This window comes from Dipodomys spectabilis, unplaced genomic scaffold, assembly GCF_019054845.1.
Source record: "Dipodomys spectabilis isolate Male_0828 unplaced genomic scaffold, ASM1905484v1 ptg000002l, whole genome shotgun sequence".
NCBI lineage: Eukaryota > Metazoa > Chordata > Mammalia > Rodentia > Heteromyidae > Dipodomys > Dipodomys spectabilis.
The window spans coordinates 35138013-35210101 of record NW_024870679.1 but is presented as its reverse complement, the minus strand read 5'-3'; the positions used below and the strand labels follow the sequence as shown (position 1 = coordinate 35210101).

General features: G+C 37.6%; 2 pseudogenes; both read right to left on the bottom strand.

Annotated features, from left to right (window-relative positions):
• Positions 1–32781: 32781 nt before the first annotated feature.
• Positions 32782–52332, bottom strand: LOC122103718 (annotated as a pseudogene).
• Positions 52333–56026: 3694 nt separating this feature from the next.
• Positions 56027–56986, bottom strand: LOC122103715 (annotated as a pseudogene).
• Between the last annotated feature and the right edge of the window lie 15103 nt (positions 56987–72089).

Genomic DNA, 72089 nt, shown 5'->3' with positions numbered 1-72089 from the left:
AGTTGATCTATCTAGTGGGGAGAGTGGTGTGTTAAAATCCCCAACAATTAATGTCTTTGGATCTATATGGGATTTGAGGGAAAGTAGTGTTTCTTTGATAAATTTGGGTGCTCCATTGTTTGGTGAATAGATATTTAGAATTGTAATATCCTCCTGAAGGAGAGATCCTTTAATTACTATGTAGTGACCTTCTTTATCTCTTCTCACGAATTTTAATTTGAAGTCTATTTTATCTGATATTAGGATTGCAACTCCCACCTGTTTATGGGGGCCGTTTGCTTGGTAGATTTTGTTCCAGCCTTTAACATTGAAAATGTGTTTGTTTTTTCGGGCAAGATGTGACTCCTGCAGGCAGCAGATAGAAGGGTCTTGTTTTTTAATCCAACTAGACAGTCTATGTCGCTTAATTGGAGAGTTCAGTCCGTTAACATTAAGAGATAGGACTGAGAGGTATTTGGGAGTTCCTGCCATGTTATCCACCTTCTTGGGGGCTACGACAACTGGGTTCTTCCTATGGTTCTTGGATTCTCAGTTTGGGTGCAGTTTCTTGGCCTTTATTGTGGTCTTGTTGGTTTTCTATGTGTAGGACATCTTTAAGAATCTTTTGTAGGGCTGGTTTGGTGGAGATGTATTGTTTCAATTTTTCTTTGCTATGGAAGGTTTTTATTTGGCCTTCAGTTATGAAGGAGAGTTTAGCTGGGTACAGTATTCTTGGTTGATGGTTGTTTGTTTTTAGGGCATGGCATACATCATTACAGGCTCTTCTTGCTTTGATTGTCTCTGCTGAGAAATCTGAGGTGATTCTAATTGTTTTCCCTTTATAGGTGATTAACCTTTTCTCCTTGACAGCTTTAAGGATCTTTTCCTTGGTCTGAGTTGATCCTGTGTGGATTATAATGTGACGGTGGGATGTCCTATTCTGGTCTGGTCTATTTGGGGTTCTAAAGGCTTCTTGTATCTGAATAGGCCTATCTTTTTGCATTTTTGGGAAGTTCTCTGCTAGGATCCTGTTAAACAAATTTCCTAGACCATTAACTTCTGTTTCTAGGTGCTCCTCTACACCCATTATCCTTAGATTAGGCCTTCTGATGGTGTCTTCCAGGTGTTGATAGATCTATCATATTTTTTGGACTTGTCTTGGATAGTTGTATGCTCTTTCTCTATAATATCTAGGCTGTCTTCAATCCCTGAGATTCGATCTTCTGCATGGTCTAACCTGCTGTCAAGACTCTCTACTTTGTTTTTTATCTCTTTTCCTTCTAATTGGTCAGCTTTGATGGCTTCAAGTTCTTTGTTGAAGCTCTGTTTTAGGTCTTGTATGAATTTCTTTACTTCCTTAATTTGGTGTTCAGTGTTTGTTCTCAAATCACTTAGTTGATTGGTTATGGTTTCTTTGGACTCCCATTCCTTCTGTTGGGTTCCATTCAGCATTCCCTTTGTGGTCTCCCTGACTTCCTTCAGCTCTTTGTTAATGGATTTCATGAATGCTTTTAGTGATGTTTGTGTGTTCTCTACCTGGTCTCTCAATTCCTGTATTACTCTTTGATTAGCTTCCTCCCGTTCGTGGGATTCCTGCAGTTCTCTTTGAGTGTTCTCAGCTTGCTCATGCCATTCCTCCCTTTCTCTTTGAGTATTCTCAAGTTGTTCACGCAAATCCTATATCAGTTTTTGAGTAGCTTCCTCACGCTTATGATATTCCTGTATAAACTTCTGGGATGCCTCCTCTCTCTCCCTATCACGCTCATACAGAGTCCTTTGTAAGTTGTCAAACTTCTCATTTATCATGTTTGCCAGTAGTGTTTGTAGAGCTATTTGGGAACTCTCCTCTGGGTTATTCATTATCTGTTCTGACCCCTGATTATCAAGATTGGGAATTGAGATACCCGAATTTGCCATTTTTCTTGTGTTTTTCTGGCTTACTCTGCCCATTTGAGATGAAGATGGCACCAGTTTTGTGCTAGAACATAATCTTAAGGCAACCATCAACCAAAGATTGCATTTGTACAGTCAATAGTCTACAGATACAATCTAGTTCAACAGATACATCTATTCAACATCAAACAACTATATGTTAATGGACTTCGAACTGCAGAGAAGAATTTGGAAAACCAGAAATTATTAGGGTTAGGGAGAGATGTGGGTAAAAAATAGGGATAGATTGGTGTGGGGAGGCACAGGGAGAGTTAACTATGTCCTAATCACAATGCAGGAAATAGGTTGGGTAGGATCCAAGTAGAGAGAGAGAGGAAAAGAAGAAAGGGAAAAGGGAATGAAAAGAGACCAGAAAAAAAAAATAGAAACGTAAAAATTAATGTTATTATAGAGATTAAAAGACCATCTATTTAGAGAGGAATGTGAATATATTGAGAGAAGGGGAGGGACATAGAGGAGATGTGAAAAACTTAAAAAAATGCTTAAAATATTATACAGTTACAAAGAGGTAGTACTGCTATTAAGGAATTTAAGTCTCAGAGGTTTTGAATTGAGTAATAAATTTGTGGATTAAGTGTGTACACAATGGGGGATAGGGTCTACTAGTTAACTACGGGTTTATCTGAGGATGTGCAGGACAAGAGTTAAGTCAAATAAAGAAGAACAAAAGAGAGGAAAAGGTGAAACGGATAGGAAAGGGAGAAGAAAAGATTAGAAGTTCAGTAGAGCTAGACAAAAAACAAAAAGATAATTAAGAAAGAAAGAAAAAGAGAAAGAAGACAAGAAAAGAAGGTAAAACACACATTCACGTATTCCCAAAATAAAAAGTATAAGAGGAAAAAAAAAGTTGCTGGAAAACAATTATTTTTTCAAAAGAGGCAAAAATTAAAGATTAATAAAAGTTTTAGAAAAGGAAAAAAAATTTTTATATATATAAGGTACCAAAAAAAAAAGAGAAAAAAAAAAGAAAAAAAGAAGAAGAAGAAGAAAAAAAAGTTCTTTGAGTTTCTTTTTTTTTTGGGAGGGGTGGGAAGAATCCTGTATCTCCCTTTTGTCTGTAACCAGCCTCTTGTTGGAGTCTCTGGTCAGCTTGAGGTCCTGTGGCTTGATTGGTTTCTTAAGTCAGTTTGTTCGAACAGGCAGAAAAATGCTCTGCTTTACCCAAGATTTTGAGATCCCCCTCCCAGGTTAGTTTAATAGGAGGCAGATCTGTTTTGAGAATCACAAAATAGGGGAAGCAGTGATGAGGCTAGGTTCTGGGTAGAGTTGAGGCCTTTCAACAAACAGTAGCTTTTCCCTAGGGTATTTTGTGAAAAAACTCACAGAGCCCAGCCTGGAGCCATTCTCAGGGTTTCTGTTTTTCAATTGATTGTGGAGGCTGCTAGAGGGAGGGGCAGCCTCTGGCTCTGGTTACCCAGTGAGGAGAGCCACTCCAATGGCTGGCGCCTGAGCTGGGTGACTTTTCCCTGGATGGAACTGAGTCTGTGAGGTCACTTCGCCGTTAAGTTCTTGTGACCTGCTAAATGACTCGTTTTATTCCAAGGCCTGAGCTGGAGCTAGCCGCTCCTCCGAGCTTTGTCGGTATCCAAGATGGAGATCACCGGTGCTGGGGGGGAGGGGTGGCCTTCCCTCCTCTGCTCCCTGAGAAGGAGTGAGGATGTCAGGCTTCTACTCACGCCGAGTCTTGGATCCTGGGTCGTCTCTGGTCTGTAAACTGCAGGATGAAGATGTCCGCTCCTTGTCGGTTCTTGCTAGTGTTGAGTAGAATCCACTCGTCCGCTGTGTCTGGCTCCTTCGTCCCGGACTCTCTGTGTCTCAGGTATGACCGCGGCGGTAGTGGCCACCGCGACCCTGCTGCTGCCGCGGCGGTTGCTGGCAAGCGCTCAGATGTGTCTCCTTGCCTTGGATTCCCCTCTCTTGACTAACTCTCTGTCCTGTGATGGCACACTTAGTGTGATTCTGTGGCTTAGGACTGTTCACTGGAACTCTAAAACTGCTTTCTATGCGAGAGCTTGTTCAGATTCCAGCTTCTCCTCCGCCATCTTCCCGGAACTCCAGCCATACCTTTCTGATGTTAGTAAAAACAAAATTGGTGGCTTGAAATTTAAATCATGCCAAGGTTTTGATACACTTGTCTTTAGATATTAATGAAACACTTCAAATCACTGATATGATGTGTCCAGATTCTCAGATGTTTGTTGTGTGAGTTTTGTTTAGTTGTGTGTTTTTATTTTCAGTGAATGTCTGGCACACTGCAATCCTCAAATATGTGGTTATCTTTGTTGTATTGGCATAATCAGTGACTTGTACTTTCAGTGAGAGCATTTGAGCAAATTTTATCAGCAAGCAATATTTTCAGTTAATGTTTCAAAAATTATGTAAGAAGTTAAACTTGCTGAATGTAAATATTGAACCTCAAGTCACTGTAGCTTTAGTAATTGCTTATTGTATTAGTTTAGATGCTAGCACTGCACATGCTGTGCATATTTTGATTTTATTCAAATAAAAAGTTGAACTGCAAAAAAAAAGGGAAATATAGTGGAAATCAAGTGTCCAGCTGGACCAACTAATGATCAAAACTTGAAATTATTTCTGGGCCATCCTCTTATAAAACACAGATGTAAGGCTGTTACAAACAATTGCTGTGACACTTAATTGTAGTTGGTACATTAAAGTTCATGAAACTTTAGCATCAGTTCATCTTATCTGCACATTAGAGTCTTACTGGGCTTGAGTCATTAAAAGAAGCATAAGAAATATAGTTTCATGAATACTACAAAACAAATTGCTAGGCTCTGGGAGTCTGAGTTGGACAGGGGTGAATTTAGCTTATTGCCTTTCTTGTCAGTACATGGGAGGGTAATTTTGTTGGATGCCTGCTTCTTAAAAGAAGCCTGCATACAGTAGCTATATATTTTCTAGGTATCAAGACATCCATTCTTTTTATGTTCTTCAAGAGAACCTATCAAGAGAAGTGACAAATTTCTTTTAAATTAGACATTTTACACTTTCTACTAAGTCAGCACTCCTACCTGAGCACCCATTCATTGCTTCAGTAAGTATTTACAGACTGCCTACTATGTTCTGTGGACTTTGGTAGATCAGAGGCAATATTAGCCAGTAAAACCAGTCTTATAGAATGTTATCCAGCAGGAAATAAAGCCAATAAAATAAGGTTTAGTTGGTGCTGTGATAGAAGAAGGATACAATTTGTGGGGTACATAGGAAGGACTATGAAATGAGCCAAGTACAGAGAAGATACAAAGTGTCTTTGACTTGTGAGTAGCACTGCACAAGAGTTTCTCTTAAGATCTGTAACCTGCAAATAGTGATGCTTTCACATAACATTTCAAGGTTTAAAAAAAAATCTTCTTGTGAGTGAGTACTTGGGAAAGTTTACATATTTTTTCTCTAATTCAAATAATGGCAAGGTCAAGTTAATATACAATTCTGATCAGATATGTAAATCAAAAGAGCGATTGACTATAATGAAATGTCACTGTTACCATGCATCAACAGTTTATATATATATGCCACCTTATAAGCTGAGTTTCAGACCGTTTTCCTCCACTGTTTTCAATCTGGCTGCAGATCCCTCCTTGGTTGCTTGCCTTGTAGTTCTGTTTCTAAATGGTGCCATAATTTCTTATCCCTTGTGGATCCTTCTGCCCTTATGATGTGGCAATCTCATTTTTGTTAGACCCACTCATTACTCATTATGTCCTTTTTTCCAGAAAAATCACCATAGTTTTTAGTCATTTTTGACACATAAAAGTTTACATACTTTGTGAATATTATGTGATGTTTTAATTCCCTGTAGATACTGTATATACTATTATGAATTTGATGTCTTTTTAGCTTGTGCTCATTTATTTTTTACTTTTTCCTCCCTTTTCTTGTCATTAGAAGTTTTATTTCTTAGTTTCTTTGTAAATGAAAGTATATTCTTTTGTTTCTCTCTAAAATAAAAACTTGAAAATAAACAATTGGAACTAAATCTACTGGCTATTCGTCAAACCTGCTTTATCTTTCTGGGTCATTTTCGAACAATGGTATGGTTAATAAAATGTGATCAGAAGTGTTTATTTCTCTAGTATTAGTATGATAGGTTTTTTTCCCACTAACTGTGACAAAGTAGCTGAGTGAATCAACTTAAAAGAGGAAAAAGTTATTCTGACTCAGACTTTCAGATGCTTTAGTTGATGGCTAGCTGGATCCTAAAGGGAAATATATTCTAGCATTGGGGTGTTCTTATTGAACTGTACTTCCTGGACAGGACTACACGATGTGAGCTGTAATACTGCACTTTCTCAAATCTAGTCTTGTCTACCTCTTGAGAGAAGTGAGGTTATGTTCTCATATGCAAGGAAATAATGGTGATACCTCCAGTTGAATAGGTGGTTTAAGGCAGTGTTGAAGAGATACAGACATTTGGATAACATGATTCTTATAGGCATGGCCAATATTCCAAAACATTATAATCTAAGGAGACTTACATAAGTAGAGAATCTACTCTTATATCTAAGAGGGGCCAGAAAGGAATAATACAAGGAGCTCAGTTCATGTTAGACTTCTATTATCACGAGACATTTTGTTATTAATATAAAGCAATAAGTATGAATATAATAGGATTAATGGTCTAAAACAAAAAAATGAGGTGATTATCTTTTTTCTCAAAGCAATTTTTGTTCTGTTATACAATTACAGACTTAACCTCAGAATGAATTATCTCATAATTAATGTAGAAAACACCATATATTTGCTTCTTAACCACTGCTCACCCAAGCCATCACTATCTTTTATACTATTAGTTTGTACTTCCATGTTTGTAAATTAGCAACATTAGATTTTTTATTTTAGTAAGAGTGTCTTAGGGCATTTGAATAAAGCAATATTAAATCTTCTTTTTTGTTTGTTTGTCATGGGGCCTGGGTGCTGTGCCTGAGCTCTTCAGCTCAAGGTGAGTGCTCTAACACTTTAGCCACAGTGCCACTTCTGGTTTTCTGAGTGGTTTATTAGAGATAAGAGTCTAATGGACTTTCCTGCCCAGACTGGCCTTGAACCACGATCCTCAGATCTCAGCCTCCTGAGTAGCTACTATTACAGGCATGAGCCACCAGCACCCGGCTTGAATAAAGCAATATTGACTCAAGTGAAAGAATTAGATTCTTATTTATTGATATTATTGCTATTGATACATATATTGTAAAAATTTAATGATAGAAGTACTAAAGCATAAGAAATAAATTTATGTTTATAAATCCAATATCCTAGAAGACTCATGTTAAAAGACTAAGTCACTTCAGTCTTACCAGGAATATTCTACTTTCTTTCTTATACAGGAGAGTAGAGTTCTTGGGCTCTTGACTATATATTATGTAGATGTTAAAATCATAATGAGGGCCTAGTGTGCCTTCATAATAAAAGACTGAGTGATGTGGAAATCATTGGCAGATGTTCTCATAACAGAGAAACAACTCAAGGGTAAGGCATCATGATTACACCTGGAGCAGTGCAATGATATCCCACTCTGTGGTGACCTAGTGACTTAAGCATCATCTGTGTACTGTTCTTACTGGGAAAGGAAACTGAAACAAGTGCCCTTATGGTAAGCTATGCATCAGCAGCCTCTCCTCTTTACCTTTCTTCCTACCACTCCAGCCTCCCAAAAGACAAAGGATAGCGACACTTGCCCAATGTATATGTGATGGTAGAAAATCTAAGTAAAAATAGAGGCAAGAATCTCAATTAACTCTAGCTCATTTAAGCAGGGACATGTCTGACTCTGATGTAGAGGAGCTGCTTAGATGCAAGGAGAAAAGATTCAGAGACAATGGTTGTGAGATGAGCTCTCCTAAAGCAGGAGAGAAACAAGTCCTTTTCCAACCTTGCACAGTTTGTCTGATTCGCCTGGGAATGGCACTCACATTGTCAAATGCAATGATGATGTTCTAGACTTGTGTCTTAAAATGTTCTATAATGATTCAGCCCCAGTCCAGTATTAAGTAGAATTGGATAGAGCAGCTTAGCTTTCTAGTAATAGCTTAGCGACATTATTTTCCATACCTTCTTGGATGGAGTCTCGTCCCTGGCAAGGAATTTCCTAAAACAACTTGGTTTTTATTTCTTATAAATAATCTCCAGCTTCTTGGAAATAATGCCATTTATATATCCTAAAAATAATGTCATTGTATAATCTCAAAATATGATTTTAATGCATTGACCACTAGTTTCTGATTATGGATGGTGGTATTGCAGAATATTCTAAATATACAATATCCATTTAGGTTATTGGAGCAGTTAACAAATTACTTAGTCCATATATTTGGTTTTATGTTCATGTCAAGGTAAAAATTCATTTGGATATTTACTTTATTGTCTTTTGTACATTTGTAGCTTTAACTGGAATTAAAATAAGTATAGTTATAATAATCAGTGCTTTGTGACATAAAAGATACAAGTGGCAAAGATTGCTGATGAAGTAGAATTAAGGAGCCAGTTTTTTTTTTTGTTTTGTTTTGTTTTTTGTTTTTCCCAGAAGGAGGCAATAGATGCAAGCAGGCTGATGATCCTCATTAAAAACTCATTAACTTGGTCAGAGGCTTCTCATATTTAGCATTTTATTTAATGAAGACCAAAATTTTAAAGCATTTTTTATGCTAAGTGGATGAATCAGGAACCTAAGCCATGAGAAAAGTAAGATTATCCAGGGCCCTATTTAGTTAAGTATGAGACTGGTTGTGAGAGGAGACTTGAACTCGAGGCTTTGTGTTCTGGTAAGTAGCATCCATAGGGTATTTTATCTCTGATTAAATAAGTAACAGAATCAACTAGAACAAACAAGAAAGGTCTAATGATTTACTGAATCTTAGATTAAAATAAAAAAAAGAAGGAAAGTGAGATGAAGGAAATAAACTGTTGAAATTATTAACAAATAAAACTTGATTGTGACATTTCTGAAATGTCTTCTAGAAGTCAGGGAAACATGAAATCTAATCAAGGATAAGGTCAAATGGACCACATAATGTATAATAAACAGTGATCTTCTTTGCTGCAGTACAATATTAACCTTTCCAAGTTCTGCTCATTAGACTTTATGTGGATATGAACTCTTTAAAAAAAATAAGCAGCTTGCTCTAAATGGTGTGTAAATATTTTCATTCCCCATTCTTTTGTCCTGTGGTGTCTGGAAATGGAATGGAATGCATTGTTCTGGGCTTTCATTTGTGCAGCCAAGAAGTGTTAGAAGGAGGTTGGGTTGTCATCAATTACCTCTACTTTTCTTTCTCAAAAGCAAGGAGAGAAGCAGGGAAGGTATTATATTACTCTAGTCCCAGCTACTGGAGGGAGGAGTATCCATCATTTTTTTTTTTTTTAATTGTGAAAATACCGTACAGAGGGGTTACAATTACATGGGCAAGATAATGAGTACATTTCTTATCAAGCATTGTTGCCTCCTCCTTTGTTTCCCCTTCCCATCTCTTCCCATCCCCCCCATCTCTACCTACCCCCCCCCCCCCCCCGCACCCTCCCATCCCCCCGCGGCCAAAAATAATAACTATTTGTACATCTCATTGTTGCAATGGGTCCACCTGTATCCCTATTTATCATTTGAATCTAGGAGTTCTGGGTTGTAGTGTCTTACACCTATTGGTGTCCACACCAAGTTTGGCATCAACATGGTAATCTTCTGGGAATGGGGGCCAGGGTTGCTTTAGGAAGAATGAAGCTGTCCAGGATGGAAAATCAAGGAGGGAACTTTGCCCTTCACTAATCTTTTCCACACATGGAAGAATTTGCTGTCACAAACTACTACTCTTGACCTAATTATATCTGGCATACCTGTTAGGAAGAGTATAGTTTAGTACAATACAGTTACATTTCACACCTTACCATCAATTGCTCATCATTCTGGGTTGTTCTGTGTATTAGATTTCAAACTGGGAAATCTCTTCTTTTTTATAAAATTATAAATAAATATATTATTGTTACTGTAGAGATGATCTACAGAGGGGTTAAAGGAGTCAGGTAATAAATATGATTCTTTTTGAATCATGTGTCCCTTTTCTTGCTCTCTCCCAGTTTTCTCTCCTGTTCCTACCCACAAGATGTACAGTTCATTTTCCACATAGGATCTAGTGAGTACCATTACTGTATTTGTTCACCTTCTGTGCTCATCTTACCTTCTCAAAGACAAATAAACTAACAAACAAGATAAATGATAAGACAGCAAAAACAGCAACAAAAAATCTTGCTTCCTTTTTTTGGAGTTCATTTTATAAGGTATTATTTTATATGATCATATGGACATAAAAGCTATTGTGCTTTTGTGATCTGCTCCTGTGCATATCCTTTGGCCTCACTGTATGGATGCCTAGATACCTCTATAATTTGTGTGTATACTTGAGGCTTTGTAGGCACATTCTAGTTACTACAAATGAAGGAAACTATGCAACGTATGTTTCTTTGGATCTGGCTTACTTCTCTTAATATAATTTGGAAATCTTTTCTTGGCCACAGCCTCTTCCTGCTCCTCCCCATTCCTCCCAGTTCCTTACTTCTCAATCTTGATCTAGTCGTTTTAATTACTAGAGAATGAGCCTCCTGCTTTTGTAAAATAACCAGTTTTAAGTTTCTAGAGCTCACACTCTAGTAAGACTGGTAAAACAAGGGAGCAGAAAATGACAAGACTATGCAGCAAAAGTTTTGTTTGAGAATGTTACTTACGGAAATTATTAGTTTTGGCAATGGGATTTTTCTTAACCATGTGAAGTACAAGTATGGATTTGAGACTACATAGAAGAAGCCTAAGAGGTATTAGATTTCTACCTTTTTGGAAAAAATATGTTTTTTACTGTAAAAATACTGTACAGAGGGGTTACAGTTGCATGAGCAAGGTCATGAGTACATTTCCTATCAAGCATTGTTACCTCCTCCTTTGTTTTTCCTCTACCCACCCTTCCCTCCCACCTCCACAACTATACTCCCTCTCCCCCGCTAAATTGTAAAGTTTGTTTTTCAACGTACTGTCTTGTACATTTCATTGTTTCAGTGGGTCAACCTGTATCCCTATTTAAGCATTTTGTTTTTCCCTTTCCCTTTCCCTCCCCAAGCTAGAGAAGTGTATATACAAGATGCAGGGCACTGATAGCAAATACAGTGAAAATGAGTTACTGTGAGGGAGGAACATACAAAGAAACAAAAAAATCACATGGTACATTATAAATACCTTAGGAACAATAGCAAAAAGGAAAAAAAAAACATGTGTGTCCCTATCTTGGGGTTCATTTCACTTAACTTCATCTTATATGGTCATATGTACATAGCTTTTGACCTTTTCTGCTTGTCCCAGATATATACTAGTTATTGCAAATAAGGGAAACCATAGGACCTATGTTTCTTTGGGACTGGCTTACTTCACTTAATATAATTTTTTCCAAGTCTTTCCATTTCCTAAAAATTGGGGCTGTGTCATTCTAATGGAGGCATAGAATTCCATCATATATATATATATATATATATATATATATATATATATATATATATATATATATATATAATTTTCTTGCTCCATTCATCTACTGAGGGGCATCTAGGTTGGTTCCATATCTTAGCTATGGTAAATAATGCTGCAATAAACATAGTTGTGCTGGTAGCTTTAGTATGGTCTTGTTTGTGATCATTTGGGTAAATGCCCCAAAGTGGGACTGCTGGGTCATAGGGGGGCTCTATATGAAGTCTTTTGAGGAACCTCCACACTGCTTTCCAAAGTGGTTGAACAAGTTTACACTCCCACCAACAATGTAGTAGGGTTCCCTTCTGTCCACATCCCCTCCAGCATCTGTTGTTATTAGATTTCTTGATTATAACCATTCTAACTGGGGTGAGGTGGAATGTTTTTTTGATTTGCATTTCTTTTATGACTAGAGAGGTTGAACATTTCTTCATGTGTCTATTGGCCATTCTTATTTCCTCTTCAGAGAAGTTTCTCTTTAAGTCTTTAGCCCACTTGTTTATCAGACAGTTGTTTCTTTGAGGATTTGTTGTTGGGGGATTTAATTTTTGAGTTCATTTTCACAAGGTTGATCCTTCCGATCCAGGAGCATGGGAGGTTTTTCCATTTCGTAAGTTCTGCTTTGATTTCCTTTTTCAAGTTTTTAACGTTTTCATTATAGAGGTCCTTCACTTCTTAAGTTAATTCCTAGGTGTTTTATTTTTTGTAGGGCTATTACAAAGGGATTTCAGCCACATTTTTCTTACTGTTGGCATACAGAGAAGCCATTGATTTTTTTTAAATTTAATTTTATTTTATTTGTGAACATACTGTACAGAGGGGTTACAATTACATGGGCAGGATAATGCGTACATTTCTTACCAAGATTGCAGCCTCCTCCTTTGGTTTACCCTTCACATCCCTTCCCAGCCTCCCCCCTCCCCCCAATCCCAATCCTTCTCCTTCCCCCCCTTTCCCCCCTCCCCCCACCGACGTTGTAAAGCTCGTTTTGGACATGTCAACTTGTACTTCTCATTGTTGCAATAGGTCCACCTGTATCCTTAAACAACTGGTTTTTCCCCATCTCCTCCACAAGTTATACTGACATCAAATATAGTGAAAGCAGGGGTAAGCCATTGACTTTTGAGGGTTAATTTTATACACTGCTACTTTGCCAAAGTTTCGATTCAGCTCAAGTAATTTGGGAGTGGAGTCCGTGGGATTCTTTAAATACAAGATCATGTCATCTTCAAAGAGGGAGAGTTTTACTTCATCTTTCCCTATTTGGATCCCCTTTATGTTTGCATCTTGTCTTATTGCTGTAGCTAGGCATTCTAATACTAAATTGAAGAGAACTGGAAAGAGTGGACATCCTTGTCTCATTCCTAAGTTTAAAGGAAATAGCTTTAGTTTTTTGCCATTAAATATAATGTTGGCTGTAGGTTTGTCATATACAGCCTGTATTATATTGAGGAATGTTTCATGGATTCCAGAGCCTTCATCATAAAGAGGTGTTGGATCTTGTTAAATGCTTTTTCTGTATCTATTGAGATAACCATGGTTCTTATCCTTGCTTTGTTGATGTGACGAATTATCTTAATTGATTTGTGTATATTGAACCAGCCCTGCATCCCTGAAATGAATCCTGTTAGATTGTAGTCTATGATTTTTTGATGAATTGGTCAAATGAAGTCAATTGGCCAAAATTTTGTTGAGAAGTCTTACATTGATGTTCATCAAAGAAATGGGTCTATAGTTCTTTTTCTTTGATAAGCCCCTGCCTGGTTTTGGGATGAGGGTTATGGTGGCTTCATAGACAGGGTTTGGTAATGAACTTTCTGTTTTAAGTTCATTGAAAAGCTGGAGGAGTATTGGTGTGAGTTCTGCTTTGAAGGCCTTGTATAATTCTGCTGTAAATCCATCCAGTCCTGGGCTTTTCTTAGATGGGAGGCCTCTTATTGCTATTTGCGGCGAACGCCTTCTCGGCCAGCGAGGAAGAACGACCACCACACCAGGAGTCTTCTCAGATCACACTTTATTGGAGAGCCTTTTAGTTGAAGGGAGAGCTTGAGCGCAAGAGAGCGAGCAAGGAAATGCAGCCGCTTATATAGGGTTTGGAACACGGGTCGCTTCGGCTGTCCGCCTTCTACCGTCACCAGGTGCCACGGGATTGGCTCAGGATTTACAATGATGGCGCATGCGCAAAGCTAGGGACTCGCAGCCCCGCCAAGCACTTGCCTAATATGGAGTCGTTTACCTCTAAGCTGAAAGGAAGTGGGCGCCATCTTGTAATGGCGTTTGTCCCGGCTCCCTGCAGTTCCCCCTTTTTGTTTTGGTAACAGGTAAGAGTAGAGGTTGGGCCTCTGTCTAAAACATTAATGAGAGGACCTTGCACTGGTCTTCACCTGAGGGGCGCGCTTCCCCCAGTGACGACCAGGCCCGTCCGATGCCTTTTTTGCAGAGGTGGGATCTTGGGCATCAACCCACTTGCAACCCAACATGCTCTTCTTGGGCTTACGCCAGGAAGTGATTCCCATGTGCAGTGCGTTTGCCCAAGTGCAGTGCGTTTGCCTTACACCCTGTTCCAAGTTATCAGTCACATACCCGTCCCGGTGCAATGGGATCCCCAGATCCCTCGGGGTGCTAGGGCTATGCGAAATGATAAGGCTTAATGACCTCTCAGGGCCGACAGCCAAATTTGGGGTGAGGATCCACTCTCCAAGGCGGCTAATGCTTGCGAAATAACAACTTTGTCCCTACTGGTTTGGGCTCGAAGGCGACAGACCAACCATAGGCAGACCACGCATCCGCCCAAGCAGCAGGCTAAAAACATTCCAACTCCCACCCACTCCTTAAACCAGGAAACAGCGGAGGAAATCCAGGACTGGAGCCCCTCCACAAATCCGGGATCCATTCGCGTTGAATTAACAATCACAATGGCAATCCACAGCTGCTCCAGCATCTCATCAAACTCGCCAGTCCAGTTACCTAAAAGATAACTTGACAATTGTTTAGACAAATTTGCAGCTCGGGTAAAATTATCATATTGAATGCTTGTCACACATAGTTCCTCATACTTCCATTGACAGCCAAGCTGAGCAATTTGCCAAAGAGTATTTTCAAAAACTGGAAAGGCGGCCGCCAGCCGCGACCAGGTGCTCCCTTTTATAAAGTGACTCCGCCCTGCCGGCGGGTACGGCGGGGGAGGGGGCCGACTGGTGAGGGCCAGCTCCTTTCCTCCTTTCTGGCTGCTGCGGTACTCTTATCGTTTGGGGACGCCACCCCCCATATCTGTCTGCCTCATACTCAGCCGCAGCCTCTTCTAAGTCTTCATTATCAGCTGGATCGAGCTGCTCTCCCTCCTCCTCTAACATTTCTTCCTCTGAGTCACTCACAGGATCACTGCGTTCTTGGTCCTGCCCTTCCACATGCAGGGCTGAGAACCGGTTTGAAAATTCCTTCAATGAAGGGTACAGGGGTCTCCTTGAGACCCCCTCTTTGTGGTCATCCCCACAACGCAGACAGGCACAGAGAACCACCAGAAAGACAAACCACAAAGGAAGCAGCAATGCAAACAACCAATAGTCCATAGTAAAAAACAGCATACCTAGGGATACTTACCGACGTCTCCTCTCCGTGTGTTGAGTTCTGGCTCCTGTTCGACCTCTTGCGCAGGTCCCGGGTTTCGGCACCACTTGCGGCGAACGCCTTCTCGGCCAGCGAGGAAGAACGACCACCACACCAGGAGTCTTCTCAGATCACACTTTATTGGAGAGCCTTTTAGTTGAAGGGAGAGCTTGAGCGCAAGAGAGTGAGCAAGGAAATGCAGCCGCTTATATAGGGTTTGGAACACGGGTCGCTTCGGCTGTCCGCCTTCTACCGTCACCAGGTGCCACGGGATTGGCTCAGGATTTACAATGATGGCGCATGCGCAAAGCTAGGGACTCGCAGCCCCGCCAAGCACTTGCCTAATATGGAGTCGTTTACCTCTAAGCTGAAAGGAAGTGGGCGCCATCTTGTAATGGCGTTTGTCCCGGCTCCCTGCAGTGCTATTTCTATTTTCATGCTCAACATGGGTCTGTTAAGTTGGTGTAACTCATCCTGGTTTAGTTTTGGCATGTCAATATTTGCTAGGAAATTCTTCCAGAATGTCAAACTTATTAGCAGAAAGCTTTGAGAAGTATTCCCTTATAATGTTCTGAATCTTGGTTGTTTCTGTGGTCATGTTTCAATACTCATCTCTGAGTTTGTTTATTTGGGTGTGTTCTCTTCTTTTTCTCATAACATTTGCTAAAGCTCTGTCAATTTTGTTAATTTTTTTCAAAGAATCAACTCTTTGTTTTGTTGACTCTTTCTACTTTTTTTGCATTCTAATTCATTTAATTCTGATTTAATTTCAATTATTTCTTTCTGTCTACTGGATTGGGATTTGGCTTGCTGCTCTTTTTCAAGGAGGTTCAGATGTCTCATTAAATTTTTGGTTTCAGATCTCTCCAATTTGTTGATGTAGGAACGTAGAGTTATGAACTTGCCTCTGAGTACTGTGTTCCAGAGAAGCTGGTAATTTGTGCGTAATTAGTGAGAAAAACATGTATTATGATGCTGCTGGGTGAATATTCAGTAGATGTCTGTTAAATCTAGTTGATCTATGCAGTTGTTTAGATCTGCGGTTTCTCTGTTGAATTTTTGCTGGGTTGATCTATGTAGTGGGGATAGTGGTATATTAAAGTCCCCAATGATTAATATCTTTGTGTCTATGTGAGATTTGAGGGAAAGTAGTGTTTCTTGGATGAATTTGGGTGCCCTGTTGTTTGGTGAATAGATATTTAGAATTTTAATATCCTCCTGAAGGAGAGATTCCTTAATTAGTATGTAGAGACCTTCTTTATTTCTTCTCATTAATTTTAATTTGAAGTCTATTTTATCTGGTATTAGGATTGCAACTCCTGCCTGTTTATGTGGGCCATTTTTTTGGTAGATTTTCTTCCAGCTTTTCACTTTCAGAATTTTTTTTTTTTTTTTTTTTTTTGTCGGTCGTGGGGCTTGAGCTCTGGGCCTGGGAGCCTTCCCTGCACTCTTCAGCTCAAGGTGAGTGCTCTACTGCTTGAGCCACAGCACCACTTCTAGTTTTCTAGCGGTAGAAGACTATGTGTAGGATATCTTTAAGTATCTTTTGTAAGGCTAGTTTGGTGGAGATCTATTGTTTCAATTTTTCTTTACTATGGAAGGTTTTTATTTGGTCTTCCATTATGAAGGAGAGTTTAGCTAGGTACAGTATTCTTGGTTGATAATTTTTGTAGGGTGTGGCATACATCATTCCAAGCTTTTCTAGCTTTAATTTTCTCTGCTGAGAAATCTGAGGTTATTCTAATTGGTTTACCTTTATAAGTCTTGTTCTTTTCTCCTTGACAGCTTCAAGGATGCTTTCCTTGGTCTGAATTGATCCTATGTGGATTATAATGTGACAGTGGGATGTCCTGTTCTGGCCTGGTCTATTTGGGGTTCTAAAAGCTACTTGTACCTGAATAAGCCTATCTTTTTGCATGTTTGAGAAGTTCTCTGGTAGGATCCTGTTAAATAAATTTCCAAGACCATTAACTTCTGTCTCTAGGTCGTTCTCTATACTCATTATCCTCAGATTAGGCCTTCTGATGGTGTCTCCAAATGTTGAATAGCTCAATCATATTTCTTGGATTTGTCTTGGTTTGTTGTATGTTCTTTCTCTATAATATCTAGGTTGTCTTCAAACCCAGAGATTCGATCTTCTGTGTTGTGTAACCTACTTTCAAGACTTTTTACTTAGTTTTTTAATTTCTTTTCCTTCTAGTTGGCCGGCTTTGATGGCTTCAAGTTCTTTGTTGGAGTTTTGTTTTAGATCTTGTATAGACTTCTTTACTTCCTTAATTTGATGTTCAGTGTTTATTCTCAAATTCCTTAGTTGATTGGTTATGGTTTCGTTGGACTCCTTTCCTTTTGATGGGTCCATTCAGCTTTCCCTTTGTGGTCTTCCTGGATTCTTTCAGCTGTCTGTTTATGGATTCCATGAATGTCTCTATTGATCTTTGTCTATTCTCATTCCACTCTCGCAATTCCTGTATTACTCTTTGATTAGCTTCCTCAAGCTCACACAATTCCTGTATTTCTCTTTGTTCCCAACCTGCTCATGCAATACCTCTATTAATCTTTGATTAGCTTCCTCAAGCTCATGAGATTTCTGTATTAATTTTTGGTTAGCCTCATCATGCTTGCGAAGTTCCTGTATTAATCTTTGGTTAGCTTCCTCTCACTCCCTATCACGCTTATACTGAGTCCTTTGCAGGCTTTCAATCTTTTCATTCACCATGTTTACCAGTAGTGTTTGTAGAGCTTTTTTGGAACTCTCCTCTGGGTTATTCACTAACTATTCTGTCACCTGATTATCATGAGTGAGAGTTGAGATACTTGGACTTGCAAATTTCTTGTTTTTCTCTTGCTTGTTCTTCCCATTTGGTATGAAAGTAACACCAAGTTCATGCTAGAGCACTATTTTAAGGCAAGCATCACCCAGAGTCCTGTAGTTGAACAGTCAAAATGGCTGCAGAGTCAATCTAGTTCAACAGATACAATCTATTCCACATCAAACAACTCTGGATTAATGGGCTAAGAACATCAAAGAGGGACTCATCAGACCAGAAATTAATAGGTTTGGGGAGAATTGTGGGGGAAAATAGATTAGAGGGATGTAGAAAGGTAAAAGGAAAGAGTGAATTTAACCAAGTCCTAATGTCAGAGAGGTAAATGGACAGGACAGAATGAAAAGAGAGAGATAAACAAAAAAAATGCAAAATAAAAATTTGAGTTTTAAAAATGAAACACTTAATAATTATGAAAGTATAAAGAAATAATAGTGATAGAAGAACAGGATAGGATGAGAGGAGGAGAGAGATAAAAAGGAAAAATGGAAAAATAAAAATGAAGAAATTTAAAAATAGAACACTTAAAAATTATATAGGTATAAATAAATACTACTACTATAAAAGAAGTTAAGCCTAAGAGGTTGTGAATTGAGTAATCAATTTCTGAATTAAGTATGTACACAATGAAGGATATATATGTGGGGATGAGTAGAACAGCAATTGTCACACAAATACACACACACATACACACACACACACACACACACACACACACCTAAAATAAAAACTATGAAAGAAAAAGTAGAAAATAGTTTTAAAAACATTTTTAAAAATTAGGTAGAAAAAGGAGTTATTTAATTTTATTTTGGTGGGGGGAGGGAGATCTTGCATCTCCCCTGTGTCTGTAACCAGTCTCTTGGGGGAGTCTCTGGTTTGCTTGTGGTGTTTGGTTTTCCTGTGCATTGATTGGTTTCTTAAGTCAGTTTGTTTGAACAGGCAGAAAAATGCTCTGCCTTACCCAGGAGTTTGTGATCCACCTCCCAGGCTAGTTTAGTGGGAGGGAGATCTGCTTTGAGTATCACAAAAGAGGGAGATGTCTGAGTCCTCTAGCTTGGAGTTGCTGTGATAAGGCTAGGTTCTGGGTAGGGTTGAGGCCTATCAGCAATCAGTAGCTTTTCCCTGAGGGGCTAGCTCCAGAGACACTCACAGAGCCCAGCCTGGAGTCATTCTCAGGATTTATGTTTACTGGGTTTAAATTGTTTGTCTCTTACCCCTCCTGCTGCTGGGTGTACTGCCTAGGCTGTAGTGAGGATGGGCAGCCTCTGTCTCTGTTTACCCAGTGAAGAAAGTCACTCCTCCAAGGGATGAGATTCCTCTGCCTGTGCAGGGTGACTTTCCCCTGGGTGGAGCTGAGGTCAGCAGGCCAGGTCAGGTTCCTGTGACCTGGTGAACGGCTCCTATTGTTTTCTTCCAAGGTCTGAGTTGGAGCTAGCTGCTCTGGCAGGGCCTTTGATACTGATATCAAAGATGGACTTCTTCTCTGGTGGCGGGGGAGGGGCTCAATGTGAGAGCAATTGTAAAAGTCACCAAACATGTACAGAATAAAATGCCAAAATATGAATGAGCTTTTTCTGGCAAGAGAAAAGAGCATATCCTTCAGGCCAGAAAGTGGATTTGAAGTGATCATTATATTGATAAATATCTCATTTCTCTTTCTGTTCAGATTGGACCAGGTTAAATATAGCCAAAAGTGCTAGAAAAAAATCAATATATGGAGAGATGGCAAACATTAACATACTAAGTGCTAGCTGGGGCTATGATTCATTAGTAGAACATGTAGTTTGAGTGTACAATTTAGATTTGAGCCCCAACATCAAAACAAGCAGACAAACAAACAGAAAAAAAGGATGGATGAGAAAGCAAAAGATCTAACAGTAGGAAACTGTGTTAACTGTTGTCTTAGTCTGTTTCTGTTAGTACAGCAACATACCCAAGTCTGGGTGTTTTATAAAGAAGAGAGATTTATTCAGCTCACAGCTCGATAGCCTGAAATTGCAAAGGACATGTCACTGTCTCGCAGCTGTGTAACATCATGGTAGACAGTGTTATGGAGGATGCATGAGTAACAAGTAGAGTTCTTATGATAAGACAAGACGTGAAAGGGAAGGCTTGGTTTTATTCATTTTTTACTGCAATCTACTCTCATGAGAACGGCTTAATCTTCCAAACTACTTATATCTTCCAAAGATCTCACACAAGGCTCTACCTCTTGAAAGTCCTATTACTTCTTCATATTAGTACACCGGGACCAAAATTCTAATAAGGAAAAGAAGATAGGAAGAGATTAAATCACAGAGTTAGGAAAAGGTCTGAATCCATGGTCTACATATTTAATCCTAGAATACCATTTCCCAAGCTGGAGTCAAGTTCATGTGTAATACAAAGCCTGGTACCCATGACATACCAGCAGGAGCTCTTACTATATCCTTGTTTGCTAATTGGAAATCAAAGACTTTGAAGTAGTCAATAACTCACCTAAACAATAACTTGGCTATTAAAAATGAGATGGAAGAGATGTGAATCCAAAATATGGTTGTAATAACTTTACTATTAAACGAGAGGGCAAAGATTTGAATCCACATGTGGTTGGATTCAAGGTATGTGCTGTTCTTTGTTTTGCTTTGTTTTACTCCAAGGAATTATGTCAACTTTGATGTGGTCTTATGAAAGAAAACAACTATAACTGCGCAGCTCTAGGGCATTGGTATATATGTAGTACAGCACATACATTGGTATTTATAAGGGTAATTCAACACGAACAAAAAGAATAAATTAATGTGCCCATTCTGAGAATGGCTGTAAGTATATAATAGTTTTCTAAAAATAAGATTTTTATCAAACTCATTAAAATAGAGTCAGTTATTGATAATACAGAAGGTAAGCTTCAGTTACATGGAAAAGTGATTTATGATGCACAGCTCATTTCTGAGCAGTGCCAGTTAAATAAAATGTGGCCATATATAGTAAGAGGGAGAGTGAATGCAATAACTGAATATTCAGCTACAAAATGGCCCTCAACACTCTTAGTTCAATTTCCTGTATATCATCAGAAATACAGAATTTCAGGAACTCATCAAATAAATTGTGCTAAAAAATATTGCCCACAAAATGTACTCTATTTTGCAAAAGGTGTACATGTTAGTTATCTTTCCATCAGTGTAAAACATACTGGAGAATATCAACTTATAAAGAAGAAAATAAATGTATAATTGAACTCACCATTTTAATGACTTCAGTCTATGACAAGTTAGAGTGTGCTGTTGTACCCATGACATCACATCAAGGCAGGTAGATAGAGAAGAACTGCTCACCTGATGGCAGGAAAGCAAAAAAGAGAGGATGAGTAGAGATTACACAATATTTTCCAAAGGCTCAACTCCAGTGATCTGAACACCTCCTTCTCCATTTAAGAGGCTCCACCAATTACCATTTCTACATTTTCCTATCAGGGTTGAGCTGTGGACCATGCCTTGAGCATGAGCACCTGTGGGGAATGTTGAAGATCCAGTGTATAGCAGCCTATACACCCCTCCACTGGTTATACCTTCTCTGTATAGTTATGTACAAATAATGATTTATTTACTAATCATGTACTCTTCTTTAGGTTGCTCTTGTCCAGGAAAAGAGACTAGCGATGGTGGATGAAATATTATTATTAAAAAACCCTCTTTACTTGTAAAAACACATGAAATACTAGCAAATGTAGATGTTGTGAATTCACATTCTCAAGCCTATTTTGGACTATCAGCACTGGTTGGAAAAAATATTTTATATTTCAGTGCTCATGTTAGTATCCTTGTCTTACAAAATGTCCCAATCAACCTATTCCAATTTTCGATCCATAATTCGGTGATGTCTGATTTCAGTGTTTTTTTTCTTCTGAGTTCCTTCTGCTTAGTTTCTGTATTGCTAGCTTATACAGAAAATTGAAAGTGTTCAGGTAACAGTTTAATGAATTAAGTGAAGCCCAGACTACCTGAGCTTAAATAACTAGCTTGTTATTTACCAGCTGTGAGAGCTGAGCAGTCCTCCAAGTTGTGTAAAAATTCTTTTTCTTTCTATGTAGAATGGGCACACATTGGCACCTACTTCATGGGATTGCCTATGGGATTAAACTATGCAAAATTTTCTCCCTGGCAACTAGCAAACTGCCAAATAATGTTTGTTATTGCTATTAACAACGTTATATTTTTGTCATGATCATGATCATGATCATCATGATCATCATCTTCATAATTTGCTGTTCCTGGGGCTTAAACTCAGGGCCTGGGCACTGTTCTTGAGCCTCTTTGTGCTCAAGACTAGTGCTCTACCACTTGAGCCACAGTGCCATTACTTGCCTTTTCTTTTTTATTGTGAAAATACCATACAGAGGGGTTACAATTACATGGGCAAGGTAATGAGCACATTTCTTATTGAGCATTGTTGCCTCCTCCTTTGTTTCCCCTTCCCATCCCTTCCCATCTTCTCCCCCTTCTCCCCATCCTGCTTCCTCATCCCCCCTCCCCCTCCCCCCGCCCACGTGCCAAAGTTGTAAAGCTCGTTTTTTGACATAACGTCTTGTACATCTCATTGTTGCAATGGGTCCACCTGTACCCCTATTTAAACAATTTGTTTTTTCTCCTTCCCCTCCACAAAGTATACCAACATCAAATACAGTGAAAACAGGTGTTATATTGTGGGGGAGGAGCACACAAAGCAACAAAGAAATAATCTTCTTTTTTTTTTTTTTTGGATCCGGTCGTGGGGCCTGAACTCTGGGCCTGGCGTTGTCCCTCAGCTCTTCAGCTCAATGCTAGCACTCTACCACTTGAGCCACAGCGCCACTTCCGTCTTTTTTCTTTTTTCTTATGTGGTGCTGAGGAATCGAACCCAGGGCCTCGAGCATGCAAGGCAAGTGCTCTATCACTGAGCCACCTTCCCAGCCCAAGAAATCATCTTATAAATGTGTTAGAAACAATCGTAAGAAAGAAAAACACTTACCTTTTCTGAGTAGTTTACTGGAGTTAAGAATCTCATGGACTTACTTCCTGGGACTGGCTTCTAACCATGATCCTCAGATCTTAAGCCTCCTGAATAGCTAGAATTATAGCACCCGGCAACATAATTATTTATTAATGTATTTTTAACTGCTGAGTGTTTCCAAATATCTACCTTGTATTCAAACTTATTTTCTGCTATTCAGATCCACATCACTGTCACCTTTAGCTATCCACAGACCACCTGTTTAATTCTGTTAGTTTTACTCATGACATGGGCCAAACTCTGGAGAGAGTAATTCTGAGATTTGCCTAATGGAATGTGAACAGACTCCTTAATATTCCAGTCACTTTCAGTTATTAGAACAGTCTTGTTTCAATATTTAACATCTGTGTTGTACATTTTAGAATTCTGTTTCAAATTCCATTCAAGGCGCTCCTTTCTTTTCAAAACCTATCTTGAAGCAGTTAGCATATTTAGGAATTTGAGGCAGAATTTCTCCCAGCCACCTTTATCTTTTCATTACTAATATCTCTTTTAGGTTCAGGTGGAGAAGAAGAGGGAAAAGGCAAAACTCATATTTTGTTCTTGTTTTTGTTATTTGTTTTTTATATTGGTCCTGGGGTTTGAACTCAGGGCTTGGGCACTGTACCTAGTTTTTTGTTTTTGTTTTCCCAAACCTATCCCTCTATCACTTAAGCCACAGCTCCACTTCTGGATATTGGTGATCAATTGGAGAAAAGAGTGTTATGGGCTTTCCTATCCTGTCTAGCTTCATACCATGATCCTCAAATCTCAGCCTCTTGGGTAGCTAGGATTCCAGGTGTGAATCATTGACACTTGGCTAAATTCCATTTGTTTGAACTGATTGTGGAAGCAGTAATTGGTTAATGAATGCTAAATCTGTAACTAGCACTGGCCATTTCTTTCATGGGCTGAAGGAGTCTTGGTCAGATTTCCTGCTAATTCCCTACTCAGGAGATTGAGTTCTAGTTTGGGTACCTTTGTCATCCTTAGTTCCTGCCTTTCCTGTAGCATCTCTGGAGAACAAAATCCCATATGGGATACCCCAATGTAATTGACTAAATTGTCAGTACTGGAGATTATTTTCTTATTCTCGTTTTATATCTTAGTAGTTAACATAACATTTACAAAACTGTAAGTATTCAATAAATATTTGTTGATTGACTTTGCATAAATGAAAAGTCAAATGTAACACTAAGAAAAAAATCTGATCTTAAGTTCTACTGTATACCACACACACACACACACACACACACACACACACACACACACACACACACACACACACACACGACAAAAAACAAATCCTAAAAATATGCACTTAGGGAAATTTTATCATCATCTTTATACTTGACTATATCCCAAGTTCTTAAATTGGTCCCTTTGATACCATTGTGTTTATTGTGAGGATTTCTATACTTTTATGCTGTGGTTTAACTTTCTATTTATTAGTTAAGTAATTACCTACTAGAAACTTTGGGAATACATATAAAACACTGCTGCAATTTACAGAAGGTTCTGCTGAAACATAGTGGCCATGAACTGATCTCAAATTTACTTAGAATTATTATAAGGTACAGATGAACAATTTTTTTTTGCTTTTTATCATTCTTTTCTAAATCACATTTCAAAAATTTCTTTTGCACTTAAGCAATACTTTAGTTTTCTATGCATTTTAATATGCCAGATTTCTTTCCTATCATTGAAAAGTTCTTTACTGAAAGCTGTATTCAAGGGAAAATTGAAATCCAAATTTAGTCTGTCAGACAAATATGAAACATTCTGAATGCTGTGTATTATAATTCCCTGGAAAATTTTGGAACTTCCTCCTGCTTTGTGAATGGATTTATCTGAGAAATCAGCCAAGAGCCATCTTTAGTTAAGATTTCTGAATATGAGGAAACCCTTATACATCTTTATTAAAAATATGAACAAGCTAATGAAATGACTCTGTTCCAATACATTTCAAAAATGTTTAAGAGAGGAAAAAAAGTATAAATCTCCTTATGAAGCTGTGTTCCAAAAATGTCTGGAAGTTTACAGATTGTTAAAGAAATAGCTCACACACTCAGCTTGCATAATAGTGTGGCTATTTCAGGTACTTATGGGAACCTTAGTAAGGCATGTTACCAGGGCAACCTTTTCCTCAGGAAGAAAGGATAATTGTGTCCTAGGACTCCATGCATAGTGGGGCTGTAATTTTTATATGCTTTCATATAATCTTGTTTAGCAACAGAAAAGACAACATTATGGAAACCAGAAGCAAATAGTCATAAGAGGTGAAAGCAAATTTATAACCTCAGGTCGGTTATTAATACTAACAGTAATGCTTATCATAGTACTGATACTGTTAACAAAAACAATCATAAAACTTTATAAATCACTCTGTCTTAGACCATTTGGGCTGCTGTAACAAAATGCCATAGATTTCTTGACTTAAACAACAAGCATTTGTTTCTCACAGTTTCGAGGGCTAGGAAGTCAAGATGAACACACTAGCAGATTGAAGGTCTCGTGACGGTCTAGTTGCTGATATGATCCCTTTATTGTCACATGGTGACATTACCTGATCATTTCCCAAGAGCCTAATTACCCACCTCTCAAATTCAACATAATGGAAATTCAGTGTCAACACAGGAAATTCAGAAGGCCACAGTTAGTCCATAATAAATGCTAGAGTTTAGAAACTACCTCTGTTTGAATTAATGTCTTTTGGGAGATAATATTCTCATCATATTCATCATAGAGACAAGGAAATTAAAGTCAATGAGCCGTGGATGGCCAAACAAGAATTGTTTAAAGAACCTGTAAATTGCTATATGCAGCCTTTTTGATTCTAGAACATCACTCATTTTTTTTCAAATGAAACTAACTTGCTTGTGAGAGGATACAGATATAGGTTTATCATAGATTCAAGAATGTATAAACAATTTAAGGTGCACATCCCAATGTCTTTGGAGAGACTCTATCAAATGTTAGGGGCTCATACAACATTTTGTGATTTAGAATATTTTAAAATAATGATCACATATTAATTATATAAAGAAATTGGTTTCATTTTGACCTTTTAAAATTGCCTATTACGTGCTTTGCCCATATTCATCCCTATTTGCAATATTTTAGGGATAAAATTTTTTAAAAGTCGGTGTTATGCCCTCTTGTATTGGATTGGCATTCACTAATGCTGGATAGTTTTGAGATCTGTCTTAATTAGGAAGGTGATTTACAATACATTGAGTTGAGTTGGAGTTACATGGCTTATAGTTACTCTTCTGTATGTGTAAAGTCATGGCTAGCCATACCGACATAGGAGTGCTTTACAGGAACATTACTGTTCCTCAGAGTGTTGTCTCAACAAGGGCAGGGACGAGGGGAAGACATAAAGGTGTCACAATCGCAAGAAAGAAAAACCATTTGAATCCTTATCTTGGGGTTCATTTCACCTAACATCATCTTATCTGACCATTTCTGCTTGTCTCAGACATATACTAGTTATTGCAAATAAGGGAAGTCATGGGATCTATGTTTCTTTGGGCCTGCCTTATTTCACTTAATATAATTTTTCCAAGTCTTTCCATTTCCTAACAAATGGGGCAATGTCATTCTTTCTGATGGAGGCATAACCCCTCTGTATGGAATTTTCCCAATAAAAAAAAGGGGGAAAAAGGTGTCACATAGGCAGTTATTTCAGAATGTCAATTCATGGATTAGCTTCGGCTCCTAATGTGTGTGGGTAGAGGAGGAGAACATAATTAGAAATGTTTAAAACCAGAAGCTTAATTTGTTGAAAAATTTATCCAAATATCAGATGAGTCAGAAGTAAGTAGAGAAATGGTTTATCAAAAACAAGTCAAAACAGTTCTCTTCTTGGAGCCTTTAGGAAATATGACCATTGTTGACTTGTACACACTATCAATGAATTATTATTATTACTTTTCCAGTCCTGGCGCTTGAACTCAGGGCTTGGGCACTGTCCCTGTGCTTCTTTCATTCAAGGCTAGCACTCTACCACTTGAGCCACAGTGCCACTTCTGCCTTTTTCTGTTTATGTGTTACTGAGGAATCGAACCCAGGGCTTCATGTATGCAAGGCACTCCACCACTAAGCCACATTCTCAGCCCAATGAAGAATTATTAAACTGAAAGGTAACTTAATAAATTTAATTACTATAAATGCTATTTTGCTGATTTTAGGTTTTTGACATTGCTGCTTACTACACTTTGAAATTTGTTAGAATTTATTTTTTAACTTTAAAATGAATTCCCTTATATCTAGTTTTGCATTTATAATTTATGTTCTTTTGAAGGGGAGTTGATACTGAGGTTTCAACTCAAGGCTTTGTGCTTGTTAGACAGACACTCTGGCTCTTGTGGCATTGGTTATTTTTAAGATAGGGTCTCCATTTTTTGCCCAAGACTAGCCTGGATTGTAATTCTGCTGTATATGCTTCTTGCCGTAGTTGAAATAAAGCAGACTACCACACCCATCTGTTGAGGTGTAACATTGTACTTGGACTCTGGTACCCATTCCAAACAAAGTACCTGCATTCTATGTTAAGACAATTTTACCTCCTCCTTCAATATTTGTATTTTGAAACACTGGCCAACTAAGGTACCACAAATTGATTGTTTGAGATCCATGGAAGTGGTCTGATCATTTGTAGATGAGGCTGCCTCCCTAGAACCTCTAGGGAATAGTGCTACAGGGCAAAGTTTTATGGAACACATACAGATCCACAGTATTTCACCCAAAAATAGAACCAGAAGATCAGCAAGATTGCAAAAGATGAGAAGCAGAAACAAGAAGGACACTAGAACAAACACTAAATGCAGATCCTTTTTAGGTACAGGATGGTATTGTCTTCCTGGCTTTGCTCTATGAATCCTCTCAATCTTTCCTTGTTTAATATTTTTTGTTCTTACATGCATTTGACTGAAAGTGGTCCTCCATAAGCTTGACAAGAGCTCAAAAATCCAAGAGGTTGACAAGGCTCAGATTGAATTGACTCAATCGGAATGAGCTATATCCAAGCTATAAGGATCACATGGCATAGTGAAGACTAAAGGGTCCTCATACTTGTGCGGTGAGTTGTTTCCCAGGAAACCAGTTATGGACTAGTTCATCCTCAAATAGCCATTCAGTCATCATCAGAGCTCATCAGATGCAAGGCCAGTAATATTGCAGGTTCCAGTCCTAATTTTACTCCATTTCTTGCCCTTTGTTTCTTTTATTATTTTGACTAATATGGTTCTATGCTCATTTTCTTTTTTTTGTACAGTTTTTTTTATTGTAAAAATGCTGTACAGAGGGGTTACAGTTATGTGAGCAAGGTGATCAGTACATTTCCTATTGAGCATTGTTGCCTCCTCCTTTTTTTTCCCCCTCTACCATCCCTTCCCTCCCACCTCCACAACTAACCCCTTCCCCTCCTCTGTGCTCATTTTCATATGCTTGGATATATGAAAATAAATTGAGACAAGGGAGCTAAATTTCTGCTGGTGTAAGAAGTAGCTGGAAGTTTGACTTTCCTACTGGGGTTTTATTGCCTGTTTAAGATATATTGTATTTACTTCAAAACCCTAAATAACAGCTCAATAAATAAGTACTAATATCGCACTTTAGGCATTTTAATTAAGCATCTTTAGCTTTCACTACTGCAATATTCAAATTATGCAAGATCCAATGAGCTTTTCGTTTGCAAAGCTGGAAGACCTCCAATAATGTAAGCAACATTTCAACAGGATTTAATTTTCACACAGACTCTAGGTAAGTAAGAATTATTATTACTAACATCTGAAAATAATCACAGATTTGCTATACCTTTAATCTCTTCTCAGCTTTTTAATTGTTAAAAAACAGTTATTTCCAAGTGTGAGATTTAGTTTATTATTTACTTATAGCTAGTTATGCGAGTTTTTCATGCCATACCATCAGAGGAGACCACAAATTACAGACTTCATGGTATACTACATGGCAAACACTTTGGGTTTATTTGTTTGTTTTTGTGTTGATATAGAGGCCTGAACTCTAAGCATTCTGGCTTGGCTTTTTGGCTCAAGGCTGGTACTCTACCACTTGAGCCACACTTTCAACTTTTTGCTGGTTAATTGAAGAAATGAACTTCATGGACTTTACTGCCTGGGCTGGCTTTGACCCCAGTCCTCAGATCTCAGCCTCCCATAAGTCACCAGAGTCCCACCAATCTTTTTCTTTTTAAGGAGCTAAAAGTAATTATTTTTTACTTTAAAGGCCCAATAGAGACTTTGCCATATACTCTTCTCCTCATCTTTCCTTTCTATTTTCCTTCTCTTCCTCTGCTTCCTTTTCCTCTCTCCTTTCCCCCATCAAAGTAACCCATTCTTAGTTCATGGCCAGACAAAACCAGATGGAGGTAGAATTTGGTTCCTGGGCTATTGTTTCCCAAACCTTGATTACAGTCCAGAAAGGAACTTGAAAGCAACTGAAATTTTCCCTTTTCAAACAGCTGTGAATTTTGTTATCTTCTAGTTATCAAATCATATGATCAGATTATGGCATAGAAGTAAAGTTAGATATGCAGAACCAGAGAAGGTAAAACAAAGTGATGAATAATTTCAAAATGAATAAAGAAAATATTTCTAAGCATGTATCATGAGAGATACTTAATATCTGTGCTTTTAAGTTCAATCTTTCATGCCAATGGAAGACTTTCATAAACACACTTTTAGATGAGGAAACAGCCATAATGATTCACCATTAATATGCTAAAGGGTTTGGACTGACACTTAGACTTACGTTTGTGTGGCATGTCTGCCCATCTTTGACATTCTGACATTGCACAGAATACAATGAAGAATACAGTAGAGCTCACCAAAGATTTCCAAGCTTAAAAAACTGCGTTCAGAAAGAGCCTTATGAAATGCTAAGGCAGGAAAAATTCAGTAAGAATTGGCAAGAATTTGCAGTGAGTGTAAATAAGTTTGAATTGCTTAGAAATGATGTATTAGTGATTTGTACATTATCCCTTTCATAACATTGCCCCTTAAGCTATATTTTAAAGGTTCTGATGTTCCTATCCAAAAAACAATGCATTGCAACCTTGTCTGTTCGATATCACTACACTTACAGTTGTGTACTGTATTGAAAATATGCCCTACAAATGTGTTGTCTGCAGCACAAGGATGTGAAGCAAAGAATTGAAACAGACATGTTTAATAGGCAATGGAGGAGAGATTTCTATTGGAATCCTCCATACCCTTAAACTAATATTTTCCTAGATTGTCTCTTGTGGATTGCTTTATGTTTCAGAGAAAGCATTTTCCTTCATTCTAATGAATATACAGCTGGACCTACTTTTCTCAAATTAGCTTATCATCAAAGCTATTATTCCATAAATGTTCATCAGATGTTGCTTAAATCTAGCTTGATTATAGATACTCCCTACAGTTTTATTCAATTGCTTAACTCTAAACATTATACCATTAAACCATTTAATCTAGCCATCTCCAAAAGTTTTATTTAAATCATTTAATATTATAGCCATTAAATTACTCATCACTCAAACCATAAAATAAAGTCACAATGCAATAATAGTGTTACTCTCAGAATATGACTTCTTCTCTGTATCTAATATAGAAATTAAATACTATCTCAACTCAATATGTCTTTATGAGATGTAGTAACTATTAGGTTTTACTTCCTGTAAAGATAAAGGAACTTTTAGTGGCATACTGATTTGCATAAAGTGTAAAACTAAATCAGGACACTTAATGGTTTATGGTCTTTCACAGGGCAAAAATACATTCTATTACTTTGATTTAAACTTTTGTGAACTTGCCTTGGTGTGCTTGAGGCATTGTGTAAAATATCACAAGAAGTTTACATCTTCTGTGGCTAATACAGAAACAAAAGTTGTAGCTTGCAGTCTAATAATCAAGCCGCTGGCTGCATGTGGCTAAGTGTAAATTACTTAAAATAAAATATAATTAAAATGCAGGTCCTCAGTCATAGTGGTGAGTACCAATTTGGGTGATACAGATATAAAATATTGCCATCATGATACAAAGTTTACTTTTCAAGTGCTGTCATGTCCACATTCTTGTATATATTTGATTAATTTCCTTTATATACCTAATTTAAAAGTATTAATGTTAAGCCAGTTAAGATTGTCTCATAATATTCATACACATTTATTGGGCTTTGATACATGCATTGTGGAATGATTAAATCTACATAAGTAACATTTTTATCATTTTATTTAGCTATCTTTTTGTTGTTGTTGAACATGGGGCTAAGGCATTGTCCCTGAGGTCTTTTTGCTCAAGGCTAGTGCTTTACCACTTTTGGTTTTCTGGTGGTTAATTGGAGATACGAATCTCATGGACTTTCTTTCCTGCCTGGGTTGGCTTCAAACTGCAATTCTCACATCTCAACCTCCTGAGTAGTAAGGATTACAGGCATAAGACATGAGCGCCTGGCCTACCTATCATTTTTAAAGTAAAGATTTGAAATTTACTTGCTTAGTTACTTTGATGTATACAAACCTAGTAACTTCTGCAATAAATCTTGAACCCTATTTGTTAAATTTGACCTCATTCTTCCTCCTTAGTCTATGGCAATCATTATTCTATTCTTCTATGTAAGTTCAACCTTTATTAAGACCCAAATATAAGTGAGATAATGTGGTATTTGTTCCGCTGCTCTGGCTTATTTCACTTAGTACAATGTCCTCCAGACTCATTCACCTTGCAATACCAGACTATCTTCCTTTTTAAAAGAAGGTAATATTCTATTGTGTAAATACATGGTATTTTTTTAAATTTAATTTTATTTGTGAACATACTGTACAGAGGGGTTACAATTACATGGGCAGGATAATGCGTACATTTCTTACCAAGCATTGCAGCCTCCTCCTTTGGTTTACCCTTCACATCCCTTCCCAGCCTCCCCCCTCCCCCCCAATCCCAATCCTTCTCCCCCCCCCCCCCCCCCCCCCCCCCCCCCCCCCGCACCGACGTTGTAAAGCTCGTTTTGGACATGACAACTTGTACTTCTCTTTGTTGCAACAGGTCCACCTGTATCCTTAAACAACTGGTTTTTCCCCATCTCTTCCACAAGTTATACTGACATCAAATATAGTGAAAGCAGGGGTTATACTGCTGGGGGAGGGACACACAAAGCAACAAAGAGATAATCTTATAAATGCGTTAGAAACACATGCATGAAAGAAAAAAAACATTAAAATACATATCTAAGGGTTCATTTTCCTGACATCACATTATCTGACCTTTTCCGCTTGACTCATACATATACTAGATATTGTAAATAAGGGAAACCATGGGACCTATGTTTCTTTGGGCCTGGCTTACTTCACTTAATATAATTTTTTCCAAGTTTTTCCATTTCCTAACAAATGGGGCAATGTCATTCTTTCTGATGGAGGCATAGAATTCCATTGTGTATATATACCACATTTCCTTGATCCATTCGTCTACTGAGGGGCATCTGGGTTGGTTCCATATCTTAGCTATGGTAAATAATGCTGCAATAAACATTGTTGTGCTGGTAGCTTTAGTGTGGTCTTGTTTGTAAACATTTGGGTAAATGCCCAAAAGTGGGATTGCTGGGTCATAGGGGAGTTCTATGTGAAGTCTTTTGAGGAACCTCCATACTGCTTTCCAAAGTGGTTGAATACATGGTATTTTTTAAAAATGTATTCATCCATTCTTAGACTCTTAGGAGTCTACATCTTGGGTGTTGTCCAGAATGCTACAATAGACATGAGATTGTGAATATCTCATTAACATACTGATTTCAGTTAATTTGAATACATACCCAAAAGTGAAATCACTAGCTAATACAGTAGTTCTGTTTCTATTTTTTAATTTTTAATTGTTATTATAAAGGTGTTGTACAGTCTCATAGATTGGTGGGCTTCTTCTCATAGACTGGTTTCTGTCTTATAGCAGCCTGAGCTTTCTTGTTCATCTCTCCATGCCTAGAGTTAGGTTGTTCTTTATGCACTGAGAGAACTGCGCCTTATAAGAATCTTCATTTTCTTCCATTACATAGTGCATGTAATCCGCAGCATTTTCACCCATGCTGTGCTTCTGATGAACTTCTGCATTGAACTCCTTGTTTTCAGAATCATAACTAGGGAATACATACTAGACAGATAGACAAGCCTCCAGCCACAGCTTCCTTCAGGGTACTATGAACTTTATTGCTAGTGATAGTGCTGGCAAGGCCTGCATCCAAATAGCAGGTGAAGGCACCAGCTTTACCATCAGTGCTTTCCATATCATATTCCTCTCTGGTCACCTCCACTTGGCCTTTGTAGATCATGTTCGTGTCAGACCTATTGTGAAGCCTGCGGGCCGGCAGCAGGCCTGTACAATAGGCTGCAGCATAATTGGTCAGGCTGATTTTCATCTTGTACTTGAGTGTGAACATGCCATGAGGACTATCATATCCTTTTCTTTTTTTTTTTTTTAAATGCTTTTCTATACATGCACAAGCAATCAGACAAATGTCACCTCTGTTCATTTAATGAACTATCAGCCTGTGTTGGGGTATGTAGTACTTGTTTTTGCCTTGGTTCATCAAGTGTTTCCTAACATAGTAGTCAGCTTTATCGTTTCCTGATTGTCTAATTTTCACTTGGTATCTTTTAAAATAAACCTTGTTCTCAACAACTTTAACAAACATAATCCTGCAAATTGGAGACCTGTGCCCAAGACTCAATTTTTACATCATTCCTTCCTATAATATCTATTACTCTTTTCTCGTTGGCAGTGATACAATGATGACATTAAACCTATACACATAGATCCTATTGCAGTAAATCTGATTCACACCATTCTTATTTAGTAGTAAATTATTACATGTATCTGGTTAAAAAAACAATTTTTCCTCCCTTCTGGCCTTGAATCCTGAGATGTTTACCATTAAAGTTCTCTGGGATAAGGAGCATTTAGGAGAAAAATGGGAAATGAAAGTAGTACAACATGATTTTGACTTATTAATTTTTGTGATGACCTTCATGAAAGTTACCACAATAATGAGAGAGCAGAGGTCTTCAAGAAAATTGTAATGGTGGATGACTGGATGGGTTAAAGAAAATGAAAACTGACTGACTTTAGGAATGCAAATGGTTATTCTTTGCCTTTGTTCATGGATAAAAGGAATCTCCTAAAAAATGTGAAATGAATTTTCTTCAGCAGATAACAGTTCTGAAAAGCTGGACTTTTGATGATTAAGGAAATAGAAAAAAACGATAGAACAACATTTTCCAAAATTTGTTTCATAAACAAAGGGGAAATATCTAAACCCTGTTTTAAATAAGAGTAGGATGGTTGGACTGAAACTCTTTAGGACTAAGCCCAGACTGGAGGAAAGCCATAGGGAGAACTCATAAAACATGCTATAATTTGAGACAGGGGTCTAAGAGTAAAGCTGAGTAGAGAAGAATGACTGGACTAGCAACACCTCTGTGCAATGGTATTGGTAATATTCTGAAATTTTGCTTTATTGACTATACTTTTTGGTAATTGCTATAGGGTTGGAAATGTACAGCCCTAAATCATCACAATTTGTCTTCAAGTGATAGGATATGGCACAATAAATAGTGTAAGAATCTTTCAGGATTTTCTATCCTTTGGGGGTGAGATTGGGAGAGATGTGGGAGAATGAAGGAACAGGTGATACTGATCACAAATTTTATTTATAAACTGATTTGTTGGAGTGAAACTCTTTGTATTACTTAAAGATTCTCTGTCTCTGTCTCTCTGTCTCTCTCTGTACGTGTGTGTGTGTGTGTGTGTGTGTGTGTGTGTGTGTGTGTGTGTGTGTGTGTGTACACACATATATTCCATGTTATAAGACACTGCTGGAAGACCTGTGTATCATCTCTCTGGAGAGACATCTGAGTATGAGAAAATCTCTCTGGAAAAACATTCATCTCTATGTTTATTAGTCCGTGATGTCTTCCACAAAAGGAGTCTCTATCTTTATTATACAGAAATGTAAATAAATTTTCTCTCAACAAAGTCTTTGCTTCTATCCCTTATTGGCCTTTCTGAAAATATTTCTGAAAAACTAGCCATAAAGCAGCTAGGGTTTGTTTTAGTGCTTACATATATAAGCATTATAAGCATCTCAATTATAAGCATCTCAAGATGTAAGATATAGTAGGAAAAGTAACAATATTTAAATATTGTAAAAACTATGTATTCAAATGTGTTTTTTTCTTTCATGTGATTGTTTCTAACACATTTATAAGATTATTTCTTTGTTGCTTTGTATGTCCCTCCCCCAGAGTATAACCCCTGCTTTCACTGTATTTGTTGTTGGTATAATTTGTGGAGGGGAAGGGGAAAAACAAATCATTTAAATAGGGATACAGGTGGACCCATTGCAACAATGAGAAGTACAAGTCGTTAGGCAAACAAACTTCTTAGAAGTTAGAGAGCTTTCTTAGCCTAATGAAGCTACTCAAATAATCACAACAAATTACTCCCAAAGAAAATTGCCTTAAAAATAAGAAAATACTAGATTTGGATGCCTTATATTACCACTCTAATTCAACATTTTATTGGTTGTCAGTCATTTCAATAAGTAAAATAGAAAAATAGCATTTTAATAAATAGGAAAAGATCTAAGCAATTATTTTTGGACAGTATATGTGCCCAGAAAAACAAAAAAGAATCTACCAACCAATTATTAAAATTAATGAGAACCACTGAAGCAGAGAAGGCTATATTTGGAATGTCATTCCAGGGCATTCATTATGAGTAGATAATATTTTGACAATATTTACTGGATAAATGAATTCCATCAAGTTTGAGTTCTATTTTCAATAGAGGGGAAAATAAATGATTACAATACAATATAGTAAGTTCTAAATAGAGATTACTGTAAAGTATTAGCAGAGCTAGAAATGAGTAGTAGCTCTTCTTAATGCCTTATGGAAATGGAAATCTTCGTTTTTTTGTACTAAGGTTTGAACTAAGGCCTTCTTGCTTGCTAGGCATGTGCATTACCATTTGAGCCATACCCCAGGTATTTTTGCTTTGGTTATCTTTGGGATAGGGTCTTCTGTTTTTGTCTGGGCCAACCTCAGACCATGGCCCACCTATGAATATCTTCCACATAAGATTCAACTCACTAGTGAGTTGAAATGGAATCTCTATTAAATTTTTGCACAGACTGGCTTCAAACTGCAGTCCTCTTAATTTCTTCTGAGTAACTGGGGGGAGCATAGGAATCTTGACAAAGAAATGGATTGATAACCTTTCATCTGAGTAAACTAATTGGGAGTAAGCTATTCTTTGTTTCTTTATCTTAGTTTCCCCATGCATGAAAGGAGGATATTAATAGCTATATTAAATGGTTGTTAGAATAAATTAAGATAATATCTATGAAAGTACTTTATAATATAAAATGAATTCAAAATACTAGCTTTTAGTTTTTGCTTGATTATCTATTTAGAATTATTTGCTTACTTGTTTTCTTGACCAATTATGTGTGGTTGCATTGCTGAAGTAAACTCAGTGATGCTTTCCTGTGTGTTACATTTTTGCTTTGTTTAATTGGTATCATACAAGCTACTGGCAACTATTTAACAAAGGGGAAGAACTAATCAGTTTCCTTATTTCTGTAGAAATTTTGCCTCGATTTTAAGAGTTTGGCTCCATTTCAAATTGTTTGGTAAGAGACATGAATATTATCCAAATAGGAAAAAAATGAAATGTTTTGTTGGGTTGCTAAGTTGTGAATTTAAGTCTTATTTGTGACTTAAAAAAATTAATCTCTCTTGCCACAGGATGGTAGTATTGCTTCTCTTGTTAAGACATAAAAATAGATTTAAGATGTCAGTTAAAATTGTGAAAATTATATTTCTCCAAGGAGACCTAACAATAAAACATTACTTTCATAAAGAAGAAAGACTCCTACACATTTATGTTATTTTTAAAGAGCAGGAAACATCCATGCCAGTGTTTCCTGAGGGGAACTGCCATTTCTTCTTTAGGAAACAGATCTTTGCTAGTTAGGAACAATCTTACCATCTCTCTCCTTAGGGAATCCTAGGTTAGGTGTTGTCTTTCAAATTCCTGCTCCTTTAAATTAGGTTGACCTATGTAATTTATTTCCTTGTAATTTGGTGTAGATATTTATCATGAAGGGAAGGAATTTTAAATGTCACATAGACTGATTGCATTGCACGCATTTTTTTAAAAATAGCAAACGGAGGATGAGAAGCCAACTTGGAAGATGTCTAGTTTGTAACTCTCTCCTCATGCAGCATTTGTTTTTTCTGCAGCATCCAAGGCAGATGGCTGAGCAGTTTCTGATGAGCCTGTGCGGAAGGTCCTTCAAAGCAGCCTCTTTCATTGAGGACCCCTAGAAAAAGAACTTGTTTGCTTTTCAGTTCAGCAAAGTGTGGTGTGGCTTGGAGACTGGGTAGCTTCTGTTTGCCTGGATTCGTTCCTCGGAGACAACCATCTTGTTGAGAGAGTGAGTCATCGGACAAAATTATGAAATGTAGTTAGTTGTAGTCAGTCACAATCTGTCCTACAGATCAAAAATACTGGGAGATGAAACAGACTACATTTTGTACTTTTGAGGTCTAGGCTTAACAAGTTAGAAATCATTTATTTTTCTGGTGATGATCATGGACTTACTGAAATACACACAAATGAGGATTTTTGGGTTACTTCATTTTCAGAAATGCTGTTTCCAATAGCAATGTTACAGCAAACAGGTTTAGTAAAGGAAATATATTCCTTTGCCTTTTATTTTTGGTGTTAGCCAGTCTTTTTTCATTGTAATGAAATATCCACTACAAGCTATGTAGGCAGAAGCCATTTATGTAGTCCGTTTAGAAGGTGAAAAGCATGATGGTGATGACTGCTTAGTTCTCATTTGTATTACTTCGTGGTAAGGAACGATGATGAGAACGTGTGCAAAGAAAGCAAGGGATTGCATCACAAATTAGGCAGGAAAAGAAGGGAACAAGAGAGAGAAAGGAAAGAGAGAAAGAGAACAAGAGAAAGAGAGGAGAGAGAGAGAATGAAATGAACTGGGTGAGGCCAAACTTGGGCTTTTATTACAACTTTCTCATGAATACCACAAAAGAGTACCAAGAAGGACCGTGTGAAGACACATCTCCAGTAACCTATAGATCTAGGCCACATCTTATAAAGGGTCTATCATCTCATAATAGCTTACATTGGTGAGCCATAGCTCCACCTCCTGCTTTTTGGTGGCTAATTAAAGATGTCTCACAGATTCTTCTGTTCTGGCTGCCTTCATACTTCAGATTTCAGTCTCCTGAGTAGCTAGGATTATAGGCATGAGCCACTGCTGCCCAGCTAACACACAATTTTAATTAAGTAGGATATGCAAGGTACAAGTGAGTTGTGTGAATGTGTATCTAATCCAGCTCTCTAATATATTTATATGAATAGAGAGTATTAAATTTTAACCAAAATTTAATACTTTTCCAGAATCTTTCTTAAAATAATTGTCCACAAAGATGAGACACACTTATTTTATGTTGTAGTGTTTGATTCAATCAATTCCTTGATTATGGAAGTGATAGTTTCCAAAAAAGTGGCTATTATTGTGGAAATGAAGATGTGGAAATCGATATCTTCCCAAATTTTCAACAGCTTTCTGAAGTTACTTCATATTAAGCAAACAATCTACAAAGTAAGTAGAGACACAGGTTTGGACAAGACCTTGAGAACCTATGCTGTGCCTACCATATATACAAAGCTTATCTGAAAAGATCTGCACCAGAAATTGAGAATCTTTCCCTGTGTGAAGAAATATTTATAAGAGAAAGTAGGAGTTTTTGTAGCAGAAGTATATTCTATCATATTTCCATATCATATATAGAGTTTTCAAGATGTTAGATTCATACTCACAAAATCTCTCATGTGGCTGCATTCTATTTTCTTTTATATTATTTTGTATCTTCCCAAACTTCAGAGAACCAAATCACATGGCCATTGTAAGTCCCTCATAAGTGAACTACAGAGAACCTGTGTTCTCAAGCCTAATCATAGACGATAGCCTCGAACTAGTCATTTTCTGTCAGTCACTTCACCAAGAGAAATGGCATCTGATGAAATTTCATAACTCACCCATCAATTCAACTAAATAACATTTGTTGAGTTATTATTATGTGCTAGATGCTGTCTTATGCATTGAAAACCCAATGATGAATAACATGTCATTCTTGTCTCCAGGGAGTTTATTCTCTCCACAATCTGGAAGGCAGACAGTAATGATCTACCATATGATAAATACTGTAATTATTTACTGAACACAGGGTTTCATGATAGAGACGGATAAAGTCTGTCTTTTCTGACAGAAAAAAGGCTTTACAGAGATCATATGTATATAGATTCTCAATGTATAGGAACTCTCAAGGTGGCTAGAATGGATAGAAAGTAAGATGAAGTAAGGTATGCGTGATTCATCCATTCCATTCAAGTTCTATCTTTTAGAAAATTAGACAACCAGAAATCTCCATGCTTGGACTGTATCATTTTACTTTTCTGCAGAATACTTCACTGGATTGTTTTCAAATAAGGTCATAGACTTTCATAAGCAAGAACTACATAAAATGATGGATGAATTAGTTATAAAAAATGATTGTGATTGGTGTGACATTTACTTTTCAGTGTAAGTGGTAATTTTCAAGCATTCCCTTTATATTCTTAGTAACTAGTTATCTTTTTTTGCACTGTTGAAAACTTTAACTATCTTCTTTAATTAAGGTATACTTGTGCTTTCTTTTCTGATCTCATTTCACAGAGAAAATAGACTCTGTCACATGTGAAAACTCTGTCTCTCCCATTGAACTACCAAGTTTTCTTTATGCTCATTTATCTCACATACTTTTTAAAGACTAGCTATTCCATATGGGACTTTTAACCATTTGTTTCACAACTCTTCCTTTGGCACTTTATGTAATCAGATATTGCCTTTCTAAAATATGTGTCTTCATAACCAGGGTAATTTTCATCTTATGAATATGTGTAAGATTTTTATTTCTTAAGAATGAAAAATAACTGGGTACCACTGGCTCATACCTGTAATCCTAACTACTCAAGAGGCTAAGATCTGAGATTTCTGGTTCAAAGCCAGTTCAGGTGGAAAAGTCCATGAGATTCTTATCTCCAGCTCAACAGTAGAAAGCCAAAGTAGAGTTGTGACTCAAGTGGTAGAGTGCTAGCCTTGGGCAAAAAAAAAAATCAACTAGCTTTTCCTGTTTAATTTCTGCATTCATTGTCACACTGCCAAGAAAAGTGGACATATTTAATTCCTATTCCTCCCTTGATATGAAGTCTTTATTCCAGTTGTGTCTGGTTACTGTCCTCCTCATTTTACTGCATATGCTATTAGTGAGAAAAGCACTGCTCAGTGCTCTTCCAGTTAACAAAACCAAAGTCACTTCCATTCCTTGGTATTGCTCTGGGTTTTGAGATATAAACAATAGGAACTATGTCTTCTGAGATAAAATGAGATGAAATTTATCAGAAAGACTTCAGGTGTGAGAAAGAATCACAACCCAATGAGAATATTGGATAATTAGGACAAGGTAAAACAAGAAGCAAAGGGCTGGGAAGGTGGCTTAGTGGTAGAGCGCTTGCCTTGCATGCCTGAGGCCCTGGGTTCGATTCCTCAGCACCACATAAGTAAAAAGAAAAAAACCGGAAGTGGCGCTGTGGCTCAAGTGGTAGAGCACTAGCCTTGAGCTGAAGAGCTGAGGGATAGCGCCCAGGCCGAGTACAAGCCCCACGACCGGACCCCCCCCAAAAAAATAAAAAAAAGACAAGAAGCAAAGGAAACCAAGTAATAGAATCCTTGGCCAAATAATACATAAGTTCTTAGAACACTGGACACCTTCATAACCAGTATGGATTCTGAACAGTCTCTATAGATTTGATCTTCACTTGAGATTCAAAGTCCTGGGTGAACTATTCAATTATCAGGACATGGGTCAAGTGTCTGATGATTTCTGGCTGCTAATTGGCTATTCCAGTGGAGACATAGCACTTCGCATTTCACACAAAGCAGATTTAATTCCACCTTCCAATAAAATATATTTTAGATGTTAAGAAGCAAAATACAAGTACTTCTTTCATAACCACTCTCTGGTTTTTGGTGCTGCTGTGCAATCCCTTGTTGAAATTTGTTTTTACTTTACTTCTAAACACATCATTCCTGTTTACTTCTTTATTTATCATAGGTTAGGTATCATCTTCAGCATGGTATTCAATGCTCTTCCTAATATTACTGTTTTGATTTTGGGTCCTGCCCTCCTTTTTCTATTCCAACTCCTTTTTTCCTCTAGTCTGCTTTTTTGTTTTGTTTTTGGTCAGTCGTGGGGCTTGGACTCTGGGCCTGGGTGCTGTCCCTGAGCTCTTCAGCTCAAGGCTAGCACTCTACCACTTGAGCCACAACACCACTGGTTTTCTGGTGATTAATTGGAATCTCTGGGACTTTCCTTCCCCAGGTGGCTTTGAACCGTGATCCTCAGATCTCAGCCTTCTATGTAGCTAGGATTATAGGCATGAGCCACCGGTGTCCAACTTCCTCTATCTTTATTGAGCATTCTTGTGCACATGTGTGTGTGTGTGTGTGTATGCATGTATGTAAGTACTGTAACTTGATGATGTCACTGGCATTTTTACTCAAGGTTGCTGCAGCTCTACCATAAGGCCACACCTTGACTTCCTGCTTTTTTGGAGATAAGAGTCTCAAATTTGTCTGTTTGATAATCACATCCCAGTCTCCCAAGGAACTAGGATTACAGGCGTGAGCTACTGGTGCTTGGCCTGTGGTTCTTGATACAGTTAACTACTTCTAATATTTTTGATATGACCTTGGAGCCATCTGGAATTTTTTTTCTTTTTTCTTTTTGGTCTTTGAATATTCTATCAAGATTAAGCTCTCTAGGATTATCTCTGAGTAAAATCAATCCCTCCAGCCCTTATTTTCTTTCATTAGTATGTTAGCTAGTTAAGAATTGACTCTTCCTAATTGATTCTTCAAGGGAAGACCATATCAAATTTATATTCAGCCCAATGTTAGTTGAATCAGTTTTGAATCATCTTTAAACACGTTCTGCATATAAATTGCATTGCAGTAAAACTAATGTTATAGTGTCAAAAGGTCTGTTATTTCTCATCCAGGCTTTTAATTATTCAAAATATCAATGTTTCCATTTACCATGCTTAACTAAAATTAGAAAGCATTTTATTGGCTGATGCAAACAGTCAAAATATCTTTCTCCCAAAGATCTGGCTCTACTTCATCAAACAAAGCTAAAGATGAGCTGAGGAGGGGACTGTGGAAAATAAGGAAAAGAGTCCTCCTTATTGTGCCCCTGTTATTTTCTAGCATAGAATAAATCTGTGTGCCAACAACCTAAAGTAATTTCTGGCATAAAATTAGGTAGTATCTTTTCAAAATGAGCATATCAAATCCTGGATGGAATGGCTCTGGAAGTACCTACAAAGCCCCTTAAATTGCTGTTTTTCATCACTGTGGGAGCTGTTCTGACACACCTGACTTTGTAATGAGCTGCAGGTGATCAGGAAGGAGGTCCTGCATCATATTGGGTTTCTCTTCCATCCACCCAATTCTCACATCTCGACAGGAGGCAGAGTTAGACCAGCCATAATGTGAACATGCATGCTGGGGAAGTGAGTTTCATTCCATACGTACCCATGTTCTTGTTCACATCTGCTTCAGAGAAAATGTCTTCACTATTTTGACACAGTAAATAGCTAAGTAGGTTTTTTTTTTGTGCCAGTCTTGAGGTTTGAACTCATGGACTGGGCGTTGTCCCTGAAGTTTTTTTGTTCTAGGCTAGCACAGCTAGCACAGCTCCACTTTCAGCTTTATAGTGGTTAAATGGACATAAGAGTCTAACGGGCTTTTTTTTTTTTGCTTGAACTGGCTTTGAACTGCAATCCTCAGATCCCAGACTCCTAAGTTTCTAGTAGAACAAGTATGAGTCACTGGTGCCTTGATACTAAGTAGTTTTGAAAGACAAAGAGTATAATGTGCCATTTATGACTAGACAATACCTATGGACAAGGAGAGTAATATTCTGCCTCTGAAGGAAACTACATGAAACAAATTGTCAGCCAGTAACAATGACCTTTAAGAATTAAGTGGGTTTATATCTTTGACATTAACTTCAGCCTTTAAGGCAGTAGGACAGGTATAACTGAATCAACAGATGATGTACATTCCTGTATGTACATTCCTTTATGGGGCACATTTCTGTGTAGTTCATACATCTGTACCAAGTTCATGCTTTAGAAATGTAGAAAGAAGAAAGAGAAATAGTATGAAGAGAAATAGAGCAAAACAAATAAACAAATACAAAACAAACTAAGGATGGCAGTCTCAAACTAGCAAGCCTGGAGGCAGACATGAACTCTATTTACTCTACTTGGCAATAGTAGAAGAGATAATAACTTGGCAGTCAGAGAACGGATATGCAGCAATGGTAGCCAGCAGAATTTGGTTCTAACTCTGGCATTAGACTTTTTTTCTGCTTAAGTTCTGCAAATTCAATTGTTTTTGTACCAACAGTCTGGGAGCTTGAATTCAGAGACACTTTAGCTACTTGAACCACAGCTCCACTTCTGACTTTTAAGTGATTAATTGGGATAAGAGTCTCATAGAGTTACCTAGCTGGGCTGCCTTTGAACTATGATCCTTATATGTCAGTCTCTTAGGTAGCTGGGATTCCAGGTGTGAGCCACATGTGCCTAGTTAAATTTAAAAATTTTAGAGAAGATATTCTGTTGTATGGTATATTTGAAGTTTTCCACACTTACAAACTAATATAGATTATGTAACCAATTTGCCTAGTACTTAGTTGGTACCTGTTCTTGATATACAGAGTGGATATTCATTTCCATTTTGTGTTTTGGACTTTCAGCCTTCTTTTGAAAAGTTGTTGCAAGCTAATTCTATTAAGGTGTTTAACTGTAGTACTTCTGTGCATACATGCATTGTACTTTGGTCAATTTCACTCCTCTGTTACTTTTCTTAGTTACCTTCTGTATTTCTCAGTTTTAATATATTTAATGGGATTTAATATATTAGTTTCATATATACTTACCGTATGTAAATAGGACTTCAATCACATTCACCCACTGTCATCAGCTCCTTTTGCCTTTACTGATTTCCCTTAAACAGTTCCTCTTTTGTAATTATATCTCCTTCTTCTTCTTCCTCTTCATCTTTTTCCTCCTCTTTCTCATGATGATGATTGTTACTATAAGTGCTACTATTATTATTACTATTATTTTTCTACATCTAGGTTCCACGTGAGTGGAAAACAAGAGCATGGCTTATTTTGTTTGTCAAGGTGGTATTTCTTTTTTTCTCTTTTCTTTTCTTTTTTTTTTTCCATTTCCTTTCCTTTACATGAACTTAGGGCTGGGTGCTGTGGCTGAGTTCTTTGCTCAAAGCTACCACTTTGAACCACAGGCCCACTTGTGATTTTCTTGTGGTTAAATGGAGATAAGAGTCATAGGGATTTTTTTTTCTTTTTGGTCTGGCTTTGAACAGTTATTCTCAGATCTTAGCCTTCTGAGTAGCTAGGATTATAGGCTTGAACCACTGGCACCAAGATGACCCATCCATTTTTCTACAAACAGTATCATTCTCTTCTTCCTTATTTGGTCTTTTTTATTTACTTTTTAAAATCTTGTTTTTGGCAACTGTCTCCTGAATGACAAGTTATTTTTGCTGTCCCTGTTTATTGATGGTACAATGACAAGATCAATGAACAAGAATCTATTCAGAGACTACTTACTCAATACCCAGTTCAATGAACCATGCAGTTCTAAAACAAGGAAGAAGTTTGTATTAGGAAAACTTCCAGGTGCTAAGGACCAACCTGATGCTACAAGAATACCTCCCTTTGCATGAACCATGAAAGTTAAATTTTCTTTATCTAATACCTAAAAACAAATCTCTCCCTTCCTGTCCATGTGGGACTCACAAGACTTATTTACTCAATTAATGTTAAATCTTTCCTGTTCTGTTTTCCCCTCCAACTCTGCTTGTCAGTTCTTCTTTAGCAGCCAAGTATGTTTGCATCCTTCTCTTCCGTTCTTTGGCTGGGTAGTTTAAACTTTTAAGTTATTTACAATCTGAATGAATATTTAATGGAATATTCATTATGCATCGTCCCATTGCCACTTTTCTATTACCGCGGTGACACTGAAGGATGGCAAAGATGTGAATGCATATTTCTTGTGAATTTAATCTAGACTCCAAGTGTCTTGATATATCTTATCATTTTGTTTGGTAATTAGACTTCTCTGATGATGTTGTAAAATACTTATCAGTTGTGAAGGCAAAAGTCATTATTTATCATTACAGGCTTGGGGATAGGCTCATTTTTCACTGCCCTTACCTGGGCAGCAAGGACAGAGCAATGCAATTTCAACTTGGAGGCCTGTGCTTGATATGATTCTGGAATGGAACAAATAGCCATGAAATTAATCTGAGACTGTTCAATCATTCTCTTGCCAGGGCTGAGGTTGGCATCGTCTTGGTATATGAAGTAGAGTGCTAGCCTCCTCATGAGCATTAGCAAAACCTCATGAGAATTAGCAAATCAGGAGTTTTTTCCCTGTTACATATTATCTTATAGAGGATGAAGATTAGGATTCCTGCCCCCGGCCCCTCCCCTCCCCTCCCCCCCCCCCCCCCCCCCCCCCCCCCCGCCCCGCAAAAAAAGAATTAATGATGAGAGAAATGTCTTTTGAAGCCAAGGGACTATAAGTAATAACAATTCTGTCAGTATTGCATATATGAAAAACTGTTACCTGGTGTGAGTTGGAGAATAACTTGTATAAGTGTAGTCTTCACTATCTGGTTAGCACCTCCTTTTTTCCAAGTCCCTTTATTTCTTCAAATTTAATTATCCTTCAGTGCCCCTTGGGGGATCCAAATCTTTGATTTTATCTTATCCCTTCCTCAGTGTCATTCACTCCTTTATTTTGTCCCTGACCTTTTCTCCCATATTGCTGCTATCAGTATTCATTATCCTTTTTTTTTTCCTTTTTCAAGTAGTCATTTAATTCCTCTGCTTTCTCTCACAGTCAGTATTTTTCTCACAGTACTATTACTCTGTGTAACTCTGACACTGGTTAAACCTCCCATAGTGCTTATATGCTCCTATACAAAGTATTAGGGTGGAAAAAAATCCAAAGAACATTGCTTACTGCTGTCACTTGAAGTTCAAGTGGATTTCTTTTTTTTTTTTTTTTTGGGTCCGGTGATGGGGCCTGAATTCTGGGCCTGGGCGCTGTCCCTCAGCTCTTCAGCTCAAGGCTAGCGTTCTACCACTTGAGCCACAGCGCCACTTCCGGCTTTTTTCTGTTTGCTTATGTAGTGCTGAGGAATCGAACCCAGGGCCTCATGCATGCAAGGCAAGCGCTCTACCACTGAGCCACCTTCCCAGCCCCTCAAGTGGATTTCTATTGGAGTCTGTTGACCATAGTACTTCCCATCTAAGCAATCACTTTCTCACTTTCTTAGTAAACTAGGTTGTATCTTCTTTGCTTTCCTCAAATGTCCACTTCTTCTTCAATTATCTTCATTCTTCATTCTCAGCTGTTGGTTCTCAAAAAGAAACTTGTACTATCTCTCATGATCATATTTAACAACCTGCTATCGTTATAAACTTTTCACGCATGAGGCTTGCCACCTGATGTTACAGGAGAACTGTCCCACTTATACCAAAGCATGGTATCTGCACTGATACGCTTTTTTTCTTAAGGACTCAGTGCCAGATGTTTTTTTCTTCTACACTAGCCACTCCCCCTCTTCACTAGTTATTTTCACAAAATATAATAGCTTGCTTGTCCCCCTTTTATAACAGAAGATCTTTAGACTATACCCCTTTCTTCTTTTCTAGAATAACTTCCAGCAGAAGTTTTAAATCCTTTTATTTTCCTCATTCTTCTTTTTAAAAATTTTCTTGTAAAGATGTTGTACAGAGAAGTTACAGTTATGTCAGTAGGGTAATGAGTACATTTAAAAAATTATTTTATTGTAAGTATGCTGTACAAAGTAATGAGTACATTTAAAAAATTATTTTATTGTAAGGATGCTGTACAAAGGGGTTAGAGTTACATGAGTAAGTTAATGAGTACATTTCTTGTTGGGCATTGTTGCCTCCTCCTTTGTTTTTCTCCCATTATCCCTTCCCTCACTTTCCTCTCCCCCACAAAGTTATAAGGTTCGTTTCCAACATAGTGTCTTGTGAACCAACTTACGTCAAGCTTCTCAACCTTCTGAATGGCTAGAATTAGAGGACTGAGCCACCAGGGGCTGGCTTAATGGCATTTTTTGGGGGGAGGGGCTTGAACTCTGGGCCTGGGCGCTGTCCCTCAGCTCTTTAGCTCAAGGCTAGCACTCTATCACTTGAGCCAAAGCGCCATGTCCGGGTTTCTGGCTGTTTATTGGAGATAAGAGTCTCACAGACTTTCCTGCCCAGGCTGGCTTTGAACCATGATCCTGAGATCTCAGCCTCCTGAGTAGCGTGAGTCACCGGCCCCAGCAAGTCAAGCTTTTGAACCCACTGATTTTTATTAAATCTGCTAAAACTATTCATGTGAATATCACAAGGACCCTTCTATTACCAATTATTCTTTATTTAACTTGAAGTATCAGTTGCATTTTATAGATTTGAATTATTTTTTTCTTTCTTCAAGTGTTGTCTTCACTTTTTATTCACTGAGTTTGTTTCCTCGAGTTTCCTACTACTTCTTGGATGCTTTTTTCAGTTTCTTATGCCAGTTCATTTACTTCTTCACTGACCTCTTAAATTTTTTATCTCAGCCCTGTCTTAGAACTTTTCTTGCTTATGTACATCAGCCATTGATAGCCAAAAGTATATGGTTTCAATTCCAATTCACAGCACTACGCTTTGGCAAATAAAGTTTTATTGGAACAGTGATGCCCATTTGTTTACTATATCACTTGCTAATTTTAAACTATTTCAATGAATTTGAGAGTTTACTACTGGGATACCCTCAAAGCTAAAGTAGTTACTATCTGGACCTTTACAGAATATACTTGACAACATGCGATCTATACTTATTCCTTCTGAAGGTGAAGGAAGATTACATTAAGTGCATAACTATACATATAACTATGTAAAACATGTAGTTATTCATAAAAATAAAGTTGAATTATATATAAATTAAATATACACAGAACAAATATCTATATATACAACAAAGTATGTATATGTATGTATAACATATATAACAAATATGTATAAGATATGCATAACTATGCATCTTTAGTTGTATATAAAATTGGGTTATATATGTTTAATACATAAAGCATATATGAAAGAATATATATATATATATATATATATATATATATATATATATCCAGACCAGACATTGTCTCAAAACCTCAGACCTTCAGACCTAAAAATACAAATGACAATGAAACATATGAACTTGGTTATATAATAGTCATGTGAAAGATCAACATGTTCAACATAATCTTTCTCTTCAAATATCTTTTATCCACAGTTGTCTCCAACTTAGTTAAAAGCAATTATGTCTTTCATCAGTTGTCAGGTTGAAATCTTTGCTTTATCTTAAACATACATCCAGAATTTGATCACTTCTTTTTTACTGGTACAAACATCACCATCTCCTCCATGGACTATGGCAATAGTTTCCTATTGGTTTTCATGGTTCAGTCTTTTTTGTCTTCTCTTATTTGTGATATTTGTGATGTGGAAAACAAGGATATTCTTTTAACACACAAACCAAGTAATTCCGTTCCTCTCATCATAATCCTTCAATGGCCTCATTCTTTTAGTTCTGAATAAAAGCCAAACTCCATATAGTACAAGTTAAAGCCTACAAGACTTTGCCCCTATGTGACTTTGCCAAAGTCTTATTCCCATGTTTTATTCACTCTGTTTTAGTCACACACTTCATCTTCCTTTAGTATTTCACACATAAATTTGTTAGGGAATTTGCCTTAGCTTTTTCTTGTGCTTAGTTATTTGAATAGGTTGTTAATCACATACCACTTTTAAAATAAGTACTAAAAACCACCCTTTGTAAAATCTCATGTCACACTCTTTTTAAGCAGTCCCCATCATTCTTACCTTATTTTCTTCATAGGAATTATCACTGTGTATAACACTTTGAATATATAATTTAGTCATTTTTCATTGTCACCATTCATTCATAGACTTGAACTCCATGAAGAACAAATCCATTTTTTGTCTTTAAAATATTAATCTTGTACATCTAGAGCAGTGTTTGACACCAATGGGTACTCAATATATATTCCTTTTCTACACAAATAATAATATAACTGTAGTTTTATCATCCAAAAGATATTAAATGGGGAAGCAGTGGCTCACAACTGTTATCCTAGCTACTAGGAGGCTGAGATCTGAGGATCATGGTTCAAAGCTAGAAAACAAAAAAACCCAACAGTAGAGATGTGGCTCAAGTGATAGAGCACTAATTTTGACCATAATAGCTCAGTGATAGTATCCAGGCATTGAGTTCAAGCCCCAGGACTGGCACAAAAATAGATTTTAAGAAATCCCCTGTATAAGAATCAACTTACAATGGATTACAGACCTTGATGAAACTTTGAAACTATTGGAAGAAAACACAGAGGAAAATATTTCAAGAACAAAGCATAAGAAATAACTTTCTGAATAGGACTCCGATTGCTCAAAAGTAAGAATTGACAAATGGGAGTGCATTAAGTCATAAAGCTTCTGCACAGCAAAGGAAATCATCAACAGAGTAAGACAATAACAGAAAAGGAGAAAAATCTTTCCCAGTTATTTTTCAATAGAGAATCAATATCCAGAATACATAAAAACTTCAAAATATTAAGCATCAAAGACAAATATTCCTATTAGTAAATGGGCAATTGAGCTGTACATACATTTTTCAAAGGGAGAAATAAAATTGGCCAATAAATACTCCCCAAAAGTTCAACATATTTAGTTATCAAAATTAAATGAAATAAAAACTCCCCTGAGATTCCCTCTTAACTTGGTCAGAAGGGCTTTCATTGAGAAAACAAACAACAGCAAATATTGGCAAGGATGCAAGGGAAAGTAACCCTTCTTTATTCACAACTGATGGAAATGGAAATTATTCCATCTATCATGGAAATATGTGTGGAGAGTCCTCACAATAAAACATCCATCTGATCCAATAACTTCTGATCACATTTCTAAAAGAATCAAAGTCAGCTTACCACACCTAGGTTTCACACACTTTCATATGACTCACAATAGCTAAATTATGCAGTCATCCTTGCTGCCCATCAATAAACAAATGGATAAATAATTGGTAAAGCAAAGCACACAATGGAATTTTATTTATCTATGTTAGGAAAATCTTGTCATTTGCAGGAAAAAAAATTGTGTGCCAGTCATTTCAGTATATGAAATAAACCAGTTCCATATATACTTTCTTACAGAGAAAAAGGAATCAAATGAAAAGGAGATTACCAGGGATGTGAAAAGGGAAACTGGATGGGAGATTGAAGGGGAAAAAGTACAGCAATACATATGATGAAAGTATATTACATGTATGGCAATGTCAAAATGAAGCTTCTTACTTCTTGCAATAAATATATACTAGGGAAACCTTAAAGAGTATGTTCTGAGGTACTGAGGTTCCATATTTAAATGTGAATGCATTTTCTGTAGTGGGTGTAGCAATCCAGGTTGTGTCACTTGAAAAGCAACAATGTACTGAAATTTGAAGGATTCAAACATTTCTATTGCTAGAATTTAATGATTAGTATCATATTCTGCATTATAGATAGATAGATAGATAAAAGGAGATTTGGAAGAACAAGTATTGAACTAGTAGTGGGCACCCTTTGATATTTTGTTTATTCTCTATAGTATTATCAAAATGGTGTTTCTAAGATTGAAAAAGAATATACACACAAGTCTTGCTTCCCTGCTACTATTTTTGGTCAGTTGTGGGGCCTAAACTCTGGGCTTGGGCGCTGTCCCTCAGCTTTTCAGCTCAAGGCTAGCACTCTACCACTTGAGCCACAGTACCACTTCTGGCTTTTTCTGCTTATGTGGTGCTGAGGAATCAAACCCAGGGCCTCACGCATGCAAGGCAAGCACTCTACCACTGAGCCATATTCCAAACCCCCCCTGTGACTTTTTGAATGGTTTGTTCTTATTGTTCTAAGAGCTTGAGATGTATCATTAACTTATTTATTTGAGGTATCTCTGATCTTATTAAATTTAAGAAGTCATAAACTTCCTTCTTAAAACTGCTTCTGATATATCCATAGGTTCCAATTTGTTGAATTCTCATTTTTTTCTAGGAATTAAAAACATTGCTCCCTGATTTCTTCAATGACTCATGTTTAATCTCCATGTTTTTATGTGGTATATATAGTTATTCTTTTTATAACATCTAATTTCATTGTTTTGTGATCTTATGATATACAAAAAATATTTTCTTGCATTTATAAAGATTTTCACTTCTGCTACTAATGTTTCCTGTTCTGTTGAGTAGAGTGTTCTGCTACTCTTGGATGGAATTCTTGATCTTATATAGGTCCCTTTGGTCTGCCATGCAGTTTACTCTTTGTTGATATTTTTGCTGAATGACAGAAACTCACTATTATAGCAGGAGCTATCTGCCATTTATTACCAGTAGTGCTTATTTTATAAAACTGGTCACCAATATTTGATGCATATGAATTTATAATTGAGCAATTTTTCCTATTAATATGTAATAACCTTCTTTACATCTTCTGATGTATTTTGGACTGAAGTTTATTTCATTAGCTATAAGTATTTCAACTTGTTTTTGCTTTCCATATGCTTGTTATATCATTTTTCATCTTTTACCTAGAGTCTGTGTGTATCTTTGCCAGTGAGGCATGGCTCCTGTACCAAAAAAGCTAGATATTTTGCTACATTTTCATTTTACTGAGTATATTTTCTATATTTGTAGTTTGTATCTCAGCTCAGCTTCTTCAGCCTCATGGATTCTTAGATTTGGTCTCTTGATCATGGTCCAGAGTTCTTAAACGTTGTGTTCATGTTGATTATGTTTTTTTCATTGCTGTCTGAATGTAGTTATTTCCTCAAGCTTGTCTTCAATGTCTGATATTTATTCTGCTTGATCCAGTGTAAAGGTAAATCCACTGAATTTTTATTTTATCTATTGAATTTTTCCTCCTCAACATTTTAATATACTTTTTTCAGACTCTTAATATTCTTTCAGAGTTTCTCATCCATATTTCCAACTTTTTTGTCCAGTTTTTAAGTTGACTTTCTTACTTCATCCATTTGTTTGAGTCCTGTGTGAGGACATTGATCATTTTAAAAAGTTGAATGTTGAATTCTTCATCTGGCTCTTCATCCATTTTAGTGTCTTCGTTTCTGGTTATTGAGATATTTATATCTTTGTTCAAAGGAGTTGCCATCTAACAAAGCAGTTTATGAATAAAACATATCTTTGTCAATGTTACCTGTTTTAAAATTCTCATCCATCCCTCCCCTAACCACTCTGTCCCTCACTCTTCTTAATTTTGTAGGACATACATTGGATTTGTGTCTGCATTTCCCCTGTCTTCTCGTCATCTACTCTTTTCCTCATCTCATCCTTTGAGAACCTGCCTTCTGGTGCTTTATTTTGCTGAACTTTTGGAGGGGTAACATCATCTTGATTTTCATATTTCTTATGTTTCAATGCTGTGATTTGTCATCTGCTGAGATGACACAGGTTTTATTTTGTGTTTTATTAGTAAAGAGTTTTGGAGTCATTGTCATTATTACCACAGAATTCAGAGCTCCCACTAGTAATTTTAACTTTGGGTTCACTGCTGGGTAAACAGTGATTCTACAGTGGTTTCTTCCTTGGTAAGTACAAGTGGGGATTCTTCTGCAATCCTCTGCTATTGTCATCCAGGAGGTTTGGCTAATACATTTGTAATGACCCTCCCTCTCTTTACCAGTAAACAGACTGGAAAGTGCTTTACATTTCTTAGCTACAATTCTTTTGTATGGAGAAATTGTCCTCTACCAATTTTCTTTCTTTTTCTTTTTCTTTTTTTTTTTGCCAGTCCTGGGACTTGAACTCAGTGTCTAGGTACTGTCCCTGAGCTTATTTGCTCAAAGCTTGAGCTACAATGCCATTTCTGGCTTTTTGGTGGTTAATTCCTTCCTAGGCTGTTGAGTGGCAATCATTAGATTTCAGCTTTCTGAGTAGGTAGGATTACAGGAGTGATCCACCAGTACCATGTATTTTTATTCAGTCATTTGTGTATACTTGAATTAGGATAAAATTACTTGAATTAGGATAAAATAACCTAATTGTAATTTTACTATTTATCCGGCCATTGAGAACTTTAAAAAATTTTCACTAATGTATTACTTAATACATGATGCATAGCTATACTGACTTCTGTATCTCTTTCTGCATTTTTAATTTTATTAAAAAAATCTTTAAGTAGTTGTACAAAGGGCTTTCAACTCAACATGTCAGTTTATAAGTACAATGCACAATGCATCTTGTTCACAATGTCATCCTTTCCAATGGTCTCATCAGTTCTCTGTGTTCCCAAATGATTCATATTTCTGACTTAAATCCTGCCCCACAGAGTTCATTTTAACCTTCTATATTTCTGTATTTTAATGTCACTCAATTAAAATATCTGTCACTATATATAATATTTTAATTTATTGAGTCAAACTAATGCATAGTTTGATAATTGGCAATCACATTAGGATAGTTTTGGAATGCAAATCTTCTGTCTTTAACTTGAGTATTTGCCAAAGTTGTCTTTCCTATCAATCTGTCTAGGAACATTTCTTCTCTGATACTGTCTGCTAGGAGTTCTGCATACCTCTGTCAGACGGGTGAGGTTGGGGAAGCTTTCTGTTATTACTTTGTTGAATAGTTTCAAAGAGTTGTTTTTCAGAATCACTTGAGTACCTTTGTCCGTACTTTCTTTTGTAAGCTCTGTGGTCTATTGTTTCTTTGGCATTCCAGTTTAAATGATCATATATATATATATATATATATATATTTTTTTTTTTTTTTTTTTTACCACTTTCTCTTTCCATTCTTCATGCTTGGTTGACATATCCTTTACTTTTACATATACTTACATGTACTTTGAAATTATTTTTGTTTTTCTTGAGAGCAATTAAAAGTAAGCAGCATATTTTACTTTCATTTTATTTCCAGCATTCTCTTCTTAACTTCTTTGTACAGAGCTAATTTTCAGTTTGATATCATAATCATTCTGTCTGGAGAATTTCCCTTAACATCTCTTATGAATTACTTTTCTGAGTATAAATTCCCTCCCTCTGCTTTGGTTTGATAAAAGTTTTTTCTTTATTTCTCTTTTATATTTTTAAAGATATTTTCATTTGAATGTTTTGTCCCTTTGGAATTTGAAAGATGTCACTTCTTGTGCTCTGTTTTGCTTGCTTTTTGGTGAGAAGCTTTCCATACCATGTATCTTATTCCTCTGTGTGCAAAAGTTCTCTAGCTCAGAAAGACTATTCCAGCTTCACTTTTCAGTTGGAATATGATGTATTTGTTTTTAAATTTTGCTTTGTTTTAATATTGCTTGGTAGTTTCCAAGCTACTGCTGCTGCTGCTGCTGCTGCTCTTCCTCCTCCTCCTCGCTTTCTTCCTCCTCCTCCTTCTTTCCTTCTTGTTTTTTTTTTTTTTTCTTTTTTCTTTTATTGGTGGGTTGGTTGTAGGGCTTGAACTCTGGGCCTGGGCTCTGTCCCTGAGCTCTTCAGCTCAAGACTAGTGCTCTACCACTTTGAGCTGCAGTGTCACTTCTGGTTTTCTGGTGTTTAATTGGAGATAGAAGTCTCATGGACTTTACTTCCCAGGCTGGCGTTGAACCATGGTCGTCAGATCTTAGCCTCCTGAGTACCTAAGATTACAGGCGTGAGTCACTTCTTGAATCTGTGATTTGGTGTTGGTGTCCATCTCAAATATAAATGTAATTGCCTCATCTCTTGGGGGGTATTTTTCTTGTCTTTTTATAATATGTTTTCTGGTTTCTCAATTGAAAGTCAAGAATCTAATAATGAGGTGAATACTCTGGTTTTTTTAAATCTGGAAATAGATGTGCTCTTTCTATGTGGGTGCTCTACCATTTGAGACATTCTCCAGCCCCTCTTTTATTCATTTTGCTTTAGTTATTCTTCAGATAGAACCCTGGGCTTTTTGCCAGGGTCAGCCCAGGCTATGATTCTCCTACTATACTTCCAACATGTCCAGGAACATAAATGTGCATCACATGCCAGGTTTATGCATTGACATAGTGTCTGCTAACTTTTTTGCACAGATTGGACTCAAATTGTGATCCTCTCACTCTCTGTCATCTGAATATCTGGGATTACAGGACTGAGCCATTGAGCCTAGCTTTACTGAGAAATCAGAGTGGGCTGTGTCTGATATTTGCTGTTTCTATGGTTACTTGTAGGGTACCACTGGTTTTAAATCTCTCTATGCAAAGCTTTGTGCTTAGAGTCAGGCTGCTTCGCCAATGCATTGTCTGCTAAATCTTTATGTGATTAAAACAAAATTGGGTCACAAAGAATTTCTTTTTGTTTGTTCTTGTTTCATGCCTATCTTTTCCCCAGAAGTATCTTGCTGTTGTTTGTTACAACTCACTAGCTAGGTTGTGGGGATAGGGTTATTGCAAAGGAACAGTCTCTATTCTTAATAAGTTTCATTCTTTTCAAAAAATTAAAAAATGTTAGTATAAAAGTGATGTACAGAAGAGTTACAGTTACATATGTCTGGTAAAGAGTACATTTCTTTTTTTTTTTGTCTTGGAACTTTTGGTTTATTCCTGAACAATGTATTACAAATATGACAAGTATCCCAGTCTACTCTCCTTAATCTGATTCAGTTGGAAATACATAAACAGGCAGAAACACCCATAATCCTTCTCTATTCAAAGACACTATCCACATATGACAGGCTACTATACAAGCAGAGTATGTCATCCACAACCCTTCCTTCCCCTTGATTTCTTTCCTTCTACCTCTTATCCAATGAAAAGTGAAGAGATACTAAGACACAAGCTTGTGCTGCCACTACTACTATCACCACACCACCTATTCCTGTATGTGACCAATTCATCACAGCATTCTCCTCTTGTGTTCTCAAAACAGTTAAAACTAGCACTTTTTAGGATTCTTGTTTGACACTGACAAGCCAGAGGTGATTGTTTACAAAATACCTTCTACATAGGAGGAGAATTAAAGTCACAGGGCCACAGCTGGCAGTGTGATTATCTCAGAAGAGATTCTAAGATCAGCAAAGTCCCTCTGAGTCCTAAATCGGGTTCTGAGATCCGTCTCCCAAGCATTTAGAATAACCCTCTAGGCTGGGAACAAGCTCTCCGGGACACTAAAGGAATAGAGCAGACATCCGGGCAGTGACTACATGAAATGGGGTCAGAGCTAAACATGTCATCAACATGGTTCACATGAAAAGTATAAGAGACAGGGTAGCCCAAGAGGATGCCAAATACAGTACAGCAATAACACTGTGAGGAATGAAGCCTGCTGTGGGAGGCTCCTATGGATGAGGTTCTCTGCAGCCTCTGCAGATGTGTGATGATCTCAGTCACAAGAGCCTTCACATTCTGAAGCTGGCCCAAGGAACAGATAGAAAGGTGAGGCTGGGAACTGGAAACATCCACAAAGGCTATGGTCCCAAGGAGCACCTGTTCCAAATGCTGACATGCTTGCTTAGTTAGGATCAACAATTAGGCTGTTCTCTCCAATGTCAAGAATGTGAAGCCCTGAGGCCAGGAAGCCCAATTCTAGCAGCTTGTCCAAATAGCTCTGAAGCACCATTACTCCTGCTGAGTTGCAATCATATAGTACCGCTGGCTTCAACCCCTGGACCACAGCGAGTACCTCTCCAGCTAGGTGGAGGCAGGAGGCTGGAGGTAGACCCTTTCTCTTTCCCATGCCCAAGGTCTGCTGAGCAGAGGGCTCAGTGGTGACATGGTGTGTGGAAGCAACATCAAGCATGGCTCCTTAGCTAGAGAGTTTCTTTCCTCGGGTCCAGACCCTTGAGGAGGAGCCGCATGTCTGATGATAGATTTGTTAAGGAGGCCCAGGTCTCCCTCACAGACGTTCAGCCTGCACTTCCGCTGCAGGGTCATGGGCTCAGTAACTCCTTCCGGTGTCCTGCCTGTGGCTCAGAAAGGCAACCAGTGTCCCAGCTGCACCACCACACTGGCTCTCCTGCCCGTGCGAGGTCCCAAGCAGCCTGCTGGGTTCCAAGACAACCATCTTAGTTCTGGAACCACCAGTTCAGCTCCAGGTTGGTAAAGAAATCCTGAGGCAAATGAACACCCAACCCAACTGGCCTCCACCGGCCGGCCAGTCGGCCGTCTGGCTTCTACCCTCCCCCATGAAGTCTTGGCACTCAGAGCATTTCTTTTCTGGGCTATGTCACCCCTTCTCTTGCTCGCTCCAGTTTTGCCCCCGTTCCCTACTGACAAGTTGTATAGTTCATTTTCAATAGGTTTCATTCTTTTTTTCTTTTTCTGATTCTGGGGCTGGAACTCAGGGCCTGGGCACTGTCCCTGAGCCTCTTTGTTCTCAAGGCCAGCGCTCTACCACTTGGCCACAGCACTACTTCTGTTTTTTTTTTTTTCCTGAGTAGTGTATTGGAGATAAGTCTCATAGACTTCTCTGCCTACTGGCTTTGAACTGTGATCCTCAGATCTCAGATTCCTGCGTAGCCGGGATTACAGGCATGAGCCACAGGTGAAAGGCTAATAAGTTTCATTCTTAATCAGGAGCTCTTTCCATGGTTCTTGGAATGATGAACTTCTTAGATTTACTGGGTTTTTCTTTTCCCTACTGTAGAGCATGACTTTAGTCTTGTGTTTGCTAGGCAAGTACTCTTACCATTTGACATTCATATCCAGCCTTTGTGTTTTAGTTTTTCAAATAGGTTTTTGTGCTTTTTTACGTAGATCAGCCAAAGGGCATAGTTCAACCTATATCTCAGAACTGGAATTACAAGTGCTTCGCATCATAGCAGTTTTGTGCTTAGTGCCTTCCTAAATTTACATAGTCTGGTCTCAAATCATGCTTCTTTTATCTCCATCTCACAAGTAGCTTGGATGATACCCACTTGCAACAAGCTACTATGCTCAGCCTACTGACCATTCTTTCCAAGTAGACATTCCAGCTGCAATTGGCATCACCGTTCTTCTAAGGGTAACAGTGGCTGCTACACTACAGTTCACAGACTACAAGTTTTGTTCCATAAGGGATACAGGGAAGAGGACTCTGGAATTTCCCCTTTGGCATCATTGCTGTTCCTCTCTACTGTGTCTGAATCACAGGAGACAAATTTTTTAGGAATCTTTTCCAATTAATTTTGTGAGTACTCCCATGGAATTCATTGAGGAAGATCTTGCAAGGTGATGTGAATTCCTCCAATTTGGCAGTCTATGAGTTTCATGTCTCTGTCAGTATGCATCAGCGGATCTTGGTCAAATATTCGTTCTGGTGTATGATAGAATTTACTCAGGTTTGGGACTGATCACATTCCTTTTCTTTTTCTTTCTTTTTTATTAATAAGTTTTTTTTATTGTGAAAATATTGTACAGAGGGGTTACAATTACATGAGCAAGGTAATGAGTACATTTCTTATCAAGCATTGTTGCCTCTTCCTTTGTTTTTCCCTTACCATCCCTGCCCTCCCATCTCCACGACTACCGCCCCCCCAACTTGTAAAGTTTGTTTTTCGACATAGCATCTTGTTCCTTTTCTTTTTACTCTTCCTCTTCTTCCTTTTCCTCCTCCTTCCCCCCTCTCCATGATCTTCTTCCTGTTCTTATCATTTTCTTTTATTTTCCCTTTCCCTGTCAGTCCTTTGTTTCTTCCTTCTCCTTTTGGTGCTAGAGGTTAAACCTAGGATTTAGCACATGCCAAGTACCACAAGCTACATCGAAACTATAATTTCTTTCTCCTTCCTCAAATTTATCTCCCCTTTTTAACTATGTCCCTTTCTTTCACTTCGCTGATTTATAAATATTTCTCTATAGCTCTTCTCTATTCCTTTTTCTCTTGTTGCCAAAATGATTCATTTGTGGAGATTTGAGTGTAAAATGAGTGAGACTGAAAAAGAAGTAACATATTCACTGTTGTCACTTTAAAACAAAACCAAAACTTCAGTTTCCGATTTCCCAACCCATTGACAAGCAATGCAGATTCCATTTGTCCTATGTTTACAAATACAGCTGAATTTTTTTTTTTTTTTTTTTTTTTTTTTTATCAGTTGTGGGCTTGAACTCTGGACCTGGGCGCTGTCCCTTAGCTCTTCAGCTCAGTGTTAGCACTCTACCACTTGAGCCATAGCGCCATTTCTGATTTTCTGAGTGGTTTATTGGAGACAAGAGTCTCTCAGACTTTTGTGCCCGGGCTGGCTTTGAACATGATCCTCAGATCTCAGCTTCCTGAGTAGCTAGGATTACAAACATGAGCCACTGGCACCTGATTTGAAATCTTTAATGTTTACATTTTGATAAGACAAAGCTGGTTTTTTTTTACTATGTATTTTTGTTTTTCTGAGATCAGGTTATTTATAATTTAACTTCAGATTTTTCTTTTTTGAGATGGTCTTGCTATGTAGCTCTGATTAGCTTTAGACTTACTTATTTATCTAGTAATTTGTATTGTACAGATGATGCACCATTATGTAAGTCAGGTATTGACTACATTTCTTTTTGAACACTGTCACCCACCCTCATTTTCTCCCAGTTTTCCCCATCTCCCCTCCCGTCACAGTCATGTAGTGTCTATTGTATATCACTACTTAATTTGTTCACTCTTCACTCCATCATTTCTGTGCTTCCCCTTCCCCTCCCCAAATCAGAGAACATATTTAAGACAAAGGTACAGAAATATATAACTGTAACCTCTCTGTACAGTATCTTTAAAATAAAAAATAATATATATTTAATATAAAAAGCAGCAAAAGGGGCAAAACAGAAAAAAAATACAAAAAAAGAACCCCCAAAAGTAAAATTGAAAAATCTTGTTTCCATTTCTTGGAGTTCATTTTGGTAAGCATCATTTTAAATGATCATATGCACATAGCAATTGAGACCTTATGATTCTCACCTAAGAATATCCTCCTTTGGTCTCATTGTGTGAATTCTATGCTTCTATCAGAAAGAATGACGTTGCCCTATTTGTAGGAAATGGACAGACGGTAAAAATTATATTAAGTAAGCCAGACTCAAAGAAACATAGATTGCATTGTTTCCCTCATTCGTAATAATTAGAATGTGCTTATAAATCTACAAGTAGGAAGTGGTGCTGTGGCTAAAGCAGTAGAGCGCTCACCTTGAGTTGAAGAGCTGAGGGACAGCGCCCAGGACCAGAGTTCAAGCCCCACAACCGACAAAAAAAAAAAAAAAAAACTACAGGTAAATCCAGTGGATAGTAAAAGACAAAAAATTACACTTGGAAATGATAAATTAAACAGAGCGCTAAACATACACACAATAAGACTAAAGGAGTATATTCTTTTTGAAAATTTTTTAAATTTTTAAAATTTTTTTGGGTCTGGTCGTGGGGCCTGAACTCTGGGCCTGGGCGCTGTCCCTCAGCTCTTCAGCTCAAGGCTAGCGCTCTACCACTTGAGCCACAGTGCCATTTCCGGCATTTTTTTTGCTTATGTGGTGCTGAGGAATGGAACCCAGGGTCTCAAGCATGCAAGGTACCCAAGGAGTATATTCTTAAAAGAAGATCACAATTGCTTCGATTTATTATGGAGCCAAGTTGGTATTAAATTTGGAATTCCCCAGCTTCAGCTTCCTTAGTGGTGGGTTTATAGTTGTATACCATCATGCTTAGCTTTATCTGTAGTTTTAATTGACATATCTATTCCATTTCTATGTAGGGCTTCCTAATTAGTACTTCATGTACAATTAAGAATATGACAGGTGTGCCTGCAATTTATGTCAACAACTAAGATATAAAGCCAGAAAATAAAATTTAAAATATAGTCATAAACATCTCCTTAAGGTAATGACTACTTTAAGTTATTAAACTTAAATACTAACATTTAGAAAGTTAAAATCACTATCTGCAGCAAAAATACTTTGAAATTAGAATTCACAATGAAGCAATTTTAACATAGAACACAGTAACACACACAGTTCTTGCCACAGAAAATAACAATAAGACATTCTCTGTGATCAAGGAGTTCATGTTAGTGTATAAACCCTGAAGAACGAGGAACAATGTGTCCGATGAAGTTTGAGCAAGAGCATTGTAAGTGGCAGCCATGGCACGAGAAAAGGTTTAGAAATAGAAGGAGTGATTTATGGAAACTATATGTAGATACTGGAGGACAGGAGTCATGTGTAGTAGTTGCTCACTATAATGTCCTTAGCACAAACAATATCCAGTCAATATTTCCTGAGCTAGTGGATAAATACAACAGCAAAGTGAAAAATGTCTTATGAATTGCATTTCAGGTAATAACAATGAGTTTAGATTTCATCTTATACATCAGAATTTACTGAACTATAACCTAGAAAACATTGTATGAAAAATTAATAAGCATAAAATAGTCAAATGAAGATCTAGTCTAGGGAGGCACAGATGGCGCATATCTATAATTCAAGCTACTCAGGAGGCTCAGATCTGAGAATCATGGCCCGAATCCAGCAAATACTCCAGACTTATCTCCAATGAACTGTCAAAAAGCTGGTCAAGGTAAAGCACTAGCCATGAGTGAAAAAGCCAAGTGAGAAGATGAGACCTGAGTTCAGGCCCCAGTAACAGCACCAGTGCCAGTGTGTGTGTATGTGTACACACACATATCTAAGAAACACACATAACATAGAGCTAAATAATTTTCTTTACTGAAATACTTTTCAGACCTTCGTATGTTAATGTTGACTATGATCTCAGAAATATTCAGGTTAAATTGTGGTTTCGATTTTATAGAACTTAGCTACTTGTCCCCACCTGCCTGAAGCCTGTTCCTAGTAATTCTTAAATTAGGAAGGCTACTGTAGACAATAGGGATATTTTCTTTTGGAGAGAGTATTTTCATGAAGAGATTTTATATGAAAACAGATCTGGAGTTGGGAGATCCATTGAAGATTGTTGTCATCAAATGGGGAAGAGGTGATGAGGCCTAAATGCAGACATGACCAGTGAGGATAAAGAGGAAGACAGAGACATGTCAAGGGAGTGGAATGAAGATAATTTACTAACACGATTGCTGGGGACTTACTAGAAGGGAGTAAAGTTTTTGTTTTGGTTACCAAGGTAGAGATACTAGTGGAAAAGAATATGGATTATAGGACAAAGAGGAGTTCTGAAGGGAAAAAGCACGATTATTTGTAGGCCATTTTGCTCTAAGTTCAAGTAGACAGCCTCCATTAGTAATGCAGCATACAATTAGATATATTTGTTTGGATCACAGGAGAGCCTAGAAATAAAAAAGAAAGCTCTGTGGATGCCTTTTCTAAAGCTGCTTAGGATATTTCACCTTCCTCTTCGAAAGCCGTGTAGATAGATATGTGAGGCCTGCTTTTGTCTTACTCCACTTTGTGCTGCTGTAACAAAATACTATAGTCTAGGAGGATTACTCATGAGACATTTATTTGTCATATCTTAAAGCTGGAATTCCACTATGGTTGAGTTTTGGTGAGGACTCTTTGCTTGGTCGCAGCCTGCTGTTTTTAACCTTATATCCTTACAAATGGACATAACTAGCAATAATCCTTCACGTGAGAGTTTCACTCTCATGTCCAAATTACTTCTACATACCTCATTTTCCAATGCCATCCAATTAAAGATTTAGATTTTACTATGTGAATTTTGGTATTACAGACTTTCCATCTATTGCAGCTGTAACAGAATTCACAAGCCTTCTCATCTCCAAGCTAAGAAAACTTAGATTCCTCAATTATTTCCAGTTTGAAACCATTATCTGGGCCAGCTTTATCTCTCTGAACACACTGTTAGTCACCAATGCTTCCCCTAAGATTTGGTGTCACACTAAACCTTGCAACATGCTTATACAATTTTCTTTACTGAGTGTTGTTTTCTTTCTTTCTTTTTTTCCTAGTCTGAGTCTCAACTGTTTACTACTCCTTTCTACTGGGCCTTTAAGTTGCCATGCTTTTTGAGTCATAGCCACTTTCCTGTGAACTGTCACCAAAGGAGAAATTTCTTGTGTCTTTTCTGTAATCCACACTTTGTCTAGTTTAACTTTAGTGTTCAATCTTGCTGTTGGAATTGCTGTTTGTTCTCTGCCTGTCCTTATGTATATGTGTGTCTGTTCCTGGCTTGTAGCATTTTCAATCAAGACCTGCTTTTATACAATGCGGGGATCACAGCCATTTGCTCATTCCATATACCCCTGTACTTGATGCTTGGTTTCTACATATCCATCCACAGCCTCTCCATTTTGCGCCAGCCAGCATCTCAGATTTATCCAGAAAAAGATGTTAGTTAGGATTATTCACCAATTTCTTGTTTTTGTTTTTGTTTTGGTTGGTCATGGGGCTTGAACTCTGTGCTTGAGCATTGTCCCTCAGCACTTCAGCTCAAGGCGAGCACTCTACCGCTTGAGCCACAGAGCCACTTCCGTTTTCTAGTGGTTTATTGGAGATAAGAGTCTCACGGAGTTTCCTGCCTGGGCTGGCTTTGAATCGAGATCCTCAGATCTCAGCCTCCTGAGTAGCTAGGATTACAGGTGTGAGCCATCGGCGCCCGGCTTATACACCAATTTCTGTGAATATAGGAGCTGTATGTATTCTTTAAATTTCAGAGATCTAGCACAGTTAGGCTCCTACAGACAAGGTTATTGAGTATATAAATGAGTAGCTATGTAAAATTTTTACTTGAAAAAAAGTTGATACTAAAACAGAGAATGTCTTGAGGTTTTCTTTCATAAAACTTGGACTGGAGCTGAAACAGCAGGGATAGTTGGGCATTTTCTTCTCCCCTCTCTCATTTTCCCTCTCTCCTTTCCTCCCTCCCTCCCTTCCTCCCTCCCTCTTTCCCTCCTTCCCTCCCTCCCTCCCTCCCTCCCTCCCTCCCTCCCTCCCTTCTTTCCTTCCTTCCTTCCTTCCTTCCTTCCTTCCTTCCTTCCTTCCTTCCTTCCTTCCTTCCTTCCTCCTTCCCTCCCTCCCCCTCTCCCCTCTTTCTTTCTTCCTTCCTTTCTTTTCTTTCATTATTCCTCTCTTTTTTCTTTCTCTCTCTTTCTTTCTTCTTGTCCACCACCTGAAAGCATTCATGCTTTCCCATCATATTACTATTTTCCCATCATATTATTATTTTCATTTAACAGATGAAAATCTGAAGCCAACGAGCTGATGCAGTCAAAGCTGATTAGTGGGGTGGGAGGGATGTATCAAATCCTAGACTTTTAACTGACTCACTTTGTCTTCCCTACACCTTGGTGCCTGTTCACAGCATCTTTAATGAGCTCTATGTCACTAATTATTTGCTTTTGTTTTTGTCTTCTTAACCTGAGAGACAGAAAATGAAAGGCTACAAAATATTTGAGGATTTGTTTTTACAGGAACATTGATTATTTCTTAAGAATTAGATGCCCTAATTATTTTCCTGGAAAAGACTTTTAAGATAAATTAGTTTTGGGCTCCAATGTACTAATAAAGTACCATGCCAGAGTGACTCAGAAATTGTATCTGTTTACTGCTTTCATTTCATAATGTACAGAAGAGACCATGCTGACACACTCAGGTAAAAGAAGTTGTGTTTTATTGAAGTAAGATTGAGAGTATGGAAAGTGAAGAATTGTTAAGTCAGTCAATGAATTACAGAATAACTGTTAAATGTTATCATATAAACTTTTATAGTATAGGTGGGCCCACTCAGTGTCTTTCTGGCTAAATCTGACTTTTGCCTTGGTAATAAATTAAAAAACATTTCTAATTGTTCATTCTAACACTTTAATATTCTCTCCAGGTATAGTAGGAAATATTGCCACTTTATAAATCTTCATCTAGAATGGACTTAATAGTAAAAATCCTACAATTTGGGTCATCTGTGAGAGAGAGAAAATTTATTCTTATTGGCATCATTAGAAAGGAAGCTTACATTTAGTTGGAGGGCAAAACAGGTCCAGAGAAGTTTAGTTTGAAGTTGTGATTTGAACCAAGATCTGACTGAATTGTGTAGCTTTGATTTCTAAGCTATACTGTTTTTTTGTCATTAATGTTTCTATGAATAAATTCTCATATTGTTTTCTTTAAGATCCCAAATGTAGTTGAGTGAATAGGGGCATATGTGTAGTCTCAGCTACTTGGAATGCTGAGGTTGAGGATGACAAGTTTGAGGGCAATCAGTATCACAGCTTTTTGTCTTGACTTAATTATTGTCTTTTTTTTTTTTTTAGTTCTTTTTTTTATTGTGAAAATACTGTACAGAGGGGTTACAATTACACGGGCAAGATAATGAGTACATTTCTTATCAAGCATTGTAGCCTCCTCCTTTGTTTCCCCTTCCCATTCCTTCCCATCCTCCCCCCACCCCCCCCACCCAATCCTCCCTGCTCCCCACCCCCCACCACCTCCCCTGCACCAAAGTTGTAAAGTTTGTTTTCGACATAACAACTTGTACATCTCATTGTTGCAATGGGTCCACCTGTATCCCTATTTAAATGATTTGTTTTTCCCCTTCCCCTCCACAAATTATACCGACATCAAATACAGTGAAAGCAGGGGTTATACTGTGGGGGAGGGACATACAAAGCAACAAAGAAATCATCTTATAAATGTGTTAGAAACAATCACATGAAAGAAAAAAAAATTGAATACATATCTTAGGGTTCATTTCCCTAACATCACCTTATCTGACCTTTTCTGCTTGACCCAGACATATACTAGATATTGCAAATAAGGGAAACCATGGGACCTATGTTTCTTTGGGCCTGGGTTACTTCACTTAATATAATTTTTTCCAAGTCTTTCCATTTCCTAACAAATGGGGCAAATGTCATTCTTTCTGATGGAGGCATAGAATTCCATTGTGTATATATACCACATTTTCTTCATCCATTCATCTACTGAGGGGCATCTGGGTTGGTTCCATATCTTAGCTATAGTAAATAGTGTTGCAATAAACATAGTCGTGCTGGTATAAACATAGTCATGCTGGTAGTTTTAGAGTGGTCTTGTTTGTAAACATTTGGGTAAATACCCAAAAGTAAGATTGCTGTGTCATAGGGGAGCTCTATGTGGAGTCTTTTGAGGAACCTCCATACTACTTTCCAAAGTGGTTGAACAAGTTTACACTCCCACCAACAATTATTGTGAACTATCAGCACTCTTCATTCTATATTCTCTCCCCATTTCTTCTTGTTCCTTTCCTACATTGTGTGTATATGCATGTATATATTCATCTATTTACCCATCTATATAAAATCTATTATCTTATTTGTATATCATGATTGTTAGTATAAACTATGAGGATCATAATTATACATATGATAGAAAAACTAGGATGTGAGTTTAATCACAAAGGTGTAGTGGAATTCATCAGAGACAAGAGACAGAAAAATAGGTGTCTGTAAACTCTATATCCTATTGAGGTGTGAGTCATTCTCTTGGGCTGAGTAGAGAAATAATGTTATGTTAGTAGATCAATTACAAACACAAAGGTGGATAAAATATGTTAGAAACGTTTGTCATTAGGATGGTCTGGATTTCATACATGCCTATAAAGTACTTCGACCACACCCACCCTTATTTTTACATGCTTCTTTTATGGGAACACTCTCATGATTTGGTTGGTTGACAATTTTAGGGGTCTTGCATTCTTTGTGATGTAGCATGGCAATTAGGAGTGGGAATTGGAAGTGGCTATAGGAGATGCAAGCTTCTCTATGAATATATTTCCTCCTCCATATCCACCCTTTAAAGTGATTGGATTAAAGGTAGACATTTGACTTAGGCAAAGGCATCTGGCATTATTTTCTGTAGACTAATAAGGATGTTGATTTTTTAAAAATGAGCTGGGGATGGGCACTGGTGGCTCAAGCCTGGAATCCTAGCTACTCAGGAGGCTGAGATTTGAAGATCATGGTTCAAAGCCAGTTCAAGCAGGAAAGTCTTGGAGACTCTTATCTCCAATTAACCACCAGAAAACACACATACACACACACACACACACACACACACACACACACACACACACACACACACACACAGAAAAAAAAAGAAAAAAAAAGGGCTGGGCTCATGCCATTAATCCTAGCTACTCAGGAGGCTGAGATCTGAGGACTGAAGTTCAAAACCAGCCCCAGGCAGGAAAAATCTATGATTTTTTTCTTCACAGTTTAAAAGAGTTTATTTTATAAAGTGAAAGTAAAGTCCACTCAGAAGGATGAGCAGCAGGACCTGGAAACTGGATGTCTCTCACTGCATGATCCTGCAATGATGCTTTATGTTGCCTCTATCCTCCCCCTTTCTCTCCTTCCCTCAGGCAACCTGTCAGGGTATGATTGTTCTGTCTGAATGGAGCCAGGCCTTCTCCAGGTCATGGTAGGCTTCTCTGCTTGAAACAGTCCAGATCCTCTCTGATATGGTGCTCTGAGAAAGGTGTGTTTGGCCTCAGATATGATGAGATCCAAGACCCTTCCCTAAATGTGGCCACCAGTGGAGGAAGGGCAAGCCAGCCCAACCAGTTCACTGATGTCCTTCATTCCCCTCCCCCTCCCTCACCAATGTTCCCTGACTGCTGAGGGGTCATGGAGGGCATCAGGCTCTATTCTGGCTATTTCCTGCAGAATAGGGTGGGGGGAGGGGATGAAGGGAGTCTATAATCACTTAAGAGGAGACTCAGAGGAATAGAGGGGATTTTAAGCAGTTGTAGTGATGCTGGTCCTCAGGTCCTTGGTTGTTGGTTTTAACATCCATGATTATTTGTAGTTTGACTTGATCTTTTGTTGTTGTCAAGCCCCACATTGGGCACTAAGATGATGCACGAGTGTAGAGGGTTCTTGTTCTCCAACAAAATAGAAATACATGTCAGGAACAGCAAGCACAGTTTTAGAATTTATTTAAGAAAGAGAAAGCAAAGGCCACCCAGACAAATGATTAGCAGGAACCAGAAACTGGTTGTCCTCCATGAGACTAATCTCCATATAAACCTACCTTCCCTTCCAAAAAAAAAAAAAAAGAAGAAGAAGCTAGGAGTGGAGCTGTAGCTCAAACTGTAGAGCATGAGACTTGAGTGAAAGAAGCATAGGTCAGCACTTAGACTGTGAGTTTAAGCCCCAGGACGAACACACACACACACACACACACACACACACACACACACACACACACACACACACACAAATTGTCCATTTCTTTCTAAAATTACAGGTGCTAAAGATCTTATTTGTTGATACTGGAAATAGTTTGCATAATAATGAAACCATCCAAGAGGAAAGATGAGCTGAAAATGAAAGAATGAATGAGATGGGATGGAGGGATGGTTGGTGAGTTGGAAAAGAGGAAAAGATGGGAAAAAAGGACTGGAGGGAGAGGGAGAGAAAGAGGAAATGAGAGAGATGAGAGAGGGAGAAAGACAAGAGAGATAAAGAAATGTCACGAGTTGGTAAAATCATTTAAACTTCTAAACTAAGCTTTGCTTGAAGCTTCCCAATTACATGGGATTATTTCTATTGTAAGAAGGTGGATTCATGTTTGCTACTTACAAAAATAAAATGCTTAGAGAAGATGAAGAAACAAACAGTAGTGAAACTGGGTAGAATTCATCTAGCAGCTGAAAGAGGAGTGGCAGAAAAGGGTGTTTATGCTACTGGTTAGTATACATAGATAGCCCAAAGGAAGTCAAAATTATAGAACAAAATTTGGAGATGCAAGTATGCTGGAAGATGCATCGATTCTGCTCTGGCTTGATTTGTGAAGTATGGACAATTATAATTAAGCAATGGTCAGAGAAAAATCTTACAACCAGGGTAAATTCAGTATCAAAAAATGAATCCCTTCTTGGCTTCAAGAGTTCAAGTCAACACAATTCCAGAGGAGGAGACAGAAGAAGCAGCTGAATTGACAAGGAAAGGCAGGTTTGGATGGTGAGTTGGTCCAAAGACATAGATTTCTTGTTTATTAAGGTTTCCTGTTAAAAAGAAGTCTGGTCCCCTGCTCATTGGAAAGAATAGCTTCTTTGTCTCTGGAGAAAGATAATTTTAAACTGAGGATTGGGATATTAAGAACCCAAAAGCTTCTGGAAATGGAAATATAGGATGGTTCCAAGTAGAAAGAGGATAGTCCCCAAAAAAGTGTCTCAGGAGAGATTTTAGAACTACAGGGCTTGCCACTATATTTTTCTAAATCTTATTGGAAATCATGAATATTCTAGAGATCAAAAAATAGAAGAAGTCAATATGCAAGGAAATGAAGCAATGGTTTTAAACTCTCTTTTGAAGGTCTTTGTATGTATTCAACTTGATAGAACTGTAGCCATCTTGCATCAAAACCATTGTGATTACTGCTGAGTAACCCTAGCCATTGTATGCTTCATAGTTTCACAGTAAACCTTAAATAGATAAAAATCAGTAGAGTAACATGTGAAGCTTTAAAATTGGAGACATCAGGGAAGTGCTAGCTTTTGACATTAACTTAGGGAAATCAGGTACATTTCAGGTGGATGAAGTCACTTTTGTCCTAGCCCTTACATACACCTTCTTCTTGAACAAAATTTCAGGCATTCAACTACTTTTACTTCCACCCAAGCCCATTTTTGTCTCAGTAAGCCCCCAATAAATCACACTGTGCAATTCTAGTTCTCTCTGCTTCTCTTTCTTAGGTCTTATGGCACTTTGGGGACAGTCCTCAGAAATTAGACTGTTTGAAACATTAGTAAAAGCATTTGCAAGCAAAATTTTAGGTAAAAGTCAAATGCATAAGCCAATAAAATGTTGATTAGTTCAGTCAGGGATGGGATGGGATCTGACCATCTGCCTACCCGAGTCCCCAGTCTGTGGTGCTCCTTAAGGACACTGTCACCCCAGTTTACACAAGAAAACGATTGTTTTACCTCAAAGGAATTTGTGTAATCTAGTCCAGTTTCCCAAGGTAGGAAAATAGTCACTGATATGGTTCTGTAGCTCTGGCCTTGGGTTTGACAGTTGTGATGATCTGTATTTTCAAGAACCTGCTGGAAGGAGAAAAGCTTCATCTGGTTGTGGCTTTGAAGACTGAGATCTCAATGCTTCATTTCTACTTTTATCAGTGGCTGTGGCTAATAAGAAAGTCTTGTAAGCCCACAAAGAACTATAAAAAAGTATTGGACCATTGTTTTCTTTGATAGGGCATCTCACAGGGATAGTAAAGAATGTCTTTTTTCAATCCACACATATCATCCATCCATCCAAAGACACTTCATATTCTTGTCTATGTTTCAAATTTCAGCATGAATACCACCTTCTCTAGGAAGGAAGCCTCCATTGTTTCTTTCAGTCCTTGTTTTCCTAGATTGGGAACATTTTCCATACCTGTAACTGTCTGTCTACTGCCATTAAATTGCAAAGACTGCATTGAAATTGGACCAAATGACTCATTTTTGTATCTCTGGTACTTTTATGAAAATACAAAAGTATATTTATATCAATTAATTCATACCAAAATGGCAAAAAAAGATGAGTTAGAATTTAAGAAGGAAGCTAGGGCAGAGATATTTTTGTAACATCCAGTTTTGTGAATTTATATCTCATTTGATATTAACACAGAATCTTGAGGAAATTGGATAGGCTGTTCCTTCAGATTAGCAATAATACCATCTGATGATCATGAATACTATACATAGACATGAAAGCCTTAAGTCTTAGCCAAAGAGATGGCTCTCTGATTCTTAGACTTTTGGAATTGAAAAAGAAACTGCTAAAATTGCATTCTGGTGTCTGTGTCATGTTCACTTGTAGCCTGAATATTTATTTTAAAGCTATTATTACTGATATTTGTTTTCTGCTTGCTTGTCCTTGCTACTGATGGTGCCATTCTACTGCAAGATCTCATAGGACAGGATTCGTCCTTGTCTCTTTAGTGAATAGTCCGGGGCTGAAAGACTTGCTGATTGACAAAGCAGAGTTTTCTAGAACCTTATTTGTGATAGCAAAGTTTATTAGGCACTAGATACAAACCTCCTAACAATTAGATACATAATTTTATGTTTATATAAAGATTTTCAAGTATATGTGTATAAATACTCATTTACACACACACACACACACACACACACACACACACCACCTAGGCTTGTACATCTGGACAATGCATTTCCATTTTCTTCATCATCTGAGAATAAATTTAATCAAGCAATTCAATAGCTATAAAGAGAGTAATAAAGCATTTTGCAATTAGAGGCAACATTCTCTAAGTGCCGTAATAACACAGTCGTAATCTACAGAAAATAATTAATGACTAAATAACATCAGTGACGATGCTGCCTTTCTAGCTTAGGGTGAAGGCAGAGTCAGTATAAGAACAGAAAAACATTTGGATGCATGGGAAGGATGGATACAGGACTGACCTAAAATTTAGTAAACTGGAGGTAACTAGCCTGGGTTGTATGTCTTCAGGGATCCATTGGATGAGATGTCTGGGCAGAATACCAAGGACTTTACCAAAGTTGAGGAAATGGGCCAATTGATGTGAAACCAAGTCAGTGGCTCCTTTACTTACAACACATTAACCTTATCCTTATGTTTATGGAAGCAGGAGATATACACTGATAAAAATTACAAATTAAATCACATTAAAGTAAAAAAAACCCCACAAGTGCTCATTAGAAGAAAGATTAAAAGAAAAAAAAGGGAAACATTTAGACATTTTAGGATAAGAATGATTTTCTAGGTGTTGGAACTCAGGAGCAAGCAATACATAAAAAACACGTTAACAATTTAAAAATTGAAAACTTCTGAATGTTAAGCAATAAAGCAAGCAGAAATGATTTTTTTGCTAAACATATGGAAGATAAATGTCATCAGAGAATAGAGAATATTTAGAAATCAGTACAAAATGCTAATATAATAGAAAAAGAGACTATAATTAGAACTCCTTAAGGCAATAAATTTTATTAGGGAGAAAGTAATGTGTTAAGTAAG